The sequence below is a fragment of the Epargyreus clarus genome, unplaced genomic scaffold (assembly GCF_041222505.1).
Source record: "Epargyreus clarus isolate Ecla_fem2 unplaced genomic scaffold, WU_Ecla_fem_2.2 ptg000019l, whole genome shotgun sequence".
In the NCBI taxonomy this organism is placed as follows: domain Eukaryota; kingdom Metazoa; phylum Arthropoda; class Insecta; order Lepidoptera; family Hesperiidae; genus Epargyreus; species Epargyreus clarus.
In genome coordinates, this window is record NW_027332227.1 from 5,925,869 (window position 1) to 5,997,957 (window position 72,089).

General features: G+C 34.9%; 1 protein-coding gene across 1 annotated transcript; it reads right to left on the reverse strand.

The window, feature by feature from the left end:
• Positions 1-12,506: 12,506 nt before the first annotated feature.
• On the reverse strand, positions 12,507-39,204 carry LOC140750093 (ras-related and estrogen-regulated growth inhibitor-like protein). Its single transcript, XM_073083449.1, has 6 exons — positions 38,960-39,204; positions 23,745-23,801; positions 16,349-16,425; positions 16,095-16,276; positions 15,536-15,722; positions 12,507-14,715 (listed from the first exon to the last, which is right to left on the reverse strand). The coding sequence occupies exons 1-6, from the start codon at positions 39,021-39,023 to the stop codon at positions 14,647-14,649; spliced, it is 636 nt and encodes a 211-aa protein (XP_072939550.1). The 5' UTR covers positions 39,024-39,204; the 3' UTR covers positions 12,507-14,646.
• Between the last annotated feature and the right edge of the window lie 32,885 nt (positions 39,205-72,089).

Below are 72,089 nucleotides of genomic sequence, written 5' to 3' on the forward strand. Positions count from 1 at the left end.
TTTTAATTGCGTTGCACAATTTATTATAATGTATTATTTAAATTATTGTGTGGTATTTACTGTTTACGGGATTTCTAGCTGGCTTGGGTGTTACAATGTTGCAGTAATTTGTTGATAATACATTACAATACATCATTTAATAAAATATGATTACCAAATTGCTTAAAGGAAAATTACACTTAAGCATAACAATTCACATAATATCTGATGTAGGTAAGAGAAAAATGAAGTAAAATCCCGATACTCACGATAATAATATTTAGTTTTGATTCTTTTTTCCGATTTTTCGACTCAATTACATGAATCGTGGACACAGCGAAACTGCGGTGGCGGTGAGAAACTGTTGACAAGTACTAGTGGTAGATTAATCTATCTACCCTACGTCTAGTTCGTTTTTCTTGACACGACTTACACTTGTAAGTTACATATTATCCATATAAAATAAAAAGTTTCATATACGTTATAATATTAATCTAAAATCATATAAGAATTTTTAACATACTGTACTATTTTTTCGCCAGTGATTCAGAACAAATATTTAACTCTAGAATTCTTACAACTGTGGGTTGAGATCCGTGCCCAGCAGTGCGACAAAAAGGTTTGCTACATACAAAGGTTGCTACATACTTAATGAAATTAATTTGTAACAAGACCAATCGTAGTAAACTCATCACTGTGTCAGAGCTAGGGGGGGTTTAAGGCCATCGTTTACCACGCTGACACTTTTCGAATCCTCAAGCATGTAGATCTCACGATGTTTTCCTTCACAGTTTAAGCAACTTTGAAAAATCAGAGTTGAAGGTGGTAGAAGCTTTTGTGGTTCGACTCCGGCGGCACCATCGCCACACCTATTTCTGCCTCATAACAGCAGTGTTAAACGCTACTGTGTTCTGATTGGAAGAGTTTGGTAACGGAAGTATACTTTTTCCACGTGTTCCAATTTAGTCCTCAGGAGTACCAGCGCATCTGTGGCCGACCTCGGGTGTACTCGGGATCCTATCGGTGTTGATTACAGATGTCAATAAGCGGCAGTAGCCACTTACCATCAGGTGGACTGCATGCTCGTCTGCTACTCCTATATTATAAAAATAAATCTGAACGCCTGGCATTTGCTCCTCGGTCCCGAATGAGAATCCGAGTTTCTTAACCACTACGCTATCTCAACAAGATTCGTTAGCAAGTATCTAATACTAACCTAACGTGTAATTACTAGCTCGTCTATTCCCTCAGTCTCTCCTGACAGGTACTGAAAAGGGACACATTTATCACATCCGCGATGCCGACATTGACGTTGGATGAATGCCGCGTAATTTAAATCCCTCGTTGAAGTCTTGTGGGTGTTCGCCATCAATCCAGAACCATATGGACAGTCAGCTTCATTAGTAGATGAGCAGATCAATATCCAAAAATAACCATACACCCAAACATTCATAAGTAGATGAACACCCCTAATGTCATAATTAGATGAACATCGTAAAGCGTCAAAATACTGTAATTAGGCAGAAGTAGGTGTGGCGGTGGTGCCGCCGGAGTCGAACCACAAAGGGAACCACCGTATGTGCAAAATAGCTAACGTCTTGTCGTAATATAATATGTCACTGTTCAGCTGCATTTGACATTGTAGTGTTTCTACTTTTGAAACTTCACGATGTTCATCCAATTATGGCACTTGTATTCAGCTACACATGAAAGCTTGAGTATAAGTATTTTTGAATCCTTAATCTGTTCATCTACTTTTGGAGCTGACTGTACAAACGTTACAAATCAATAATTACGTAACATTTATCCTGAAACCAAATTGGCCTATTCAGTTCCTAACAATCGCGGATAAATTGGCAAAGGATATATCATAGTGAATCGATGCTTTAGTTATAATGGATGATACTTGAGATGTTAAGATGACAAAGTATGGAAATGGTTAATGTGTATGACTTGGTTTATGTAAATCACATTTTCCATTACAAGGCTTAAATGTAATATTTTTCAAAGAAACTATTTTATTTTAGATCAAAGAGTGAAAGGGTACCATGTATAAAAAAATACGTGTGGCACTCGGAGACTGCCGCGGTAAAGCTATTGCATAGCATTTTTATGCTATGAAAACGCTCAGAAGGAATTCCAGAAATACAATATATTCTTCCATAATCATCAACATTTACATTAATACATCTTTATCCACTATTTTATCATATCTCCATTATATAAGACATTGCAAATATCAGCTGACATTTCATAACTCCAAGCAAGACTGAACATTCTAAAATAAAAAAAATTTTAACAAAAAAATAAAACCGACTTCTATGTCACTACAAAGTAAAAAATAATTGAAATAAGTGTTGGTTTAATACATATTTCTGAAGTTGGCGCTCAATATATTTCGTTTGATAATGGCGTAAACATCGTGTCTAATATGAGCGCCGACTTCAGAAATATGTATTAAACCAACACTTATTTCAATTATTTTTTACTTTGTAGTGACATAGAAGTCGGTTTTATTTTTTTGTTAAAATTTTTTTTTTCACCCTTTTTAGTGATGATATGTTAATGTTTGTATTAATATTATGTAAAATTGTATAAAGGTGATCATGAATAAAGGTAAGGTCTGAATTCATACGAATTGGACCCACCCGCTCGCAGGGCGCTTCCGCGCTCTGCTCGCTTAGTTTTATATTGCCTTATATATTTCAACCTAACCTAACCAATTCAATACGAAACACTATAGGCGAGGCTACATGCAATTCTATATTGTTTGCTAGGTTAGGTTGGAACAGAAAAGTAAATAAATCAAACTAGGTGGTAAAACTCTGCGAGTGAGTCGGTCCAATTTACCTTAATTCAATAGTTAAGGAAACCTACAGCGTATTCATTAATCATATTTTATATTTGTAAGTAGTGATTGTCAAGTTACTGTTGTTTAGGCCAGCAGTGTGCCTGCGTCACTAGGATTGAAAACTTTACGGTCAAAGTTATCAGGGTTAAGACCTTGAATTTTCATCATATGTGTCTGCTTAGTGACGTTAATACATATATGAAAGCACAAAATGGCTAACTCCTGTGGTTTAACTTGGAAGCACACCAGCATTATCAGAGTGAAAGAGTTGAAGGTCATTTTTTTCATGTACATGTACCTGCTTAGGACCTGTAAAATATGTGTGAAAGCACTAAATGGCTTATTCATGTGGTTTAGGCTGGAGGTACCTCTGCATCATCAGATCTAAGGAGTTGAAGGTCAAATTTTTCATCATATATCTTTGTCTACCAACTTCATTACAACAAATGTCTAATCTATATACTTTACATTGGAGGCACCTCTGCATCATAAGGATTGAAGAATTGAAGTTCATATCTTCCATCATATGTCTCTACTCAAAGACCTTATCATATATTCGTAAGCTCCAAATGCCTAACTTGTATGGTTTAGGCAGGAGGCACCTCTGCATTATCAGAGTTGAAGAGTTGAAGGCCAAATTTTCCATCATATATCTCTACCTATCAACCTTATTAAATATCCATAAGTTCCAAATGCCTTACTTGTATGGTTGAGGCAGGAGGCACTTCTGCATTACCAGGGTTGAAGAGTTGAAGGTCGAATTTTCCATCATATCATGTTAATCTAGATACTCAATGTTCATTTAAAGTTTCATGAGAATTGAGTGGGCAGAAGGAAAGTTGTCATAAAATATGTAAAAAGCAGGGGTAGTGATGATGAGTTCCACCCCATTACTTAAGTTCTAATCATCAGAGCATACTAATGTTATAGTGGGAAAGTACCGCAACAAAACACCCTTTCATATGAAAAAAAGAAAATTGAAATTGGTTAAGAAATACTCGAGTTATTGAAGTTTATATCGGGAAAGAAAAGAAAGAAATCGGGTTTTTCCAATTTCCCGGGAAAACTGGCGAAAATTTTCAAATTTCCTCGAAATGGGACCCCCTGTGAAACTAGCCGCATACAATGGTGTATGAATCATGTCGATCGGTCGCGGCATCGTGAAAAAATCGCCGAACAAACATAAAAAAAAAAAATATATACGGTCGAATTGAGTAACCTCCTCCTTTTTGGAAGTCGGTTAATAAAATAGAAAAGTATTTAATAAGTGACATAAAGTATTAACAACCAGCAATATAAATGGATCAATGCGATGTGCCTGTGACATTTGGCCGAATGTTACAGGTACATCGCATTTTTCATTAATAAATGCACTTTGTTTTTTCATATTTAAAACACTTTGTACACAAATTATTTGTACCATAAATCATAATGGCGTTTTGATTTTGTGCTGTCAAGTCTGTCATTTGTAATTGTACGTTTAAAAATAACAAACACTCTTTTACGTTATTTTATCAATCCAGAATTCAACATAGCTTATGTTGATAAAACATATTATTTGGATAATATGGTAATATAATTTTGAATTTTATAATGGGAATATAAAGTATACTTCACGCAATTTTAAGATTTCTGCACGGATTATAAAAAAAAAGAGTATTACTGCCATCTGTGTTCAAGTTGACGAATTAAGGTTATCAAATAAAATAATAAGGAATGTGAAATAATACTTTATTCAATTATATCCATATTTTTCTATTGACAGTCAACAACTCGGTTGCCTGGAGACTTGATATCCAACAGTCCTCCACCGCTATTTTCACTTACACCACCAGGGGCGCCGGCAGCATTTGGTCAAGGTGACGGCGCACCAGTATGCCATTTTCAGTTCTGACTTCATAATGGAGTCTACCTAATCTTCGGATGACGACTCCGAACTCCCATTTAACTCTTGGGTTGGTGTAACTGCGGACTTGTACCTTATCACCTTGTCCGAACTCCTGCGTTGGCGGTGCATTGTAATGTAATCTGGATAGTGGGGCGGATTTCTTAAATAAGGCAGGCATATAGGTTCTTACCTCTCTGCCGAACATTAACTGATAAGGTGATAACTCTTTTGTATTAGGTGTACGTCTCAAGCGTGCCTTGACAGTTAACAGTTTATCAAATAAACTTCCGCTCTTGCTGATATAAAAGAACATTCAGGTATTAGCCGATTATTTTCTTTTTGTACATTCAAAAATTTAAATTTTAGCTTTGTATATATTTCTTCAAATTCGTACCTGTATTTTATTTCCTCTTCTAAATTTTCTTCTTCTGTAAGCCATTCAATTTTTTCTTGAATTGCGTAGAATTTGTTCAAATTTTCTTGTAAAGAATTCAGTCGTATATTTATTTCTCCAAAGTCAATTTTTTCTATTCCCGAAATTTAATTTTCGGTTCGTTTCATTAACCCACGTAATGTGGCTCGTATTTCCTTATTGTTTTTTAGTTCATTCGACATCTTGTCGCCAATATCAAATAAAATAATAAGGAATGTAAAATAATACTTTATTCAATTATATCCATATTTTTCTATTGACAGTCAACAACTCGGTTGCCTGGAGACTTGATAGTTGGATATCAAGTCTCCAGGCAACCGAGTTGTTGAAAGGTGTTACTTATTTTCGTTACGGAATTTCTCGATTCGGTCGCCGCGCTCAAAGCCCGCGATAAAAGCTATGCAATAGCTTAAAAATCCGCAAACATTTATGTCTTTTTATTATTAACACGCTTTTATTAGCTTTGGTTGTATGTATGTACGTAACAGAGTAAAGGAATCTTTGAACCCGATTTCTTCCCACTTTGAACGTTCAGGTTAATTCAAAATTTTGATAAATTATCAAAAACCGATGACAATACACGAATTTTAATAATTTTGTACCATTGTCCTTATCAACATCCTCAGGATTAACGATTTTCGAGGCGGAAGCAAGCGCCTTAGAGAAAGTTTACGCAAAGTTACTAGATTGATTTTTAGTTTTGAAAAATAATAATGTTATTTCCCTATAACTCAAATGTACTGAAACATATCTATAATGCCATCTTGTAGAATGATTTTTAGGATACCGTACTCAAAGGATACAACGAAACCCTCCGCTATTTGTTTGTGACTCACGGGGCTTTATCTCTTAAACCGTAATATATGTCGGCGATATCCCAATACCGCACTTTATTAATAAACTGAACGAAACGACTTTAATATGAGAATCACTTTTATTCACTTTTATTTACAAATCGAGCAGAATAACGGCCTTCACGACTGATTAAATGCGAATGTACCACGCTCTACCAGCGCGTGGACTTAAATACTACTCGACTGACAAACAGCATAAGAACTACCTCACATCACTTGTTTTGTTATAACAAGTGACGTGATTCACAATAAATTTAACTGTTAATAAAATAACATTATATTGAAAATATTGTTTTAAAAATACGAGAATAAGTATTTTAATATTATTATAATTTACATAATTTATTTGGTATGACTAACAAAGTGTTTTGAAGTACTACCGGAAATCGTCCATATTTTAATCTAAATATTAATTCCACATTGACAATCAAAATTGACATAATAAAAATTAATAATGAATTTTATGTTACTCCAAATAATTTATCTTACACAAATTATATTTGTTTTAATAAACAAGCGCGTTACAACACGCAAACATTCCTTACAAGTTTTCATAAATCGCCAAAAGAGGGCGCTACTAGTAGGATGCAAATTAAACTAAGTTTTGTTTATAAAACAATAAAATTGGAGTCATAATAATCTAATTGATTTTTACTTTGAAGGTTTGCAACAATATGAATTATTAAAAATAAATTACAAAATCAATGTTTTAAAATCAGTCGAAAGAATCAGTGCAATGTCTAAGAGACATTGAGGTTAGATCAATAACAGTATTGTAATTACGAATAATTATTTTAAACATTAAATATTATAATATAAACGTAAGATACAGATTTACACCCATAAATAATTATTTTAAACATTAAATGTTATACTATAAACATAAGATACTGATTTGCGCCCATATATACATAATAGAGACTAGACAGACAGACACAGACTAACAGATAGACATTTTATTTTTACAGACGATGCATAATGATGGTCGCTATAACAACAAATACTAAAAAATAATAATGCTCCAATTATCAGTTTTAGAAAAGCACCCCACACTTTTTCCACAATTATACTATTTACTGTTCCTTAATTGATTCCTAGATTCAAAATTATTTTCTACTTTTTAGTTGATTTTATCATAAAAGTATGTTTTTTAGTTTTTTGAACTATATTCATTTCATATTATATTTTGAAAAATGATTCAAGTGATTAATACATTTAATTTTATTTTAAGCTTCGAACGAGGTTTAACTAACTAAAAATATTAACGAGGAAAAGCTTGAATGGAAACGTGGCGAAAAACACAAGCGGTCATACATGTAATATCTGACCTGATACTTCTAACTCGGATTAATTGCGATAAATTGAAGAATGTATTGTCGTTAATGTGTAACCTAGCTCATTAGATGTATTAAAAATGATATAAAAATATTTCGGTTTAGTTGCGGTTACAATTTTTTATACTTCAGCAATAAATAATATCACTGGCTTACCAAAAACGAGCTACTTTCATCAGGCCAGTTGAAGCTAGATGTGTGTATTCTCAGTAACACACTCAACAGTTAGTCAGAAGATATTTTTGCGGCAACGTACTCAACTAAACAGTTAAGTGCAAGTTGTATTTTTATCGCATTCTTATTTCTGTATGTAGGTCCTGCTAAAAATAGACGCACTTACAAATTGTATGAACGTTGCAAGAAAATAAAATTTTATTTCAAAACATACTCGTAGTAGATGAAGAAATAGACAGTTTCCTTGTTATTTTTATTACTTTCGTATGTAAATAATATACATTGACTTTGTGTTTCACCTTCGGTGAGTTTCCACCTTCCATTTGTTTGGTTGTGTGTCCTCTAAGCCTAACACAGATTGATAATAAAATTACTAAGTTATTTTAATCCCTACGTCATGTCAAAATTAGTTAAGTCGTTTGCAATATGCCTAGATTAGAATAGTCGGTTAGAAAGTGAAAAAGTAATAATTTCACTCACCTGACTCCCACGTGACCGGCGTTTTCTTAATCTCAGCGTCCTTAGCGTAACCCTAGCAAAATGTTGCAATAAAATCTTAATAACTATAAACTTTGGAAAATAAACATCTTACGTACACATGACGCATAGAATTCGAATTTTACGACTAAATGTAGTTTTCTCTTCATTGAAGAAAGTAAGGGCGGACATTATAAGACGATGATGTACTTACTTAAGATGAGGCAAAAGTGAGAAGGCGTATAAATCTCGTGTGATTTATTTAATTGTGCTTATTACAGCTATAGGCGGTTAATAATATTTATGATACACGGCACTAACATGAAGTGTATTAACGGAGTACACGAATCAGTTCTTTACGATGACGCTGCCGTCCCAGTAAAGCGCCGATTTATTGGTTGTGTAACTAATTATGAGGAAGTTTTGTTAATGGACGAACAAGCTGAAGTCGAGTCTTAAATTTAAAAATATTGGAGTGAATTCCCAATTTTCAGGCTATTAGCTGGCGAGGGTTCCTCTCAAAGTAATAAGGGTGAAGTTATCTACCTCGCTGGTTAAATGGGAATTGGTAGACTTCACACACCCTTGAGAACTTTTTTCTAAAGCACTATCAGGCGTGTAGGTTTCCTCACGACGTTTTCCTTCTCCCTTATAGCAAGTGTCAATTCATTTCTAATATGCGCATAAGAAAAATAAGAGATGTGTTTCAAGCTCTAGTCTATTATTATATTTATATGGATAATCATTGCCAATTAATTTATGCGAAAATAAATAAAACCTCGAAATGTCAGATGCTTAAGAGATACTATTAAATGTCTAAGTTGTGGTAGAATTACATCCTCACAGTTATCCTTAAATAGATAAAACTCTCATTTCTTCAATTTGATTTGAATTCATACAAAAACTTCCATCATGCTTTACATGTAAATTTAACTATAATATGGAGCTGTGATACATTTCCTCTCCATATCAAGTCTATTGCTATTAAACGAGTAAGTATTATTGAATGACTCTGATCTAAATCGATGTACCATTAAACCATCAACCGAGAACTGTCAAAATTCGAAGAAAACATTCGAATGTCGCAAGAACTAAGTCGATACAATGTCGACAGACTTAATATTCAAAGTAGTTACATACTAGGTGACATCTACGACTTAGAATTTCTAATTTTCCAAAATAGAGTTATCTCGTTTATCGGTTTGTGGACATAACCATTTTGTTGAAGCGTACAAGTTTCGCCATGTTTAATACAAGAATCTAGTGGTTGTTGATAGAAAAGTGGATCTTTATTGACTGGTGAAAGGCGTAGATGTACTTGTTACATTATAACTGTCGAAGTGTCGAAGTGCCGAGCCAGAAACATTTGTTGAAATTTATGCCAGTAAAGGCAAATTACTAAGGCAACGTAATAAGGCATTTTCACACTAGCCCGTTGAAACGAAAGCCAATAGTCATTTTAAGTGCAATTAGGCAGGAAAACAATTTCGCTTATTAGTCAAACAATTGCCAATAACTTAAGTGCCACACACTTGACGCGTGAGTTAAATAAATTCAGTATCTTACGAGTAGCAGATGAGAATTTGCATGCAAATGTGTTTTGTCTTAAGATTGCTTTCATAATCTAGATTTCCTAGCGTACATGTTATTAGCTATTCAGTATTTTGTAAGATTAAGATTAGAAATGATATGAAGACTCAAAAGGCAGTAGCAACGTGCAGAACTAGTTTAATGGGCGCGGCAGGCAGGGCCGGATTTGGAGGAAGACAGACGGCCTGCACAAGAGAACGGCCCTCACGATAGAGATCACGGAGATCGACGGATCAGTAACTTTTACCTTCTTCAAATCGTGTTTTTTGTCATTTTCACCGACAACATTTGTACTTAACCAATCACCCTATTATTTGTTGAAAAAAGTTTGAGAGATTTTTAAAAGACTTACCGGAATAAATTGTTCCATTTATTCGGGAAATAACTGGCTTCCGCTCCTTCCAGACTTCCAGACCTCTAAATCCGGCCCTGGTGCGCAACACGTATGCTTTTATTCTCCAGGGTGTTTTCAGAAAGTACCACTCCTTGCACCGGCAGTTATCAATCGAGGCCGTCTGTTGCTTAACCCTCCAGCAACAATCAGGTCTCATTAGTTTGCGCTTTGTGTTAAATTATTACATTTCTTTACTTGACACCGTGTGGGTAACTTTATGGCTTAATATTCCTTTGTTGTGTACTGAACGAATTATTTGCTTTGTTGTTTAAATGGTCGATCTGTCAAAACGTAGTCTTTCAATTAAAGCTAACCTTGTCTGGTTTGATTGAATTGGTACCCACTTGTTTTATAATTCGTAACTAGGTACCTACTACGTTTTGAAAATATTGCATGTACGATGAAACTATCATGTATGTGTGTAATTTGGCATTATGAAGTTTAAGGCACTGTCCTTACACAATCTTACAATGGTATTAAGAAATGTTGGATATATGTAGTAGGTATGAATATGTCTCTATCGTTAAGTATATAGTTTTAGCTATGGGATGGTAAATTATGAGGCAAATTGCAGGTTGAAGAAGTTTTAAATTTTTGTTAATTTTTTTTTTCAATATGTTAGTAGTAATAGTAATTTCATGTACCCGTAGTGAATCAAAAATACATAACTAGAGTTAACTTTTCCAAGTGCCCATATATAATTCTACATAGCTTTACTGTTTTACATAAGTCTAAAAACTTTCGGTTTTTGTTTCGTTTTAGCTGAAACAGGGATATAAACGGAAAATTCGGCTTCGGTAGGAATATTATTGAATTGAAAACGGTTTACCTTGTTCACGCACTATTACAGTTATTGTTATCAGAATAGAAATAACCGTTATATGATAACAGTTGCAACATTACGGAAATCTAGAAAACTTTAAGTAATCTCGAATTAAAAACGGCTAATTTAATTTCTTTTATTTATTTATACCAGCTCGTTCAGGCACTATAGTTATTGTTATCAGAATAGCAATAACCGTTTTATGATAACAATTGCAACATCACGGAAACTCGCGCAGTACAGGCACATTACAGCTATGGATAGTATTTCCTGACGTAATCCTGGTAGCACATTATAAGTTTATTTAACTTAATGCCGTAGGCTCGGAGTGAATGACATGTCTTTTAGCTAATCTCATAGATACATTCGCTTTATCTATTGAGCTTATTGAAGTGGTAACCTAATCTTTTGATTAACCACTCGTATAAATACGTTGCTTCATTTCGGTGTTAAATGGATTGGAGCTTTTATTAAACCTAGTAAGTAACTCATAACTACACGTATGCATTGTTTGATATTAACAGAACACACTTCAATAATTACGATATTTACTTTGGCCTGGGGGTATAAAAGAGGGACAGATAGAGTATAGGTGAACCGGGATGAATTTTTATTTTTTTTGCAGTAGTTACCGCTGCTGTGTTCTGGTTAGAAGGTTATAGTAAGGCGAAACGTTTATACAAGGCGTTCCAAGTTATTAATCAAAGGAAGCAACTTATCTATGATCGTCCTTAAATACGATTAATTCTATTTCGGATTGATGCCGACCTTAGTTAAAGCTTTAATCTTATCCGGACTTCTTTACAGATATCCATGGCGGCAGTGGTCACTTACCATCAGGTGAACGGCATGTGTTTTCTACTTTTATTTTTATCATCATCATCATAATCATCATCAACCCATTAATTTCCCGCTGCTGGGCGCGGGTCTCCCCTCAGAATGAGAAGGATTAGGCCATAGTCCACTGCGCTGGCCAAGTGCGTATTGGTAGACTTCACATACCTTTTGAAAAAAAAAATTCTCAGGTATGGAGGTTTCCTCACGATGTTTTCTTTCACCGTTTAAGCAAGTGATAATTAATTTCTAATACGCACATAACTTTGAAAAGTCAGAGGTGCGTGCCCGGGGTTGAGCTTCGGAATACTTTTATATTTAACAAAATATAAAGTACTTATCAACCTATATGTAATAATATTTTTCCGTCGAGCCGCCTTACCATATTTGGACCTGTCAGTCACTTTGCCTCTGTGTAGGCTTTTAAGCTCATGGATACGTGTTTTTCTTAATAAAATGAACTTGAAATTTTTGATTACTTCGCCGCTTTATTTGGTTCACGAGTATACCAAAGTAATCATTGCTTTATTTTTTATAATGTAAGTATTCTTTTATTTTCCTCTTAAGATGCAAAGTACTTCGAGAGACATTTATACTACTATAATTCTTTGATAATATACCTACTTACATGTTTAAAAGAATATTTTTTACAATTTTTTCTTTAGTCATTAGTGACTTTTATTTTCAAAATATTTCTTACCTTTTGGCGTTAATAGCGTAAAACTAATACTTATGCCAAGCCCAAATTTTCATAAACTACTCCTATGAAATATTGAAATTCATGAAAATAATAAAGAAATACAATATTTAGGGCGTTTATGCAAAGTTTTATATGTTGAACATTATGTATAGTTATGTATATAAATAAAAATACATTTCACATTCAAAATCTTTTATTCATTGATTTCATTAATATACAAAGTAGACAATTACAATATCGAACTCGTGAGAGCAAAATATCGGAACAAAATGACACATGGCGATATTTTACATTTCATATGGACCTATTTAATTTGAAGTCTAGTCATATTACGAGTAATATAAGTACAAATAGTAGTACTCTAAAATGTGCATAAAATCATCGTTCATAATGACTTATTTACGTTTAAAATAATGTGACGACGCCAAGTTGTTGGAATAAGCGACGCAATAAAAGACATAGCCCAATCTTATACAGTACACCGAGATCGAGAGCTATAAGCTTGAAAGCGCACGGAGCGTTTTTATTTCGCCTCTGCTGTAGACATGGTACAACTTTTTTGTTTCAAAACTTACGAGATCGCAGTTTTGCATGATTCCCTGCAAGTACCAGCGTTAATATCCGCCGTTGTTTGTGGCAATAGGACGGAAGGAGATCAATATATTTTGCACAACGTTGCAAAGAAAACAGCGAAAAGCGTGGAAGAGGAAAAAATGCTCCGTAAGTCTGCCTCCTAGACTGAAGCCTCATCATCAACCCGATACTGACACATTGCTCACACCTTATAATGTGACACTTGACTTTCATTAGTAGACCAAATAAATATAGATCACGTGCAAATATACACAAATAAGCCAATATAATAGATCTCTACTGACTTTTTAATATGAGATCTTATTAAAATATTTATAAAGTAATTACCTATATAAAAAGGATTAAAGAACACAAATCCTTAATAAATTAATCTAATAAGGTGGGAGCACTCAATATACAATATTTATATGCAATATTACATAACAATAATAATTAATTATATTACATTTTATTATTATAAAAATAACTAGAGAACATCACCAAATTTCGACGATATACGGGTACCTTTTTAAGTATTCTTAAAATGTTTAATATAATATTTTCTGCTGCTTCAAATACTGGGGCCATTTTATTTTTTATTGTTTAGTAATTATTTATTAACAACACACATTACTCATATTAAATATTTATTTAAAAAATCCGTGTATGTATAGAACAATATACGGCAGTTGTATTAGATACTATTTAAATATCTTTTAGAGAACTTGGCGTCACGCTGCCGTGTGCCTAACTACGATATCTGAATGTAGATTACTATGAAAAACATAAAATTATAGTTTTTCGTAAGGAGGTATATATTTGATGCTTCTCTAGTATGGTCCGTAATAAGTGTAATATGGTAACACTTTTTAAAAGAAACTTTTTTACACAGACATGAAGTAAAAACCAGCTTAATAAATATTATATTAACAGATACAGGTATGTCGATTATTCAATATATATAAAAAACATTACCGAACATTTTTGTTACTTCTGCTGCATAGAATTTTTTTTGTATTTGTAATTATACTCGTAACGGAAAGTTTCATAATATTCATGAATATAAGCTTTAATAATTGCAAGCTTTCTTACATAATATAAACATCTTGCATATATAATGAAAAGGGACGTTTGTCAAGTAAGCGATAATTAGGTATTCCTTTAAAGGCGATCAAAAATATATACTTAATTGACTCTCTTTTTCAATTATGAACTAATTGCTAAAAACTGTGTGAAAGTCTCACACATTTCTTTAGTATATATAAATATTCTAAATAATATGTCGAAAATATACAATTAATATCAATTTAAACAACGACAACACTCATTTAAATTCTTTATAATAAAATATTGACTTAAAACTGAATTTTAATTCTTACTTAAATCAGTCCAATTATAATCTTACGCCAAATCTGAAATAAATTTTCCGAAACACCATTATCAAACCGTACAAAAATCTTTCAAAATACAACAATACCATATATATAAACATATTTACAGATCAGTCAACTTCAAGACACAAATAGTACAAAGATACATACATTTCTGTCTTCAAAACCATTCGAAAATGTCATCTTTGATTACTCAATCCTTTATCCTGATCCCAATCCTTATTTATGATGTTATCCTTAGACCCTCTCCATCACATCCTGAGATGCATTCATTGCTGCACAGCGCGATGCTTGCGAAACAAACAGACTCCATCTGGAGTGAACAAGACCCTGGGAACTACCTGAAGGAGATCATATGCTGAGGGATGGCCGTTTCTTCCTCACGCTCTTGTTGCTCAAGCCCAGGATCGTGCCGATTACCTGTGTATCAAAAGATAGGTTAGTTGTTTAGGAGTCTAGATATTCATTAACACTATCGTAATCCAAAGACACTTGATTTCTTTGTTGTAGACAAACTTATTCTTCCGGGAGTTTAATTATAACGGTTCCATCTTTAATCCTATCACGAAAACTGCAGAGTATTAGTGTGTTTTTCTATTGTAATAGATAAATAATTATTGCACTAATGTGAAATATTAACCTAGTTACGTCGTATTGTACGTCAAAAATGTTAACAACATAGTTTTATTTATTATATGTTCATAAATTAATATAGTTGACAATTACAATGGCAGACCATTAACACAAGAAAATGGCACTTGGCAATATTTCATGGGTATTTCACAACACTCGTACGATAACTCAACGTAGTTAAAATAGTATTTCAAGAATGTAGATGTAAAATATTCGATACACATCTGTGAAATAAGTATTTTTCACTTCGCGGAAAGCAGAATCCTTAATAGAATTGGAGAATGGCAATGTTTTAGAACAGATGTGTTTACTTTAAAGTAGGCAGCATGCTTTCAAGTAGAGAGCAGCTTTACTTTTCACTAAATAAATTTCGCACGTAACGTATTCTTGCAAGAGAGTTCTCAGCAAGATACTACATTGGATATTGAGGTGTATAATATGTGTGTTATGTACCATAGAAGGGATTAAGCAGCGGACTTGCTCATATGTGATATAGGAGCATATGGGAGCAGCGTCAATCCGACACCTCACGCCGAAGACTAGGATACACTTAGAGCTCGAGTACCTTTATATCTATGTATGTATCTATAATATGTATGTAACGCACCTTAGAGACGGAGTAGGCAGCGAGTTTCCTCCTCGGCGCGGGCAGCAGCAAGGCCAGCGCGCGCGCCTCCCGCAGCAGCGCGTGGAAGGCGAGCGCGGCGCCTGCGCACGACTCCGCCGCCGACACCTCGTAGAACTGACACCCGAAACGAAGCGACAGCTCCTGACCCTCTTCAGCTTTGACCACTCTGCCGTTTACAAATTTAATTTAGACCCATGAACACATGATAAGATATTCGTTTTGAAATACTCGTATTTGTGAACGAATGGATATTTTTGGCCCAACCAAAGTAGCGTGCATACGAGTATAGCTATTACTTGTAAAAGCTGACAATTTTGAAACCTTAATCAAATAAGTAAAATTTTGATGGATTTATAAAAATGACGCATTACAAATACGAGTATTGACTTCAAATATTCAACAAAATTATGATGACAAAACACTGATAAAAGAATAATTGATGTTATTAAATTGCCCCGTTACACTTTTATCATATTACTACTAAAGTTTCGTTACGTTTCAGTCTACAAATGCAATTACTAAAGAAAAAAGTCAATACCTAGCATGTTCCAAGTCCCTCATATTCCCAAGTAAGGTGACGGCGGCACACCCAGGTAGTCTGGTCCTCTCCAGCAGCGCCAACAACTCCGCCGCAGCCAGGAAAGACCGCCGATCACAAACAGAGTACACCACCGCGAATGCGTCGCCCCATCGGAGGTGTTCCGCCAAGCAACCACGTTTCTAAAACATTTGCTAAATTAAGCCTTCGCACTAAACAATGAACTATAAACCGGTTTACGATTAGATATTTACCGCACAGCCACATGTGTCTAAAACTTCGACTTCCGACGTAACGCCATCAAACGCCACCCGATGTTGATACAAGAAATCTGAAATAGAAGGCACTTGTTAGCTTGTTGATAATAAATATGAAGGACACAGAGAATAGAATTATATTGACGTAAACGTTCAATCTTATGTTATGTGTTTCACATTTGTAACACATAATAGTTGTCCGAAAGAAATATATGTAAGTAAATAAAGTATATCGACGTAAACGTTCAATCGTATGTTATGTGTTTCACATTTGTACCACATAATAGCTGACTGAAAGAAATATATGTAAGTAAATAAAGTAATTGAGAACAGTTAGTATGTAAATTACAATAATTTTAGGTTCCATCAGCTCATTTTTTATTTGACATACAAATTTAGCATTTTCGTACTTAAATGTTTTTAAAACACAACCTTCAGTATTTCTACTAGTATAGGTACATACCGATGAAATAAAAATAAATCAAAACATAATAATATCAAAGTACCAATGAAATAATTTTTAGAATTGGATCAGTTTCTGTTCAAGTCCTAGAGATTATAATAATAATTTTTGACTCAGCAACAGTGACATTATATGTTTTTGTAGCCGTGTTGCGAAAACGAATACTAAAGCTATGAGCCCCGTAATAAAATCACCCATTAGTTCTGGCACTTGACCTGGTTCCGATTCGCCGATTGCGAAAAGCATGTGATGTAATGGGAATCAAAATTTTTCACTATCATTTGGGAAGTCAACGGCCGAGATATGCAGGCGCCGGCCTCGGCCAGCCTTGGCTCTGTGTTGCTGGTGCCAATATCGCAAATAAACCGTACGTTGGCACTCGACTTGGCAATACACGAGCCCTATCTAAGGGCTCTTCGGTAATTAATACATTCGCGCAATACTGACAACTTGATATACGAACAATGGCCAAGCAAGGCAAGTTTATCCGTCCAAGTATAGTGTAATCGCTAACTTTATTACCGTACTGTAGTAAAATCAGTCTTTAAGACAGCCCTACAACTGATTAATTACTTGGTGCGATTGTTGAAAACATGTTTTGTCGATATAATTTTATTTATACTCGTATTTTGTAACTCCAAACGATGTTATGTTAACAGTATGAATTTCGGATGAGAAGAAAAGAGGAAAATTTGCAGAAGTAGGAGAGAATATTCTTATAAGAAAGTGAAATTTGTTGCGTATCTTTTTTTTAATGAAGTCGGTTAATAAAAAGAAAGGAATGAAAGGGAGCATTATATTATTTATCATTGAATGCACTTATTAAAAACAATTAGCGTACAATTTAACATGCATATCGTCACACGAAATTGATATCGATAAGCGTATAAATATGTGGGAGATTAGATAAAAAAAGAAGAAAATATATGACTTTAACAATTAATTTTATTAACATAATTAGTTACAAGTTTTTATCTATACACAAGATATATCGAATTGAACAGTAAAGCGATAATGTATAACCATGGCACATTTAAATGCAAATACAGTAATATCACAATTCACAATAATTACATCACAATTATCTTAAAATGAGTAAAATAACACATACCTGACAGTTCAGAGTACCACTGTACCGTGTCCGCACTGGACAGCTTCTGATCTGTCGAGAGCTACACGCCTCCTTTTATAACACGATTCGCGTACCAAATTATTGAAAGCGGGCGGTAGTATAGTTTTTTTTTTAATTATAAGAATATTTCTATTTAATTATTGAATAGTTTAGTATAATATACAAATATGCTCCCACACGGCCATTCTGACGAGCAGCCAAGTGGCTTGCGAATAAAAAAAATATTTAAGAACTACATATGTAAGCTAAAATATATCAATAATCATGATGTATAGTAACAATACTATACCCACTAAAACACAAGGTATATATGTATGGTCAAGTTACATGGGAGCAATTGCCAAATCACATGGCGTACATTCGTGGTTACATGACCGTAATTTCTGAAATCTTATGGTTACAATACACACACAAGGTCAAGTCTCATGACCGTAATTTCTGAAATCTTATGGTTACAATACACACACAAGGTCAAGTCTCATGACCGTAATTTCTGAAATCTTATGGTTACAATACACACACAAGGTCAAGTCTCATGACCGTAATTTCTGAAATCTTATGGTTACAATACACACACAAGGTCAAGTCTCATGACCGTAATTTCTGAAATCTTATGGTTACAATACAAACACAAGGTCAAGTCTCATGACCGTAATTTCTGAAATCTTATGGTTACAATACACACACAAGGTCAAGTCTCATGACCGTAATTTCTGAAATCTTATGGTTACAATACACACACAAGGTCAAGTCTCATGACCGTAATTTCTGAAATCTTATGGTTACAATACAAACACAAGGTCAAGTCAATGGAGCAGGGGTGATTGTCAAACATAAACGCGACCGCTGGCCAGTCGATCACCAATATGTAAGACAATGATTACATTACAAACTTACAAAAAAATATTCTAATAAATTTACTTTTACAAAAACTAATTTAAAGAATCTGTTAACTCACATCCTACCTCGGGAGTAACAATTCTCAAATTATCATGAGAAACATATAACTCATTGCCAGTTTTATAGACTTTCACTTTGTATCTATCATTATTTTTTATTTCAGTAATAACGCATGGACCCTTAAACTTGCTGTCAAGTTTATTGATTGCTCGTGGATTTTTTTTTACTAATACGGTATCACCGACCTTGAAAGGTACTATTTTAGCTTTAGTTTTATCAAAATCAATTTTCCGATTTTTAGCAAGTTCGTCCATCCTGAATTTAGACTCTTGACGGCAAGTATCGAGGTCCAAGCGTTTCACATCATTTATTAAGGCTGCTATGGCGGGAGGCGACCGATCACTACCCATAAGAAGATGGAAAGGAGTATAACCAGTGCTTTTATTAAAAGTACTGTTTACTGCTAATTGTACTTCACCCACAGCATCTTTCCAACTCCTTCCGGATGTATTTTCTACAATTGTAAAGCAGTTTGTCAAAACCTTCATCATTCGCTCAACCTGCCCGTTTGCACGACTTACACCACTTGCTATAAAATGCAACTCTATAGACCATCGCTCACAGAAACTTGAAAATTCTTTACCAGTGTATGAGGCAGCCTGATCACATACAATACGTTTAGGTGTTCCAAAAGTATAAATTAGTTCTTTCAAACAGTTAACAGCCGCTGAGGAAGTTAAATTATTAACAGGTTTCAAAAATACATACTTGGTAAATGCGTCTATAAAAACAACGGCATATTGTTTAGTAGGCTTTTGCCCACTTAATTTACCAGTTGTGTCCATGTGAACTGTATGAAATGGGGTGGGAGGTTTTTCTATAGGATGTAACGTCACCTGTCGTGCTCCTGATTGACTTTTGTTGATTTTACAAGTTAGGCAATTTTCAACAAATTTACGAGTACTTCTGGACATATTAGGAAACCAAAACCGCTCTCTAATTTTCTCAAGGGTCTTTTCCCAACCGAAATGTTTAAGAGTATCATGATAAATTTGTATTATGTGCCATTGATAACTTTTCGGAACAAAGAGGAGTTTCTTAATTTTGTTATTAATAGAAATTATTCGATACAATAGGCCATTTTCTAGTGTGTAACTGGAACCTACATCTTTATCTATACTACCTTCGCGAATAGATTGGACAATGTTTTTAGTTTCTTGATCATTATTTTGTTCTACTTCTAACCAATCACTATAGTTTTTAACGTTATTTACATTAACAGCGGTCGGATTGCGGCTTAAGTAGTCTACGTGTGGTATACGTTCACCCTTACGATACTCTATTGTGAAATCAAAAGATTGCAAATATGCCCACCATCTATGTACTCTGGGGAGTAATTCTTTCTTATTTCGCGATGCTTTTAAGGAATTACAATCGGTAACGACTGTGAATGGCCTACCAAGCAAGTAATGGCGAAAATGTTTAATAGATCTAACGACAGCGAGTGTTTCCAACTCATATGAGTGGTAACGACTCTCTGTATCAGTGGTGCGCATACTAAAGTATTCTACTACTTTAATTTTTGAATCATGTTTTTGAAAAAGAATACCTCCTAGGCCAGCCGAACTGGCATCGGTATGAAGTTCGACAGGTTTAGAGGGATCGAATAAAGTGAGAACAGGTTCTGAAGAAAGATATTCAAGAATTTTAAGTCTAGCAGCTTCGTGTTCGGAGGTCCAGTTCCACTTAACATTACTTCGAGTAAGATTATATAAAGGAATCATTATAAGCGCGAACTTTGGGATAAACTTTCGAAAATAACTCGCTAATCCGCAAAACTGACGAACGTGTTTGACGGTTGTCGGGGTTGGAGCACTTAACAGAGCATGAACTTTACCCTTACTCGGCCTTACTTGTCCGTTGGAGACAATTCTTCCCAAATAATCAATTTCAGTCTGAAGAAATTTACATTTATTAAAATTAAGCGAAAACCCCGCTTCTTTTAAGGCATTTAAAACTTTTTTTAAACTCTCAATACCTTGATCAACTGTTTCTGAGTAAATGACTACATCATCAATATAAATTAAAACAAAATCGTCAATAAATTCTTTAAGTGCTGTGTTGATGGCCCTTTGGAAAACAGATGGTGCATTACAAAGCCCAAATGGCATACGTAAAAACTCGAATTGCCCGTCAGGAGTGACAAAGGCGGTTTTTTCTATGGAATCATGAGCTACAGGTATCTGATGGAATCCTGCTGCCATGTCTAGGACTGTGAAATACTTAGCTCCAGATAACCTACTAATATGGTCATCTATAATGGGGAGTGGAAAATGGTCACGTACGGTATTGCTATTTAGTTCCCTATAGTCGACGCATAGTCTGTCACCACCATCCTTTTTTCGAACTAATAATATAGGACTTGCAAATGGGGAATTACTGTCACGTATAATACCATTATCTTTTAGGTCTTTTATTATATTTTTAACATGTTCGCGTTCGGCTGATGCTAATCGATAAGGTCGTCTTTGAATTATTTTATCTGGATTTTTCAAACGTATAGTTAATTCACCAGTCGTTATTTGTGAAACTGCATTACCGGATGTGAATAGGTCAGAATGAGATCCCAATAAAGTTTGTAATTGAATTTTGTGGTTCAAACTTATATCAGGATTCACATTCATTAAGTCTACGTCAAATTTCACTTTAACACAATTAACATCATATGAGTCGCGATAAATTTTTACACTATTATTTGAAAAGGTCACTTGAACTCCGGGTATATCGAAAAGATTTTGACCAAGTAATATGTCATACTGTATGTACCTATCAGGAACTAAAATAAAATCTAATTCAATATTAAGGCCATCAACACATACCATACATAATTTTTTTCGTGAAGTAGTAAAAGTATTATCTCCAATACCCCGTAAAATTGAAGTTTCGTAAGTGATTCTACCTTTGGTCGAGTCCCCAATACTCTCGCGCATAAGTGAACATTCCGCACCGCTGTCTATAAGACAAGAATATTCCCGATTTTCAATTTGAATACTGTGTACGTTTTTATTACCTAATACTAAGCTGTTTACATTCGAATTTTTAGGTTGCTTATCTATCCGTTGAAAACAATTTTCGAAAGTATGTCCCTTCCTATTGCAAAATGTACATATTATTACTTTAGGGGGCTTTACTTCGAAAGGTTTTATATTTATATTACTGCTAATAGGAGCCGATCTTTTTTTAAACCCGCGATCACTATTGGGACCTGAACGACACTCCTTTTGTTCATGACCTAATTTATGACATTTATGACATCGTCTAATATTGGAGGTAGAAATGTTTTTAGGATGCTTAGGTGGGATATGATAAATGTACTCACTACCAGGTCTCTTACGCTTATACGAGTTTAAACTTTGAATTAACTGAGGTAAAGTATTTGGTGTAAGCCGTAACAAATCGGAGCGAATACGAAAATCAATCATACCTGAAATAACCGCTTCGACAAGGCGCCGCTCAGTCGCCTCCACACCAATAGCTTTTTTCGCCAGTTCCCATTTCCGCGTCGCGTACTCAGTCAGGTTGATGGCACGCTCGCTCGTGTATTCTATGAAGAGGGTCAGATCGTCGTAGAAGCGGGTTTCATCTGAAAATGTTTCAATGATACCAGTCTTAAGTTCTGTCCAGCTAGTTAAATTAGAGTAATTACGACGGGCCCATTCAGCGGCACGTCCACGTAGGTTTTTTCGAGTTATATTTAAAAGTTCTCGGTTAGTAAGATCATATTCAGCCTGCAGTTCCTCGATGTTACGGCACCAAACTTGTATAGTGTCGGTCCGATCATCGGGATCAAAGGTCGGGACATAAATATGCTCTAGACTGCGCGTTCGGGGGGTAGGTCGCACATTTGATGAATTTAATGTTTGCGCGGTTGTATGGATTAACTGCGACATCATTTCTTGCATCACATTTTTCATTAGATCAATAGGTACGAAATCTACTGTCCTTGGATTGCGGGTGTCATCGGTCGCCGTTGAACAGCCGGGAACAGCATCGCCAGCAGATGGCGATGCAGTATTTCTTCTGTTACCGTCTGCGCAACGGTACGTAGATGCCCGTGACGTCCTTCGTCTTAAGATTGGAGATTGATGTACAGCGACCCTCGATTCTTGAAATTCGCTTGCAGCCTCTGACGGTCCATGTGCACCAGCAACCCTTGATTCTTGAAGCTCGTCTGCAACCTCCGACGTTCCATGAGGCTGCTCACTCTCAGTTGCGGTAGTTTTTCCCGAATTCATCCTGAAATCAAATATTCATGGGCGTAGTTTCTGTTATTACTGGCGTTGAGATCCATATCCCACTTCTGATGTGGGAGATTAGATAAAAAAAGAAGAAAATATATGACTTTAACAATTAATTTTATTAACATAATTAGTTACAAGTTTTTATCTATACACAAGATATATCGAATTGAACAGTAAAGCGATAATGTATAACCATGGCACATTTAAATGCAAATACAGTAATATCACAATTCACAATAATTACATCACAATTATCTTAAAATGAGTAAAATAACACATACCTGACAGTTCAGAGTACCACTGTACCGTGTCCGCACTGGACAGCTTCTGATCTGTCGAGAGCTACACGCCTCCTTTTATAACACGATTCGCGTACCAAATTATTGAAAGCGGGCGGTAGTATAGTTTTTTTTTTAATTATAAGAATATTTCTATTTAATTATTGAATAGTTTAGTATAATATACAAATATGCTCCCACAAATATTATTATTTTATTGTCATTAATGTAATAATATTTGAAATCACAACAAAGTTACAGCGAGCAAAGTTAAAGTAAACAAGGCAACAATTTTTATTGATAGTAGTAATCTACTTACCACCCGTAGAACTGTACTCGCCGATGTATCTCTTCGTTAGATAACGGACAACCACGGCTGTAACAAGGAGAAGAACAGTTAACATACATAGTATAGGAAACGCACCGCTTTATAGGTTAGGTTGTGAAGACGTTAAAATGTATCTAAGCGAATTGTAATACACCTTAGAAGAAAAGTAATCAGTCAACAAAGACACGAATTCGATAAGAGACATTAAAGATTTAAAAAATATATTAAGTAAAATTATCATAGGTATAAATAATTTAAAAGTCAAATAATATCCTAAATTGCCTATGTGTATTGTAAAAATAAATCATGATTTGGAAGCTCAATATACTAGTATTTTACAGATTACCAAAATATAAAAAAAACAATAATATTCGATTTCTGTGCCGTATAAGTGCCCCAATATTTTTAAACCAATTTTAATGGTAAAAGTTATAGAAATTGGCGTAAACTACTTATTTCAAAACAACTCATTGTCGAGAATCCTTCATAGAGATAGAACTGTGGATATAATCAGAATCGTAAGCTGAGGCGAAACAAAATATAATCTCATAGAAAGTGTGGTCCTGATTACCTCCACGCCTCACACAATCTCACTCGATAAAACATATAGCAAATGAAATGCAAAGTTGCAACACAGTGAAAGCAGCAATTAGCGACTAATCGGTGCGAGGTGTTACAAAAGTTGTATTCCTGAATAAATTTATAACTACAAGCTTCAATTAGAGGGAAAGCAAACAAAGGGCCTCTGTATTAACTAATGGTTAAATTGCCGACAAATATCCAATCAAATAAACCACGTAATAAACGCTATCACAAAGATTACAAATTGCATTTTAACTTTCAACGGTTTTCATTTCTACCGCGTGCTAGCATAACTATAACTTTTGTTAAAGAGTTTCCCAATTTCCATTGTCGTAGGTGTTAAATTTGTAGCTATTTTTTACAAATACTTGAGTTGACAACAAATATCTAGTTGTTGAAATTCATCCACGAAATAAGCTTCGCCTATTTGAATATTTTTTTCTCGTATTCTCGTCATCTTGTCACAGAATTGTTATGGAGGATCTGGACGTCTTGACTCCCCTTATACAGCGATAACCACATGTACATCATTGAAATTCTATTTAACAGTGTCTACAATCGTGTCTACAATCGTTTCGTGGCTATACAGCCACGAAACGTGTTCAATGTCTCGTGACCTTGAACAGCTTAGACACTTGGATATTCCAATTAGCTCATCTCTAACGAGACTCGGCTCATTGTGACGATTGACGAATGTCTTTTATATTTTTTCCCCTTCAACTCATATTTCGGTTTAACAAAAAATAACTAATAATTATAAACATTTTTAAATGGCCAAAGAATGTTAAACATTTTGACCTGTCTGTATGAGTTCCTATAAATTGGAGAGGTTAATAGCCGTGGTCGGTTTATATTTACACCAAATGTTTAATATTATCTTTAAGTAAACTATTATTTTGTTTATTTGTAAAAGAGAAAAAATAAACACTGTTTTCATTAACGTAATGTTTAAAGTTTAATTGATAACCATTCTACCTAGATTTTTACCTACCACAGATCAAAATTTGGAATTTCTTAATAAGACGAAACTATAATCTTTCGATATTTATGCCAAAACGTTGAATAGTTTGATTATTATTAAGAGGTGTAAGTGTTTTGCAGGTAATTAAAATAGAATCATTAAAATAAACTCTACTGGTAGGTTGTAGTAACATGTCACACGATTTTATGAATCCTTGCGAAATTACATTAATTTTCAAAACGGGTTACGATGTGCAATACATATCTGACATTAACTTAGAAAATGAGATCCTCGATATTTCTGGCCGATTTCTAGAAATGAGATATCCCTTCTGAGAAATATGGTGGAATATAAAACAGGATAGTTTCCGAGATGATATCTTTACGTCGCATCTCATCAGCTATGCCCATTTTATGGACTCTCTTGCACATGAAATGTGCGAGCTCGTGACAAACCGATAAACATGTCATTTTATCTTTATACCGATGTATCTGGTTTACGACGCCTCCTGTATTTTTTATTGTCTGCGAAGTGGTAAATGGACACGCAATCTATATTACTGCTAATAGCAACCGACTGTACTTTATTATCTTTCTTTTATGAAATTGAAGCCGCAAATAAGCGTGCAGTCTAACTGATGCCAAAGTTATTATTGCCTACTATTTTTTAATATTGCTTGAATTCCCATTGCTTGCAGGAAGCTAATTTGATAATAGATAATATAATCAAACAAAAAACAGTTATAGCAAACGTCGTTGTCAATCAAAATCTTTGGCTGAAAAGGCATTGTCGGAGCGGTTCACAGGCATTGATTGTTCAGTTTATTTAAAAGGTTTATAAATCAAGCATGCTATTTCAAAATTTTATTGTTACTATTAAGTGTAGTCACTACTATTTGGTATTGTATTTCGTTTTTATATTTTATTCTTATGCGGTCACCTCCGCGAAACAATAGACCATGAAAAGGCGAACCACCTCAGCTATTCACCGTGATATATTACTGTGTCAAAAACATGTCCCTTATCAATATATGCAAAGTAAACGTCAACTCGAACAGACCAACCAATTAAATTAATAAGTACTTTCACTGCGATACTGATAACGGTGTGTTCAAGGTGATCCACAGGGAAATGTTTGGCGACGAATAATACTTTGACACATAAAACTGGGCTTACCAATGTTGTAACAAGGAGAAATCACATACCGTCTGCGAATTCTTCTTATTTGAATAACAATCAAATTCTAGATTGAAACAATATTTGACTACGGAACAGACATATTGACATTATAAAGCAAATGTTATTGTCACGGTTCGTCAAATTAGTTATTTACTTTCGAAGGCTCATCAGAAATTCTTGTACCTACGATTAGCGTGAACTGGGTGAAAGTATGTATGAACATCTCATGACCGTGATAAAGATACAAGCTCAGAGTGCAGCGGGAATCTCGAATTAGCTTAGGGGCATCAATTATTTGTATGAGACATTTAGAAACCGAGGAGGTCATGACAAATTTTAGCCAATGTCATATATTGGAGAGAGGGGGTTCTTGGCAAATATAAAATATTTTTCCGTCAAAAAAAAGAATTAAATTAAGTAAAATATGTTTGTTGATGAAAATATAGCATATTCAACACATTAATATGAAGACGAATTTCATGTGACATTAGAACAGCAGACAGCGGTTCGAGACAAATCTGAAGACATCTCACCAAGGGGAGAGATATCTTAATTTAATCCGTAATTTATAGACGCCTTGGTTCGCGTGACACTGAAACCGTCGAAATGGTTCATCAAATTATTTCGCAAAACTAACTGGTATAGCGTAACGAGCTCTAACGGGACTCGGGAAACAAGGGAACTCAGACGTGTTTGCTGAACGAGTACGGTAGCAGAAGCTAAATGTTAATTAAGAGCATCGCTCGAGGTGATCGGAGACACGATCCCGGCTGTCAGCCTCTCCACGCTACGCCACGGTAATTGGATGGCGGCGTTTATTCAAATTTTTAGAGTTCCGTATGTTACTTTCATGTATTAAAGGATGAATTGCTGGTCATTTTTCGCTGCAACTATTTCTTGGGCGATTTTAGACGCAATTGCTTAGTGCAATGTACGAAAGGTTACAAAAATTTAAAATAAATTAGATTTATTTGCTTTTGGGATTGAAGTTAGCCATAACGGTAATAACATTCGCAGTTTATTCGAAATTATTTTCTAACATTTGAACAATTAATTAAGAATAAAAACTCACATAAAACTCACATAAAACATAGGTAGATAAAAACATCCATAAATCCAGTTTAACAATTACCCGTTGTCGTTAAAAACTTATCAATAAAAATTAAAAACAAAAAAAATCAACTTGAATTGTATCACGGATCACTTGTGACCAAGTTTTGTTACTGTATAAGGTTTTTTCATTACAGTTCCACAGTTCCTTAAACCAGCTTAATTGACCGCTATTTGCTCGACTCCGAATCCAATTATGCGACTTTTTCCTTTTTAGGTCTTATAAAAAAGGACATCGCTTGCTTTCTCTCACTTACCGACAGCCATGTGACATGCTAATTTGAATCTTTAGCCGTTAAAAGTTTTGACAGGTGATATGTTCTCAAACAATGATGTTTGCCACACATGACCCAGAAGTCTAAAAAACCGATAGCTCATTTATATGAAACATGTTAATATTAAAGGCGTTTATAAACTTTTTATTTCAAACAAATCACTAGCTTCCACGAAGTGTTAAGTAGGTAGTTCATATTTGAAATTATCTAATCTAATAACTACAAATTGGGCTAATTGCTGAGTCTGTCATGTTATCTTCGGTTTTTAAAATGATAAACGGTTCGCATTTGAGTATATTTTTTATGTAAATCAATCAATATATGACAAGATAAATGTTCTCAAATCGACGGTAGAATATTTCTAGAAATAAAAAGTAAATATTCTGCTTCATTCAGTGTAGTTTCGTTTTGGATTTAAATACTGTAGGTACCCATAAATAACACTTTCTTTAACCTAAATCAAACATATTTCTTGTAGTAATTTGAATGAATTATTATGTGTATGTATCTTTTATGATTACTGTGTATGTGTTTTTTCGACATTTGATTTTGTTGTCCGAAAGTGTCAGGCATCAAATATCGGAATTTGATTGTTGAAAGTGATAATTATTTTCGCCTTATAACAATATTATTGAGTAATTATGTTTTATAGGTTCCTAAAAGTGAAGTGAAAAAGTAATAATACCTTTAATTTTTTTTAATTACTATTGTTTTTTTTTACATACAGACATTTATTATTTTCACCAATTTCAATATTAAATAGGTACAAAGTTACATACAACATAGTTGGTGAACATAATTTACTTTTAATATTACTAGAACGATACGCTAATATTTTGATACTCCATCATCAACTACCTGCTTTGTTTATCCCGTTTCAAACAGGCAGTAAATTGGGCCACGTAATATACATGACATAAACGTGTAGAATGCGCTTCGGGATCGTAGATCGAGAGCGTCTAAATGCCAACTGCAACGTATTTATAGTGGCAGTCCAGCCGAGCCGCATGCCACGCGACTCTGAGTCACCCGGTCAACCGTCTGCAGGGACCGCCTCGCTCTTCGCTTATTATGTGGCGGATCGGCGATTTTTTAACACGCTTTTATTAGCTTGGGTTGTATGTATGTATGTAACGGAATCTTTGAACCCGATTACTTTGAACGTTCAGTTTAATTTAAAATTTTGAAGAATTCACAAGACAATACACGATTTTCATAATTACAAAATTCATCAATTTAGGAACAGTAAATAGTATAATTGTGGAAAAAGTGTGGGGCGCTTTTCGAACCTGATAAATGGAGTACCCCACGCTTTTTTCACAATTATATTATAATGATTTTATCAAAAAAGCGTGTTTTTTTTAGTTTTTTGAACTATATTTTTCATTACAATCAGTAATATTTTTATGTCGATTACTTAAGTTGAAAAAAAAATTGGAACTATATATGAGATTATAAGTAGAGCAGAATCCGAGGTACGAATCCCAGGTACAAAACCTTGATTTTTCAAAGTTAGAAATAAATTATCATTTGCTTTAATCAAGAAAAATATCACGCGGTAACCTTTATACCTGAGATTAAAAATAAATGTTTTAAAGGTATGTGAAGTCTACCAATTCATAATCGACCAGTGCGATGGACTATGACTATTTAACCCTCACTTTGGGAGGAGCCCATGCCCAGCTTGATGACCAACGGTTTGATATCGGCGGTCCAGCCGAGCCGCATGCCACGCAGCTCTGAGTCACCCGGTCAACCGTCTGCCGGGACCGCCTCGCTCTTCGCTTATTATGTAGCGGACCGACGAATTCATTGATATTTCTAAAAAAATATACAGTGAGAGTTGCGGTACAAAAAGTCGGGATTATAGTCCGATGACTACAAGAAAAAAGAATGTACTAGCAATGGTGGTTAACTTGCCGTTTGAATAGTTTTGAATTTCGGCATGCACTTTTGGTTTTTCAAAGCTATGATCGCATTACAAATTAACGATTACATGCTAAAACGGTGAGGAAAAGCGAGGGAACCACGAGACGAACACTCTCCTAAAAAGTATTTAGTATAGTACTTAGTCCAAATAAGAACCCAAATTCAATTTACTATGCTATGAGTCATCCGTTTATCGGGACCGCCTGTAATTTGCGAGCCTCCGACTCTACTATCCCCATCAACTTTAAACGCTTAATAAAAAGTGAATATTATTTTCTCTATATGGGATGGATCTAACTTTGGAATTGATTCGTCATATTAATTATTTACCATGATTTTCGTTCAAAGATCTTTCTTTAAAACGTAAAGTCACACGAAAAAACGACTGAACATATACTTATCTTATTTGGTTTTATGACTATCGACATACATTTATTCATAGTAAATTAATCATTCAACATTATATAAATTCTTTGCCGATAAATAACAATCACTCTGAAAGGAAACAATCTTCACAAACTTCAAAATACGTCTTATATTCAACTTATTTGAAGTTAATATGTTACCAAATATCTAGAAATAAATACTTTTGCTACACAAGTTACAACAGTGAGTCACCGTGTCATGTGTCTCCATTAAATTGATAAACTAACTCGATTAGCAATGTCCAGTCTATTTCTAATAGTTTATAACACTAAACCTATAGTCACGGAATCTATTTAGCAAGTTTACTTACGTCTATAGATATTCTAAAGGATTTAATAATATACTTTCAAATAACGTAATAAATAATGACAATTACTCCCTAGCACCATTAATAGTACTTTGACTCGTAGCGTTTTAGCAATCAGGAATTTACATTTAAAAAATATACTTAGTCTATCTTTAACTACAATACATTTAGGCCTGTGCAGTTGTGCACTGAGCGTTTTTATATAGGACACAGAATAGCTTGTTTTATTTCAAAATATCTAAGTAAATACTATCTTTTATCCTACATTTTCTTGGGTATTATTCAAAATAAAAATAAACAACTATTATGTATTTACGAGCGGTAGCGGAATAAAACGCTCTATGAAGTCTGTAACTTAAAGTTTCAGTATAATAATCGAAAAACAGCTTGTCTAGACGAAGATATGGAAGGTCGTTTCAACTATAATCTACTCGCATATTATCCTAATTCCTATGGCAATGGCCACATTGTGTGTACATTCGGTTATTACCCCGAATACGTTGTTTACAAGCCAAGAGATATAACCGCAGGCGTGGGCAGAGTAAGTGCTTCAAAGATAACTGCTTAATCACATAATCAAGAGCCAGTCGCCGTGATTGATTGTTTGGTTACGTAATAGTATAATGAAACGTAATTTACTTGATTCTGTTCCGTGGACTTAGCTTTTATCTCGTATTGCTAAACGCGAAAATCGGAGTTGCTGCAACCAGTTTGCTCAACCAAAATGCTTATAGTGATGAACTTTTGACTTTAATTGCTTCATTACTGTTTTATAATGTGAGGAAATATTTAAACAATTCGCCTTTATCGCTCGATAGTCATTAACAAATGTATTTAGTAAATACAGAAGCATTTTAGGCATTTGACACGTTTTACAGATATGTTATTTTTGAGTAGATATTTACGAAATTTATACATTCATAAAATTTCATTAAGAAACTTTACATAATGTGAAGTACAACGTTGTTGCTATTGACTCATTCAATGATAAGCATCAAATACAATTGCAGCCAGAAACGGATATTGGAAGTAAGTATTTAAATAAAATTGTACACTATTAAAAATAACATTTTTTTCAAATCATAAGCCTACAATTAATTCGTGATTACTATCATCAATCTTAACCAATTTATCCATAAAATAAATTTGACAATAATTGCCTAGAAAATGACAAATGTTGAATTTTAGGCAAAAAATTCTTAAGATTGATGACTAACGGCGTAAATCCATAAGCCACAGCCAAAGAAACTCATAAATCAACAAACAGCCTCTTGATAAATGCGATCCAGTAATCGTTACTCAATACGACATCCGCCAAATCATCTTACCTAATCTATCTTAATTGTTATGTTAATCTCTCGAGTATTTCCCAAAAGACATCCGCTAAACGATAAATCAATTTCTCTCTTAGCTTTCGCCAACTTATTGTTTATACTTTCTACTGCATGTCAACATTTATATGAATAGTAGCATTTCACAGATTAAGTAACGGTTTTTAAACTCATATTATAATCTGTCAACGCTTTTATGAGATATATTATCTGTTGGCATGTTTAGAGTGAGTTCATCAGTTCATTGACTTTGTGGAATCGTATTGTTGTCTATTATTTCTGTAGCTTATTCACGATTTTATACTGACGAGGTTTTTGGACGATTTAAGGTTTAATTCTACTAGTACTTCGTTAGTTGGTTAGTGTTCGTATTTTTCGTCGTCATTTAGCTATGGATCTCTTTTGTGAGAGATTTGAAAAGTATCCCTTGATACTTCTCAATGAAATCTCTTGCTCTTTCAAGAGATATGAGTTGGTTTTTACATCTTTTAACAGCCGTCAAATGGTTTCTTGATAATATATTTCACCGTTAATGCATGTTACATTCAATTTCTAACACGCATAAAATTTGGAACATAATGGAATTTTGGAAATGTTTAGTGTGTTTCATTTTATAATGCATTGAGTTCTTTCGTTTCACAATTCTCAGTTTTAAATTTCCGTGCCATTGAGAAACGTATCTTTATCTATGCCTTTAAGTAATTTTTACATTGCTGTGAAATCTGTATAATTCTCGTTCTTACTATTTCGAAATAATTGGGTAATTATCACAATTTCCAATTAATTGAACTGGCTTACTATCTCGAAGTCGTATTATGGGATAAGTGAGTCAGCTGACACTATCTAGTGCTCCAATTCTATTACTGGTACGCAGCTGGGAACTCCCTTTAATAGATGAATGATACATGAATATTAGCCTAGTTTAAATAAATTCATTTAAATGTACACTTTTCAACCTTTACGAGCCCTCTAAAAATAAAACGCTGGTTACTACAAGTTTTAGATTTTTTTCTCAGTTTCTTATGTATTGCCTTTTGGTCACACAAAATTTCGTCGTTTTCTAGAAAATAGGTTCATTTAATAATTCGGTGCTTGACTCCATTCGGACACTATCTAAAAGAGTTGGAGCATAAGGTATGAATTAATTATTATTAGATATATGATGAATTACAAACAATACTACCAATATTAATATAAATAAGACGAAATGAATCATCTCCTAACCTTATTGGCATTCGTTTCCTTATATCAATAAAAGATTATTTATTTAACTACTGCCTGACTACATAGTCAGCAATTGTGGGTGTTTTAATATAAACAAACATTATTAAAACAGTAATTTACGTAGGCGGATTTGTTTACACTGTATTATTTAAGAATGTCAGTCGTAAACGTATAAATAGAACATTGGCGAAGATTAAACTAATTATATCTATACAAATAAATAATTTTGATGTGTCCGTTTGTAATATCAAAATAAGCTTTTCACTTAATGTCCGTGAAAGAATATTACTCACTAATAACAAAAAAATATGAAAATTTTGTCTGTCTGTCTGTGTGTTTGTTCCGGCTACGATCTTCGAGACGGCTGAACGGGACTTTCCTGGCAGTTGGCTGTTTATATTGAATATTAGCATGTAATATAAGAATAGTAAATATAAAAAGATAACATTAAATTAGAATAGAGCTGGTATACTTAGTTCCATCGGGAAACTACCTCGTATTTCTGGCATGAAGCAATTCTTCCGTTCCAGTGAGTGAGTGGGGAAAAGTGTGGATACCGGCTGACTTTCATCTGAGGCGACAATCTCGGTTTACAGGCGTAACAACACAGTAACTGATCAGTTTCAGTTGGAACCGGTACTCTAAATGGAGTTAGTTCCAAATGTCCATGGGAAGCAGTGATCACTAGGCGAACTGCTTAATTTGTCTCTTTCATCTTATGATAAGTATATCTGAATCCGCTTCACGTATTTCTATTGTTATTATTAGTAATGTGTTTTCCCCAGATCCATTTATTGCCGAAACCTACGCGTTTGGTATCAAATGTCTAGAAGTCATACTCGATATCGTTTTGACCAACGTTATCAGAAATGATATCTGTTTAGCCCACCTAAATTCCTTTGAAGTTTCTAGGTAATCTATACAACTCTGTTTACCTACCCCATTTATTGTGCCAAATTCGGTTACTAGATATTTCATGTCAGACAAATATCAAATCTTTGGTTAAAATATTTTAGGTAGATAAATAATGTTCAAGCCGTAATAGCTAAGTATTTTGAAATTCGATCTTTCATTTTCAGGGTCCAAGGTTCGAAGCCAAGCTAATATTTAGGTGAAAAATGAATATTACGAATTAATTGTCATGTGTAACGGTGAAGAAAATAACGTGAGGAAACCCGCACTTCTGAGATCTTTAAAAAAAATCAAAGGTGTGCGAATTTTGCACTTGGCCAGTGTGGTGAACTATGGGCCAAGTTCCTCTCACTCTGATACGACCCGAACACAGAAGTGGTACAATAATGAATACGACGGGTAATGACATTTAGAATTTTTTGTTACTTATATTTTGAAATATACCAATGAATGTACTAAACCGATCTACTTCTTGTCAATAACCTGAGCTTTATTATTAAAAAGTGAATGGGCGACCTCAAACTTTCGTTAACCTACAATCGTGCAAGTACAGTAACACACTAAGGCGTAGATAAAACATCTCTGTTCCACATTATTGCGTAGTAATCGTATATTATTACGCGTATTATTATGATAAGAGAGACTATGCGTCATTTCACATTAATTCAATTAATTGGTTTATTCCATTTAACGACAATAATATTTGATTATGGATTATAGACGGATGGAAATAATTACCAAGTAATTGAATTATTGATTAGAAATTATTAAGCATCAATATTCTTATGCAATAAACTTTAATAATTACACAGTATTTCTGAAAAGACAATATCCATACGAGGTTGTATTTCTAGGTTCACATATTATATTAATTTAATAAATTGACTTCAACGTAAACTATTTCCTGTCTCTTTTTATTTTCGATACATGTTTCCCTATTGCAAATAAAAGATATATTCAACCAAACATAGTAGGTACCTCCTAAAGTCGGTAAAAAACAAGCTTGAGATCGTCGACCTTCGTCTATGGGAGAACACTTGAAACCAAAGGTTCATTATACCTTTACATTGCTTCACAGTACCTAGAAAATTATTGTCACTATACGTGAGTAAAATAGGTACTTTCGCGTAACCATTAAAAAGTTAATGGGTTGAAATTTTACAGTTTTATGTTGAACATAAAACTCCGTAGATTTCATTGTGCTGAGTCAACGATCTATGTTGAGATAGCGTGAAGATTTACGTTATAGATAGCGTATGACGGTTATCGTAAGCTTACACTGAAATATTCGCATTATGCCGGTGTTAAAAGACAACAATACAGGCGTATTCCCAATTTTTACGATGACTCATGAACCCGGTTCTCGGGAGAATTCGCAAACTTTAAAAATGAATATGAATAAGTATTTAGTGAATTTGTCACAAAAAATAACTACTTACTAATTCTCTGTCAATATTATTTCAGAATGATATGATTATTTTTTAACATTTTTTTTATTTCGTGGTTTATCTATGAGACCATGTTATAAACGATATCTTGCGTTTGTTTTACTTCATTCTTTACTTGTATTACATACAATCTTGACTAATATTATAAATGCAAAAGTGAGTTTGTTTGCGTGCTACCAAATGGAATGTCATGTAATTTTGTATACACGTTTTCTGGGGTCCAGAAAAGCATATACGAGTAGAGTACTTTTATACCGAAATACAGTACCGTTCCCGAGAGACAGATAAAAACAAGTAGGTATTGTCATTAACCTCTAACTGCGAGCGAAGTCGCGGATAAAAGGCAGTAAACTATAAACAACTAAAGATAGCCAAAGTGAAGCTCCGCACACGTAACAATACGTGGTAATACGATCGAATACGAGTACATATTCTTATATCATTACCGCGTGAAGCCTCACAATAACGAATTACGAGAACTGCAAGCCCGTGCCAGGGACAAAGGGAATTAAAGTTATCGGATTACTGTCTCAAATTACGGTATATAGGTGTTTATTTTAGTACTTATAGGTTCCGACAGTTCCTAACAGGTAGTTAAAAAGAATATATTTTGCTTTTAAATGCCCTAAAATGGAATAATTAATTATAAAAAACCGACTCTACGCTTACAACTTAATAGTTTTAAATATCGGACTCCACAAAGAGGTGACTTTAAAACCAGCTCAAATCTAGAATAATAAGTACCAATTGTTTTGTTGGAACTCTCTAAGACCATTTAGACTAATCGTTCCTTGGAAAGGTATTAGCTAAATATTTAATGGGTTAATCCTAAAATCCTTGACATTGATCTCAAATTTTGAGTAATCGGGGCATTTTTATGCTCTCAGATAATACGACACCCCATTATTTGAAAACAACACTTTGTATATAATTATGTTGAAATTATCTCGAAGATTCTTGGACCGAATCTGATAATCAATGTGTCATTGACTTTTCACACTTTTAAAATTGTAAGTGAAATTTAATATTTGAAACATCCATGCCTACATACTCGTAATAATAAATCTATCTACATAAAAAATTATGTCCACATCTTTCTGAGAGTAAAAACGTTTGAGCTTTGTCATAATGGGTCAGTTTTTTCTCGTGAAAACTGATCTAATCTTTCAGAAATAACACATGAAAATAGCACCAAAGATAAATAAACAAAAAATAAATTTATCTTTCACATGTTACTGAAATAAGAATAAAGACAAAACCGGTTTACAACGCATTACCACCCCAAACATTTCAATCAAACTTTTTGCTCGATTGTCTAACAATCACATATTTTCACTTTGTAGTCATTATTGACTTGTCTGAATGCGTGGGTCTATTACGTACTTAGACTATTTTTGTTCAAACAACTCACGTGAGCAAACTGTATATTTTGATTTCAAGAGGTCTGGAGAAGGCTCTTATCAATCAAACACGAGTTAAGTGACCATGACCAACTGTCGCATGCCATGAGGAAAATTTTAACGTTCAACACTGTAGAAATATGTCGTATAAAAACTCAAGTAGGTTTTTTTTGTGATACAATTTATAAATTATAATTATTATGCCCATCTAAACAAGGATCAATCTGTCATTTTATTTTGAACAAACTGTCTTTTAGATACATAATATATTGGAGATTATTATTCTATAATTTTGATATAGTGTTTGTTCGTAAATCAGTGGCATTATTATCGATTGTACTATCATTACTATCGATACAATTGGCAACACCGCAAATATGTATATTTCATAATTGATACTATTAGGTAATATATATAAATAATTACACATAATATACAAAAATTATTAAGCTGACGCACGCTTTAATAAATACTACTTAAAAATTCTTTACTACAGTTAAAAAAACAAAGTCTCAATGTTATCACAATAATCACAGGTTACATTAATATCACCCACGCGTAGGAAGTCACGAGCAAAAACTATGAATTACATAGACCACTTCTCAACGCAATCGACAACTAAATTTGGTATGATTGACTGACAAACATAAAATCTCACTTTCGATGACTTGTTTGGCTATAATTGCGTGGGTTTTATGACAAATTCAAATTATTTCCGTTCCAACGACTTTCATGAACAACTTTATATTGCAACTTGTTTTTAGAAGATCATTAAGTCATATAAGAATGCGATCAGGAACAGGAGTTAGGTGCTGTGATTGCCGAAGAGAATATTTTGTTATTTTTTTTTAATTGCGCTTTATTCTAATATGTAACTCTATCAATGATGAAGATATGAAAATCTCTATGTTAAGAATAATTAGTACTCGTAACAACGCTGTATGAGTAATTGCATAAACATACATATACTTATTGATTGCCTGCAGGTAAAAAAAATGAAAAACATAGAACAGTACTGATAAAATATCTGAAACATACGTAGTAGATGATGACACAAGCCGTGATACATAATGCAATAAAATCTAAAGCGTAGAAAACCAAAGAATGCAATAAACAAACAATGTAATTTAATTGCTCAGAATCATAACATTCAGTATCTTGTTTATATCTCTCATTCCAGAGAATGGAATAGACCGTTAGCGTATTGATACAGTACTAGTTGATATCATGATATGTGACTACCGACTGATAAGAGACATTGCTTTGAACAAAGAACATTCTACAATTAAAAAACATACTTGATATGTTTTGAGTTGATGTGTTGGTAAATTCAGGGTAACAGATATCCATGGCAACGAGGAACCAACAGATGGACTATATTATGGTACTGCTTGCATTACATTAAAAAGTAATATAAGAAATCCAGCTTGGTTGAAGTGTCAAATATCATTATCATAATGCTGTTCAAGCAATAATATAAACAATTGATTGACATAATTCCAAAAGAATGATTGAAATAGAAAAATGAAGAATTGTACATCAGCATTTATATTCCAGCGACCCAATTTGATAAAAAAATGGCATAAATAAGATAATGAAATCGCAAATCTATTGATATTGTAAAAAAATGTAGACAAGGAGTATTTCATGCAGTAAGACATTATCGCTTATAACCTTGACCTTACCGTCAAAACATATTACATTACAAGCTATATAAAATGTTACATATGTTACACCTAAATCGTTAAAAAATAAAAGACTTGAAACATTCAAATAATCATTCCCACCGAGAAGCCTAATAAAAATAATCCTTTACCGTAATTAAATTAACAGTCCTATTAGAAGGAACACGATTAATTACAGGCGTATTAAATTATTAGAGGTAGTTACATTCTCAAATTTCAAATAAATTAGGCAAGTTTTTTAAGACCATTAAGGATAATTGATTCCGACGTAGGCCCGGTGCAGTCGAACAAAAAGAGTGAAATTAGGGATGCTGTTGAGACAAAAAGCCGCCGGTTCGAGGACGACAACAAAAAGGACTATCGCCGGGAAATTGTGAACATTCCATTCTCATTAGGCTTCTCTTCGTAGAAGTATGATTATTTTGAAACTATACTCACCCGACTTGCCGGACCGTGCGCTCCCGAGCACAACAACTCTTATTCGATTAACTGTCATCTTCATAATTCCGAGATCACTGCACAGCTGACAAAAGTCTAAAAAAGTTCGTCCTTATGGATTAGGTCTGATATGTCATCAGCAAAATATTCGTGAATGCGATTGGCGCCAAAACAGCTGTTGTAAGATGGCGAACGCGCGCGCTCTACGCACCTGCTTGCGACCGACTGCAGCGCTCAACCGCCGAACGAAATTGGCGCAAGTCGCACTCAGCTAATGGAGTGAGAAATGATTGAATATGAACTTTACTCATCTAGATCTCTTTCAGGGTATTTTGTTTAGAGTTAATCAGAGCGAACGGGTTTTCGATGTGATAATGGACTTTTACTACTGCTGCTCGCGACTTCGTGCGTGAGGACTTTTATAAGCATTATTATCTGTTGATGTAGTTTATTTTGAAAATATCCAAATATAGGTTCACTTTTTATAGTGTCCATCTCATCTTCGTTTCATTCCTTATCTAAAATTTTTTCATAATTACACGCTGTTACAAGCTTATGTTTATGAATAAATTATCCGTATAATCCAATTAAAAGACATTTTTATCAGGTCTATAATCTTTACAGCGAGTCACTGATCCCGTTAGTTACAGAAGTTCAATTAATAGACACAATTGCACCCAGTGGAATATTTGTATTTATTTTGTCAGTGAACATTACGGTCAGGAGATTAGATAGACGGCACAACGTACTTAATCTGACAAGAATCTGTGCCAATATTCAAAGGTATCTAAATGCTGACACATATTATGTGCGATATGAATGATATTAATAAGCAGTTGACCTGGAATAATACATCAAAGTTAAGCCAAATATAGATAGGCGTACTGAAGTAAAATACAGCGCCATCTTTTATCACCTATCAATATGTATAGAATGATATTTGGACATTTACAATAAATCATTTTATCCGATGCTTTGTTTTTTGAAGCTAACCTTCAAAATAAATCTACTCTATCTATATCGAAAGATCTTTCGCGCATAAAAAGATTTTACTCCAAAACTATGTGGGAATTCTAGAAAAAGAAACAAAACTCCCAAGCGGTGAACGCAAACCTAACGGAAAGATAATAAAATGGTAAATGGGAAAATGGTATGGTGTTAGTAAGATAATAATATGGTATGTAATGATAAAAGTGATTAGTACTTATTTTTCTTAGCATTGGGCATTCCAAATATAATGGAATCTCGGAAGTATGTTCGCGGCGAAACAAATATTTAAACACTAAGTGAAACAGGGAAATATGTAAAAGAATTATAAGATCGAAATCGGATAGAAGGGGAAAGTTCGTTAACTTTGACACCGTTCGTATTCGAAAATACATTAAAACCTTATTACCTTACTTATTTTGAGCTGTGTCCCTGTTGGGCATTCAAGAGCAGTGTTACTTTACCGATGATAAATGACGCTTGCAAGATGATGCAGTCAAACTACCTAATTAATATCTCTTAAAGTAAAAGTTTAAAACCTTGAAGTGAGAGTAAATGGAGTACGTAGTAGGTAATTCTGGCTTCGGTAATTAAGAGCATGTTTTCTTTTTTGCAAGCGATCTACGAGTACAGGTACCTATACGATCAAGCAAAAATCTTAAAAGTAAAGATTTTTGTGCGTTAACCATCGCTACAGCTAACAATTCTTCTGAAAAGAGACAAGGAGTCGTTCCAATAAAAATAATGTTTTTAGGGCTAGTAATAGCGAGAGTAATAGCATCTCTGTTTGATTTGAAATGGTCTATTGCAAAAGTATGTCGTTAAACCAGTACCCTTACCATGAGTTCATGATCAGCGCCCCTAGCGGATTATATCAGAACTTGGAAATTGTATGGGTCAATACGTAAACAAATACCAAAACAGTCATATTTGTCAAAACGTACAAACTCATGGTAAGGGTACAGAACATAGCAGCTCTTGACACTGCTGTTATTAGGTAGACCCATTTCTACCGGTGGCACTGGTGTCGCTAGAGTTGAACCACAAAGGATACAGCATCTTCGAAAGTGGTGTTTATCGCATGCATGATATTGAAACAGATATAAAGTGACAAAAAAAATAAATGATGCGACTCTCGAATGCGACCCATAAGGCGCTTTTAAATGGAAACTACAACAGACCTGAACTTAATAAGATCTCAGAACGTGTTCGATCGACCTATTATCAACTGCTTTGTTCTAAAACTTGATAAACATAAAACAAACAAGACCACAGGACTACAGGGGAAAGAAATAAAACTAGTGATTAAAATATACAAGCACGAAAGCTTTTGTTTGATTTTAATAGGGCGATGGTGGCTAACGGTTCTGTAATAATGTGAAAGAATTTTAACAAGCTCTTTGTTAGCTAGTCTACTTAGGACGACATTTAACTATTTTGATACAAACATTTATAGGTATTGAGGAGCTGTGCCCCGCGGTGTCACCTGCGTTTAAGAGCGCCTCGGGAGATGTTTTGTCCTTTAATTTTCTGACGTGGAATCCTAATTATTTTTCTAAAATAAAAGTAAGTAATCCTATGTGACTCCTTGTAATACTGGATAACTATCAGTGAAGTTCTCGTTAAAATCGGTTCAGCCGTTTAGAAGATAAATAGGGAACAAATAGACAGTCAAAAACAGATAGACAAATAGTTAAAAGTTATTATTTTAACATCACAAACAGACATTCATATTTTATTTATATGTATAAAAATAAGAAACTTGTCGTAAAATAGGTTAATAAAATACAGACTGCTTTGGTCAAACTCATCTTTAGATGGGTGTGCAAAATGATTGAGATCGCTATCGAAAATTGATTAAAATTTTAATATTTACAATGTACCATATACTTACTACAGCAAATAACTTATACCAATAAACTGTCGTGCCTTATAAAGCAATTAATTTACATTCCCAAAGAAGATGTAATTATTGGCACCTACTTTACTTTAGAGTCAAAAATAAAGGATTACGAACACAAGAAACTAAGGCGCTAGTACAAAAATGAAATAAACAATATCCAATTACATTCCGTCTGGATTTTAAAATTAACTGTCCATGAGGTTATATTTGAAGATCTTAAAAAAGCGATTAAAGCCGAACAAAAATATCATAATTGTATCTCGGTTATTTTAAAGTTTTTGATTGGCAGAGCGGCGCAAATCGCGGGCTCGTTCAATGAGGAAAAATGTTAAAGGCGGCGAAATAAAAATGAAAGTACGACGGCAGACGACACCTGCGGAGATTGTAAGTCTTCTTTGTGGTCGGTATCAAGGGATATCACAGCCTTGTAGTCAGACTACCATGAATTGGCGTAGACGCTTTTTACATTTACAGCCCTGCACTAGGATACGCTGGGTTGTTCCTGTAGTTCCGGGACTAGAATAGGGCTACGGTATCCCCTGCCTGTCGTAGGAGGCGACTAAAAGGGGGCTTCCGGGGTTGCGGGCGGCAAGAGTGCGAGCTCGAACCGTCCAGCCAGCGACCCCGGGAAGGACGGCGTTATGTGTGGTCGCATACCGTCGTAAACACTACATGGTGTGGGAGGAGCGAAAACTGCTCCCCCAGGGTAGAGCCCGTTGGGAATCGCGCTTGCAGGGCTCCGGTTGTGTTCCGTTGGAGATCCCGGAGTTCTCCAATAAGCGTTGAGGACGGCCACCGGGGGGGTCGTCGTCAGGTACCTTTTGAAGGTTTCCCCCTCGAAAAAAAAAATGTATACGCTGGGTCGTGGATGTCATGGAAACACACAAAGACGAGTACCCTCATCCAGACATGATCGTCACTCAGACGAGAAAGATATCTAAATTCACCATTCAGATATCAACATTATTCAGTTTGGCCGGGGATCGAGCCCGGAACCCTTTGCGCATCAGTACGAATGAATAATAAATAAATACTGATTTACGTAAGAATTAATAGGTCTAATGCTAAATCTATTGTTCGGTTCGATGGTGAAACGACGAACGAAACGACGACGACGAAAGGAAGAAATATTTTAGGTGGAGGTTATTATGATACAAATTGTAACGAATACAAATAATAAGTCTTCTTTTAATACAATTTTAAATTACCTCGAATATTATTTACGAATTATGTTTTTGTATTTTGTATGTCACATTATTATTGTTTTGTTTATTTTATTTTATAACATATTTTTACATGGTGTGTTATAATTATGTTATTAAATACATTAATTTTCTCTCTATAAAATTGTAGTTTTAACAAACGACCAATCTATTCGGCTGTACTACAAGTGTCATGTTTGTCCGTGACGGACGCAACGAAGACGACTCCTGTTACTAAATCTACAGGAACATTTGGTAACATCTTTTTTGTTATATTATTGGTAATATAATCAGCTATTTCTATAATAATGTACTAAATCGTCAATCAACCTAAATTACATTTTAAATTAAAATTAATTACTTAATATAAAATTATTTAATTATAATACATTTGGAATTTCACCAAATAAATATTTGGACCTAAATAAATAATGTGTTATTTTCAACTTCTTAATCATTAAATAATTGTAAATTAGTTTCGATACTATGCATATTATTGCGATGCAAAAATCAAGTATTTTATTACAAAAAAAAAACATAAATAAAATGCCCATCAATATTAAAATAAGGTGTGAATGTGATTGTTAAAAAAGTTTTAGTTATACAGCATAAGGTACAACTAATTGTACGATCGTTTAAAATAAACCGCAATCACTAACCCTTGACGTCACACGAAATTTTCAGTACCTAACACAATGAATGTAAACATAATGATCGCATATAAAGTACTTATGAAATATAAGCATACTAACAGTGTTAAATATACAGGTCCATCCATTAGGGCCGTCTCGGTTATTCAGTCCATCCGCTGTGACAGGCGTGACCGAGATGGACCGTGGACGACTCCTGTTACAAAACCTACAAGGATATTCGGTAGCTCGATCTTAATTATACTATAAAAAGTCACTCTTCCCACCTAATTCTCCACGGATACGTTTTTTGTCATTTTTGAGTCAGTATTAACTTCCAACCACCAAAGGTTGATGAACTTTCTTAAATTTACTCCATAGTTTTTATTTCCCATACATCGACCATGTCCTGCCGAAACTTAATCACGTGAAATTCTATAAGCTCCTTTTTATTGAAAACATTCACTTTTTTATTAGTGGTAGGTTACCTTCATAATAAATAGGTATGGCAGGGATATATTCAGTGACTTAACTAATTGAATATAATTATCATTAGTGGTACTAAGGGATCTGATTACTTAAATATTATAATAGCTTTACGTTTAAAGTTTACTAAACTACTTGCCCAGTTGACTAATAATTGTGCTTAAAATTTATTAAAACTACCTCATTCTATTAAGGCGATATTGCTTAATCGAAAAAGTGATGTATTTATTAATTGACTTGTCTCTTCACTTATTATTATTTATTGATTTCTTTATTTTATTTTAAAAGACAATTTTTTTAAGGCTTGTAGTTTTGCCATTTGATTCACTGGAAAACTGTTTTAAATACATGTAAAACAACAGGTAATTACTGTAGTAATAGTAGTAGTATATGCCATAAATCTTTACTCCTAAGGTGCATTCGGTCCGTTATCAGCTTTAGTCTATCCAAACGGAATTGTATAATCGAAAAACAACATCATATTGCGGCCACCCATTATTTCTACACAATTGCAAAACATCCAAGAAATTCTATAAATAAGCATTTAACTGAGCTCGACCGAGTATCCACTAGGCATTGCAAAAGACTTTCGCAATATCCTGCGAGTCCAGAGTCGGTTCAGAAACGTGTTGGAGTGGAAATGGTTACTTTTCCCTTTAACACTTGTAAGGTTTTAATTTTCGTCCATTATTGTAATTGTTGTTGCGTCTTTTAAGTTTTCATGATTACTACAGAGTTTATAAAGATTGTTTTCAAACTGTTTATAAGACCTCCTATTAAGTTTATTCCTCTCTTTGTTGTCAACCCGTTACTGTTCCACTGTTGGACACGGGTGGGACTGGCCATGGATCTTCTCGAGTAAGTGGTTTAGGTATAGTCCACCGCGCTGGCCAAGTGCGAATGGGTAAAAAGTGGGTTTTACACACCTTTGAGATTTTTTTTAAACTCCCACGTGTGTAGATTTCCTCGCGTTGTTTTTCCTTCACCGTTAAACGATAATGATTTAGTCAAGTAATACTCAAAATATTACTTTCTTCGCGTCTACTGATGATAATTAAAATTGTAAAAGATCGGACAATTTAACGTTCCTTCCAAAGTCACTCATACAATTTTCGATGCGCTAAGACAGCATTGGATAATATTTAGTCTATCAATTTTTCTCGTTCTAATGTTGGTGTTTGATTCCATTGTGAATTAGTGTGAGTTTTAGCTATGATTTGGCTAATATCGAAACTATTTTCCGTTAAAGATATAATAATTTTAATGAGTTCGCTAATCGCGGTGTAATCGCGATGGAAGATCATTCTTTTTATTTCTTGGTTTGAGGCAGTCTTTACTTTGGCAAGATTTCTAAATGAAACAATTTTAGCTTATTTTAAAATAATGTCTTATAAGTATATGTCCACATGGTCTCAATGCATATGTTTAATATTCTGTTCTATGTGGACTTGGTAACAGATTTCCACCACTAACATTGACCACGACATGCTTTTACTGTGACCATACCCTTATTTGATAGTAAATTATGTCAAAAAAGATAAAACAATTTCCTGTAAACGAATCTTTGCTATTACACAACTTATATTGTACCATAAACGTAACATTCCTCGAGACGAGATTTTAATTCAGCAATTAACTATACAGCACCAATTCTCACGTTGTAAATCCAACTAAATAATATTAAAGAGGTGTAAAACTTTCACGACTTATCCTTAATTACTTTTCGATTACATTAAAGTCTCGGTAAAAGATGAGATATGTACTGATAGTCCTTTGACTGACTTGGCCTAATTTTGATCTCGAGTTTTTGTGGACGGGTCATCGCATACGCATTTATCTCCATCAGTCCATCGCGGACTAAATTATCATAAAAACGTCTGACCGACGTCCAGACGTTGAGTGTTCCGTAAAAAATATAAAAAGTTAAAACTTATCTCATAATTTGCGTGCACTTAGCGACACGAACGTAACATGTTTTCGACTTAAAAGTGACGAATGCTGTCATTATTTTTCCGTCGTTGCTTTGGTTCTGAAGGTATAGAATTTTAATATTTTTATTGTAGACTACAGAATATTCTCAATTTAGCTCTAAATATTAGTAAGGTGATTTCCATATATGTAATATGGAAATCACCTTAACTAATTTTACTAAATTTTAAATACAAATTAAATAAAAATTAAAAATAGAAAATATAATTTTATGTTATGGAAAAATAAGATTTAATGTGATGTCCACGTGTAATATCACATAAGTGAAATAAATAAGTTAAAGAAAAAAAGTCTCTTATTTATGTCATCAAACAAGTACTTTTACAACCCCAGCAATAACACGACTCTACTTCTAGCACAAGTAATAGATTTATATACTATTGTTATTCAACTGACTTTATATTGTCGCTGTTATTGTATTAAATCAAGAACTGAAATCAGATATTAAATATTGATCCAAAATTAAACGTTATTACCCAGAAAACAATGAGGCAAAACAAAAGTATATCCTTTTAATATCACGTAATCAAATACATAATCAGTGACATAACTGAATTATTGTTACAAAAAGTGAACGTTTAAGATTTACCTCGTTTCTGACGGAACCCTATAAAGTTATTTCCATAATAGTAATGCAAATTCATCGACGTATTAAAAATAACGGTGTTCACTTTTTGCGAGCTACTGGGATGATTAAGCTATTAACGTTTCTAGAGCAATAAACACCTTTAATTAGCAATATTTCATTTTGATTTGACAAGCACGTTTATCTAAATGGCGAATCTGGAGACATCAGCTGTCGTCTGTCATTATGTCATTACGGAAAATGGGATTTTAGAAGTGCTTAAGATTATGTTCTTATTACTTGTTTATCGATCTAGTGTTAGCATTAAAGTAATTTTGCGAAACCCGGCTTATAGACGGGACACGAACTGTTGGTATATAATGTCTTCGCCTTAAATGGCTATGAAAGTATGTGTAAGCGGAATTTATGATTTTAGTTATGGGCTATTGGAATATTATTCTTATTATAAAAACGCACTATGTGTAAATTATAAAATTTGCTTATTTATTTCATTAAGTTTCTCGGTCTTGAATAGTATTTCTGCTATTTAGGTTACTATGCACTTGGATGACAAAACTCTGCACCGGATAAATACATTTTTTTTATTATTATTCTCAAATATCAACATTGTATAATTATATAATAATAATTTGAACGTAAAAGCATGCTATGCTTATTTATAGTAAGTACATACGTTATTTTTTTCACATAATCTTATCAGGTGTAACGCTTAAATCTCTAGCTTAAGTTTTGTCATAAGTAGTATCAACATTTTAAAATAAAGGACGCACTTGTACGCAGAATTGATCAGCTTTGATCCGCATGCGTGCTACTTGTATCCCGTCGTTTCATACATACTTTTCTCGTCACATAAGCCACACGCACGCAGGACGCGGAGACTGCAGCAGCTTTTATCACGCGTGCGAATGAGACATGCACGAGGAATAAACCCGCGTGACAATAACGGGCATAACGGCCTTTATACTATAATGTCTAACATTACCTAATACCTACGTTTCATGATACATGCGTTTCACGTGCGTATCGATGCGTCATTCACACGTGTTATGATGTCAAACATCGTATCTGTGTAAAGGTTACATATGTTTATATTTAAGTTCAGTGCATAAACTGACTGTGCAAATCTATTGTTGGTTGAAGAAAAAATTCCTCAATTTTATAATAGAAATTGTGATTTGTTCTTATACCTAAAATGTATTAAATTGAAAATAATCATGACTAATAGAAATATGATAACATCACAAGAAATTGTTACCTAAATAAGTTAATGCCGGGATTCTTAATCTCAATCGACATCTTCTTGTCTTTAATTAAGCTTCTATTTTTTGTGTTAGGTAGGCTTCATTTTTTTTGATTTAGTGAAGTTTCTATCTCGCCATATTGCCCGGTGAAGCCTTAATGGATTTGGAAGTCAACAACAAATGTCATCTCAAAAAATCTACTCTCAATTTCCGACTTTTGTTCTAGGCATTATGACTTATGGTCAATATTTAAATCGTTACATAATTCAATAGTGCTAACTATGATTTGATTATGTATGATCTGATAATGATAATGACGTACCAAAACGTGGTAAGACATATTTTATTATATTTACTGTGGAAGTAAGAGGCAACTAAAACATTCTTACTCATGAGAAATCTTACTTGTTTGCCTTCTGCCATGCGAATGTGTTACTCCAATAAATATAATTTAATAACTAAGCAGAAGCTCTCCACAATTTAATAAAACTATTTGAAATGCAATTTAAATAAATGGTACCTATTTTTAACTTCGCTGGAGTAGTGTTTTTCGTAATTGTGTAAAATCAAGTCGTTTGTGCAGCGACAAGGACTGAACAAGAATCTTAATTAGCTCACATGAAGGGGATAAAATAATGTTTTTATGTCACGCGAGCGACTGGCGAAAGACTGAGTAGTTTAAAATTATATTTTTAATCCTACACTAGTTTTTAATAACGTTTTTTAATATATTGCAGTAGCACGCAGTTCATCATCAACCCTGTCAACAACAACATTACTGTCCCACTGTTGTCCCACTGCAATAATGAGAAGGATTAGACCATAGTCCACCGCGCTCGCCAAGTGCGTATTGGTAGACTTCACATACCTTAGAGATTTTTTTTACAAATATCTCAGGTATGCAGGTTTCCTCACGATGTTTTCCTTCACCGTTTAGCAAGTGATTCATTTCTAATCTAATCGTGGGATTTGAACTTCGGACCCTTCGAGAGGCCGAGTTTCTTAACCACTAGGCTATCACTGCTTACATGGAGTTCACTTGATGGTTAGTAGCACCTGCCGCCCATTGACATCTGTAAGCAATCCTAGATAAAACAAGATTCCTGCCTAAGGTTAGCAACAAATGCGTTGCTAACCTTGAGAATTAGATTGGAACGCCTCGGATAAGTATGCCCTTACCACGCTCTTCAAAGAGGATCACAGCAGAGCTTAACACTGCTGTTATTAGGCAGAAGTAGGTGTGGCGGTGGTGCCTCCTGCGACGAACCACAGTTTCTACCACCTTCTTATTTAGAAATAAAACGTTTCTGGGATAATAAAAGTACTATTCATAATCTGAGGTCTAACCTGTTCCATAATAATTACATATACAGTTACATATAAATACAGAACTGGGTTATCATCGTATAATAATTAATAACGACAATTGAATTTATACTTATTAATTATGTATCATGCAATAAAATTTATTAATTTTAGTGTTTCATTTAAAATATTGTTATACATTTTTCTGACTCTGACTGAAGGTATTGAAGAGCTGCTTTTTATAAGATTGAAGTATCAAACGATGCACGTACCATACCTTGCAGTCTACCTGACGATGAGTGGTCGCTTCAGTCCATGAATAACAGCAAATAATAGCTTATGAAGGAGACAGGCTATGTCATAGGAGAAGTCCTACTTCTAGGAGTGTCAACGCATCTGTAAGAAATAACCTTTTATGTCTTACAGATGCGTTGACACTCCTAAAGACTAAAATGGTCAGCCGGTATCCACACCGAAAGGCAAGAACTACTTTCGGGTAGAAATAAGAGTGGCGGTAGTTGACCCCGGCGGCAACACCGCCGCACCTATTTCTACCTAATAACAGCACTGTTAGGAGCTGCCGTGTTCCAATTTGAAGGGTGTGGTAACGGAGACAGACTTTTCCGAGGCGTTCCAGCTTAGTCCTCAGGTAGCGGCGCATCTGTGGCCGATCTCAGGTAGGAATATCTAATCCTATCTGGGGTTGATTACAGATGTCCATGGGCGGCAGTAGCCACTTACCATCAGGTGGACTGTATGCTCGTCTGCTACTGTTATATTATTAAAAAAAGAACTATATTGGTTCTACTACCTTTCAAATTTACTACTAAATTGATACTATAAGGATAATTTAAAAACATTTTTCTTCATTTCTCCCCTCCGGATGCGATGATCAAGAAAATTACAGTAAAATATAATATGCGAGCGATATTCCTAAATTAGCTCATGATAATAAATAAATAAACTGTAATACGGGAATGCCGTGGTCTGCGTAATGTATTATGGTCACGACTGTACACCGTGCGTAAGTAAATGATTTGTTTCACGGTGAAAGATAAACGGTTAACGATAAAGTATGCGTTTTTGACCAAATGCCTAAATGTTAAAGAAATCATAGAAAAACAATTTGAGAATTAGTGACACCATTATGTATATTGGGTTTGTATATCATGTTTATTTTGTTCTTTAATTTAAAAACGAAAATATGTTTAAGGAGAAAATGTGAAAGAATCCGAAGAAGCGAAAAAAAATGTAAATATCAGATATCATTTATAAAAGTGATAAGAAAATTGATTATACAAACAATAAACAGGCATGCACGCCATAAACAAATAAATTATTTAATTCCGGTAGAACCACGGAATTCAGATTTAGACCACAAGAAAATTTAATCAACAAAGAAATATACAAATACAGTACACATTGATAATATCTCGTTTATATTCCCTAATAATTTTCTCGGTGAGTTTATTAAACGGTATGCCTACTTCATATTTCTAAACTTGAAATATGGCGTCCGGTAACAAGCTTTCTCGATGCATTCGCACTCGGCCGCTGTCAGACAATTACCTTAATAAGGATGTCACAAATAACATTTATGGCCAGCCTCTTGTTGAAGAAGCCATTATTTAATACATTTTCAATAAAGATATCATTTTAAAATGAATATAGACTTTGAAATCGTATATAAATAAGACTTATTCGTTTTTTTATTCTGTCCGTAAAGGGTAAACAAGAAACCCTATTACTAAGGCTCCGACGACTGTCCGTCTGTCAAAGGACTCTATCTCTTTAACCGTAATAGACACTCGAAATGTGTACAGAATGTGCATTGCTACAGCCACTATAACAACAAATATTTAAACGATACAACAAATAACAACAAAAAGGTTAAATAAACGGGGATTTCAATACTATTTTTTTAAGAATAATCTGGGGGCATAGCTGTGCCGCTGCCAAGTCGAAAAATAAACTAGTATTTTTCGTATTCAATATTGAACCGTACCTAATTGGAAGGCAGTTTAAAAACATTGTGAACACACAATGCATGTAGTTTCTTCTACAGCTGCCATATTAAGAAATAACAAATACTAAAAATAGAAAATAAAATGTTATTTTGGTGGTACGCTTCCTGTGCAGGTTTGACTTTTACTTGGCCAATTTTTTGTGTCCCATATCAACACATTCCACGTATCGCGGTTATCAAAACTCGTCAAAATCAAAATTGAAACTCGATCCATTAGTAGCGCTATCTGTAGTTACCTGTACGCTTATCAACTTAATTATCAATACTTAATTAATTCTTAAGTTCAAGTTTCTTAAGATAAAGAAGATTGTTAGTAAGCTTGTATGTAGGGATATGTCTACACATGACAAATATGATATCGTAACACCTCTTTTTGTCTTATAACCACTACTAAAAATGATTTGAAAATTAGGTGTTCTAACTTAGTCCTTATAACCAGTTACGTACCTGTGATCGAACTAGGGAGATCTAAAACTTAATGATAATATGATATATTCGTAGGTAGCAGTGAACTATCAACTTGGTTGCAAGCCCAAATGCTGCTCTATTTCTTGCTCGGACTTGAATGTAAAACAAATTGAGAGTCTTAAATTTGAATTTTATTTTTATTTTATTTTATTTTTATTTTGAAGGTGGTAGAACCCTTTGTGGTTCGACTCCGGCGGCACCGCCGCCATACCTATTTCTACCTAATAACAGCAGTGTTAGGCGCTGCTGTGTTCCGGTTTGAAGGGTGTGGTAAGGGAGACAGACGGAGACAGCGGCTCATCTGTGGCCGACCTCAGGTAGGAATATCTAATCCTATCTGGGGTTGATTACAGATGTCCATGGTCGGCAGTAGCCACTTACGATCAGGTGGACTGCATGCTCGTCTGCTACTCTTATATTATAAAAAATAAAACGAAAAACAGTCCTTCAGGGTAGCAACGCATGGCCGACCCCAGATAGGACTTTAGTCTTATCTGGGGTTGATAACAGATGTCCAATAAAGTTGTTAAGTAGCCACTAACTATCAGATGGACTGCATGCTCATTAGCTACTCCGAAATATATAAAAAACAACTTCAGAAGGACTGGAGTGCTACCTGATCGTACATAAGTGGAATACATCACTTCGCAAATTAACTGTCTTGTGGAGACAGTTGATTTGCATAAAAAATGCGGGTCAAAGTTTCACAATGCTCTCTAATTTTCTACTTTTTATGCCCAAGGTGAAGTGTACTAGATCGTGGTTTTAATTCTATTTACTTTTTTCGACGCACACATCGAAACCACTTTCAATGCTGCTTTTAAAGATAACTTATTTGATAAACAAACCTAATTATAAATCCTTTTTAATAATATTCTAAGAACCAGTTAACCTTTTAATGGTTTGAAAATGGTCTAATTAGATTGATTATATTCATGACTAAATTATTAGTATATCTTTAGTTTATTAAATTCGGTACTAACTCGTCTATTAGAATCATAATTACCCGACGGGGAGTGTATTTCGAGCGTATGTATGTATGTGTCTCATTCCTTGGACCGTCCTTTTTTTTTTGTTTACGAGGGGGAAACCTTCAAAAGGTACCCTATGCCGTGGGATCGGCACGGAGTTATGTGGGATTCTTACCGCACTAAAACCCCCCGGTGGCCGTCCTCGGTGCTGCGTAGAGGACTCCGGGATCTCCAACGGAACGCAACCGGAGTCCACTTGGCGCGTTGCCCCGTCGGGCTCCGCCCAGGTGAGCTTGAAACTCACCACACCACCTGGTGTTCACGACGGTATGCGACCACACATACCGCCGTCCATCCCGGGGTTGCTGGCCGGGCGGCTCGAGCTCCCACCCTTGCCGTCCGCAACCCCGGAAGCCCCCCTTTTAGTCGCCTCTTACGACAGGCAGGGGATACCGTAGCCCTATTCTCGTCTCGGAAATACAGGGACACCTTGGGCCGCCCTAAGGCCCAGACAACTTGTGAATTTTAAAATACAAGCTGTCATTTGATCAATTTAAATTATGCGAGTAACTTAGGTTACAATCATTATTTTATTTTTTGTTTTCATATTACTTATGTTATACGTTTTAGTTAAGTTTGAAAGTAGATTAAAAATAGGGCTTTAAATTAACTAATGTTAGAGTTAAATCAAAAATATATTTTATCAACGTTAACTTTATAATATTACACATTGTAATACCCATATTATTATTTCATAATTGCTTCAAGAATATTGCGTGATTAAATCTCGTTAATGTCTGTATTCTGTTCAAACAAGGCTTGCGTGTAATATTTTGAACATAGCCTGAATGTATTCGAAGAAAAGGAAAAAGTTCATAAGAACATTGGTCATTAAATGAAAAAATACAATGTATACTGTTCATATTAAATATTTTATGTGCTCGAATTTTGCGACGACTTTCAGTATTCGGATATTTGTACTCGTGTACTTTTTATTTTTATAAAAGTACTTGTCGACTTTAGATAGGACCCCTATCCTGTCTGGGTTATAGATCTCGATTATGCTTGAAAATCCTTAGAAATGGAAATAAATACATGTACAATAATATGTGTATATACTTACAAGCTTACTTACTTTTTTATTTTTATTTAGTGTTGTAAATGTAAAAATATTAGTGGCTTAAAAACAAACAAATATTTCATTCAACTCGCAATAGATTGGGTAATCGTTTTCAAGATCTCAGTTCCCAGAGCGTCTCAGATGGGATCTTTTAAAATTATTTGTGCATAGAGCGTGTTAAATTTGCTTTTTCCTCAGATGCGTATCGCGTAACATAATGCTACGCGTGCCCGCGCAATAAATACGCAGGCGCCAGCGTTACGTTCTGCCACTATCGCGTAGGGTTGCCAACTTGGCTTTGCAAAAAAGTATTTTATGAACAAATATTCGGCATCATTTTACGGGTGATAGAATCCTTTGTGGTTCAACTTCGAAGGCAACACCGTTACAACTTTTTTTACCTTGTTACAATAATGTTCAGCCTTGTTGTATTCCGGTTTGAAGGGGGTGGTAAGGTACACATACTTATCCGATGCGTTTCAACTTAGTCCTCAGGCATAGTAACGCATCTGTAATCAACCTCATGTTCGGCTCTAATCATATGTGGGGTTGATTACAGATTTCAATCTTATTATGTAAAAAATAAAATTGGGATGTATCAAAACTAATTGTGCATAAAGCTTGTTAAATTTGCTTTTTCCTCAGATGCGTATCGAGTAACATAATGCTACGTGTGCCCGCGCAATAAATACGCAGGCGCCAGCGTTACGTTCTGCCAATATCGCGTAGGGTTGCCAATTTAGCAGAAATTTAGTATTTTATTAACACATATTCCGGAACATTTTAAAGGTTGTAGAAGGCACTATCGCCATTCCTTTTTGTGCTTAATAATAATAGTGTTCAGCACTGCATTGTTCTGGTTTGGAGGATGACTTAAGTAAGACATGAGATCCAAGGCTTTCCAACTTCGTTCTCAAGAGTAGCAACGCATCTATGACCGACATCACATAGGATTCTAATCTTACCTGGGATTGATTGCAAATGTCCGTGGGCGCCAGTATTACAGTAATAGAAATACATACAAGATTTTTGTAATATGCTTGACAACCCTAATGACTTGACGCATCCTCTTCTTTACTTGCATATTACTGCTTTATGTAATAGATGCGTTTAACAAGATTTTATTTAACATTGTAATGTAAAGTTATCAATCACAAATCTATAAAGTTTCTACTTTTTTACAAATGATAAATCGCATAAGTCATTTAACAAGTGTGTATGCAGTTAAAGACATGTATTATGATACAGGAAGTTGCATATCAGTATACTAGATTGATATGAAACCTAATGTTAAGCATTTAAAGACTTAGAACTCATATATAGGAAATAAGTTTCCTAATTACCTAGTAATCACATCACATTTTTAAAGACGTATCTATCCAAAAATAACCCACAATCTTTTATGTACCCCTCTTTAATTCCTCAGTTCTGTACATTTGTATCAGTATACAGAAAAAATTGTTATTTTTCATCCCAATATCCCAAATATTTCTGTAAGTGAATAACATAAAGACAGACAAACGGAAGCACGCATTACAGATCATGGTAATACGCACTCCAAAAAAAAAACAACTAAAATGAAGGTTCAGTTACCGCGATCAAAGTCGACACGAACTATTATCGTTCTTACGTACTGTCACACGCATTTCCTTTATACCTACCTGTAAATGTACACACTTGCATGTCCGGTTCAATTAAGTGCAGTGACGTCACAGTTTATTATGCTCAATGGAATCAGGCGCCTCCATTGACGTGTTTCACAAATATCACTAGTTTTAAAATTACTTCAGAATCCCGTTTAGTTTTATGCTAACTTTATAACGTACCTTAACGTTGATTTTCGCAAAATAGACGCTTTCTACACACACAGCCCCACACTGGCGACAGGACTCCCTGTATCGTGGGTGCCATGGACACACAAACACCCAGAACAGATATCTAAATTCTTCATTCAGATGTCGGCCAGTGTCTGGCCGGGGATCGCACCCGGAACCCTTTGCACATCAGATCAGTATGGTGACCGCTCCACCACGCAGGTCGTCAAGTACTATTAATTAATTATTTACGTTATTGACTTTTGTCGCAAATAAAAGCTAAAAAAAACGGAATTCTCTCGCTTACGTTTTAGTTAATGACAATTCTTATTTTTAATTTTTGAATTAGCAATCGAGCATGTAGTCTGCTTGATAAGTGGCTTATGCCGTACATGGGCATCTGTAATCAAATCCAGATAAGATTAGATTCACTAGACAGATTCATTAGATTCAGATTAGATAGAACTAAGAACGCCTCGGATCATTATGATTCCCTTACCAATCGTCAAAGCCGAACAAAGCAGCTTCTTTTTTTTATAATATAGGAGTAGCAGACGAGCATGCAGTCCACCTGATGGTAAGTGGCTACTGCCGCCCATGGACATATGTAATCAAGCCCAGAGAGAGATATTCCTACCTGAGGTCGGGCACAGTTGCGCAGCTACCCCTGAGGACTAAGCTGGAATGCCTCGGAAAAGTATATCTCCCTTACCACACCCTTCAAAACAGAACACAGCAGCGCCTAACACTGCTGTTATTAGGCAGAAATAGGTGTGGCGGTGGTGCCTTCGAAGTCGAACCACAAAGGGTTCTACCACCCTACAATGCTATAACGTTCAACTAATACTATATTCTATTTTTATCAGTAAAGTCAGAAAATTCCTAATACTACCACCTAATACTTTAGGGGCAAAGGAGGACTAGGAAACCTGCGTGTCTGAAAGTTCTGCAATAAAAAGTTCCAAACCCTTTTTAGTTTATAAGACGCCCCGTGCCCAGCAGTGGGACATTAATGGATTGACAACCAGTGGCTATACCTACCTCACTCACTATACATCTACCCATATAAATATACATACGGTACATACACCAAAAAAGCATTTTTTACATTTTTTGTCTGTCTGTCTGTCTGTCTGTTTGTTCTGGCTAATCTCTGAAATGCCTGGACCGATTTTGACGGGACTTTTATTGGTAGGTAGCTGATGTAATAAGGAGTAACTTAGGCTACTTATATTTTAGAGCTAGCTGTGCCCCTATTTTTTAACGGGGGTGAAACCGCGGGGCACAGCTTGTTTTCTATAAGAATCCACTGCACTAATTCCTAGAAGACATATGAAATACGAGCAAAACATGAACCACTTATAAAACAAAAACACCCCGGGAGAAATGTACTGTGTACCATTTCAATTACTCATGCGATTACTTCTTGTTACTCCTTAGAGCTTTTGTCCACTGCCACCGTCACCGAGAACGAGATGACGGCGCCGAAGTAGCAGTACATACATTTACTATAGCCGCGTGTTCACCATACGACCGTCATGTCATATTAAAGTCGCCCCGAAATCTTGTTCTCGGTGACGGTCCGGCGACGGCGGCGGTGGACAAACGCTCTTAGAACAAAAGATAAACAATACAAGTAGCTGACCAATACATACGCTATCGTACACACTTCTCAGAAAGCAATACGAGTGAAGTATTTATTAATCATATCAGGTTCTTGGAGCAAAAATTTAACGAATTGATTATACTTGTAGAACGTAGTGCGTTTCTGATCTTGGCGTAGTAATTGCTTGCATTGCGAATAAATGGCTTTATGTTTGCAAAAACTGAGTTATAAGTGGGGTAGCCAATTACCTACAAGAGTTGAGATGTCCTGTTTTTGAAGCTTTGAAAAATATAATCTGTCCAATGATGTAACGATATACCTAATTAGAGTTTCGTTCGTTCAGTTCAATAATTCTGTAATCGATTTCAAATAATATTTAAGTTGCAAACGGGCATGCAGTCCATCTTATGGTAATTGGTAACTTCTACCCATAGAAATCTGCAGCAACTCCATACAGAATAAACATTCCACCTGAGGCCGATCACAGATGCGTTGCTGCTCATATTATATAACGTGCCGGCCGCAGCTACGGGCGGTGCGGCGAGCGGCGCGGCGAGCGGCTCGGCGAGCGGCGCGGCGAGCGGCGCGGCGAGCGGAGCGGCGAGCGGAGCGGCGAGCGGAGCGGCGAGCGGAGCGGCGAGCGGCGCATGCCACAGCTCGCCGCGGCGGCGACGGCAGTGGACGTATTTAGGACCATTTAGATTAAAAAAATGTCGCCTTTGCCTTGAAAAGAGTGCGTTCTTAGCTCAAGATATTATTCAGTCAAGAATAAGGGCGCACACGCTTAATCAAAGAAGTAAAGCACTTGGCGAATTTCACACTCTTTATTATGTACACAGGTACTATCCCGAATTTTTTTTTAATATACGATAGCAAGTAATACACGAGAGCACGTCACTGATAAATTGTTCTGTATCCAAACATTTTAACTTAACGCGCGATTGAAACAAAATTATTTGTTTCCAGTACGTCCACCGATTTCGCCGCCGCGCGGCATTTGTTTCCGTTCGACACATTCCGCGCCGCTCGCCGCACCACCCGCCGCGCCGCTCGTAGCTGTGCTTCATACATTAACCTACGTTTGTTTTCGCTGCTAAACGCTCGCCGCCCCGCTCGCCGCGCCGCTGTTGGCTGTGGCCAGGTGGTCAGATGGTTGCCTCATATGAAACCCATTCATACAGGCGTTGAGGACCAATTTAAAACTCGTTGCCTCTGCGTTGTTTGCTTTATCCACCAATAAAACAGATTACAGTAGCGCTAAAGACTATTGGCAAGTCAAACCACGTAAGATTCTATTACCTTGACATTGGCTAGTGATGAGCATTGCAATGTTTTTCTGAAAGATATACTAAGCCTAATATACTTGATCGAGACTTTCCAAGTCAGGCCTCGAAGGTAACCATGCAACTACGATCGACTTAATCGAGAATTCCTCATTCCTTCATTCTATATGTCCATGCGTGATAGTGAGCATCTTTGCTTTTTAGGGTTCCGTACGAAAAGGGTAAAAACGTTCTATAGCCACTGTAACAAGAAATATTAAAAACGGTATACCTATTACGGTAACAGGAAGACAGTTTAAATTTTTGGAATGCATATAACTACATCTGTACCTGCCGTGATAGCAAAATTAACAAATAATAACAAAATAAAATTAAAATTCGGTGCTACGGAACTTGTACAAGTGCGACTCATACTTGGCGATTTTTTTCTGATTAAAAAAAAAACGTAAACCAATTTTTACTGTCGATACTCTATATTTTGATTCTTGATCCCGCTTTGTGCTTCAAGTTTGGAAAACCTAGCTATAACCAAGCTTGGTAATTTCATGCGATATGTTGCTAATTTACGATCCGATGAAATGTGTCGGGCTACGTGTTTTAATGAACTACTATAACATGCTAAAGGTTTTATTGGTATGGTGGCTTGATGGTTTATACTTTTTTCTTATACAAATTTTTTGGTATAAACTTACCATCATATGTAGATTAGTAAAGATTACTCACTCCTAACAAGAAAATGTAACCAGTTTTGACAATTGAAAGCGTCACTGTCATCTATTTTTTAGATCATTTACCAATGAAACGATATTTTTCCACACTTTTTCTTCGATTTAGTGTTTTTGCACCACTTACTGCGTATGTCAGCATTGTTCCGCGAAAACTACACCATGACAGCCATTAAATGGCTGACAGAATTGTCATCCGTTTAAGCCATTTAATGGCTTCCTTCAATTACAAGGAGGTGAGATATCTATACTTATCTATGTTTACCATATATAGCGGTCGTGGAATATATGTGATAACCAAATATAATGAAGAAGGATAATAATTATGCATTATACTTAATATATTTCTTAAAACTCAGAACACGTTATCACTGAAAAGACGTGAAGCAAGCGCGTGTTTTACCATTAGTATTGTTGGCGAGAGTAAAGAGATACTTTTCTGTAGAATACTGTTTTTTGCCTCCTCTAAGCTACGCCAAGTGCTATATTGCTGGCTGTAGCAGATCGTCGCCTTGTTTAGGTACTTCGGGACATTCGACTCTATGGTTCCTTATGCGTGGTTGTAGCTTTTCGTACACAACACCTAGTAAAGCTATATCGGTCACCAAACTCGCCATTCAAATTTTTAAACGACACCACACCAACCGTAAATCTTTCCAACTACATTTACTCTTTAAATAGTCTATCAAGAAGTCTAGAACCTTATAACTCATGTTACTCAATATTCATAGCACTGCAGGAACCATTTGATAGCAAGACCAAGTTACTGGCGTCGCTAGAGAAATCTTTTATACGTAAAACGTTGCTAAGGCATCTGTTTTGTTGTCAGCGATTAATATCGCATGAATACATTTGAATGGGATTATCATAATTATCATCAAATCATAAGGGCGACACGAGTAACACTGAGCTTGTAACGAATGGAGCCGCCAGCGATAAGCGGGGCTATGGGAAGTATTCGTTGTCGAAGGGTCCAGTATGCGGCGGTTATTTTTCATGGCTAATCGTCGGTTACTGACGACTAGCGTTCACTGGCAATGGATGGCAATACTCGACGATAGTAAACAACAGTCACCGTTCTGTCGCTAGGATATTAGCTCTCCTACTAGAACTTTTACCCTCTAAATGTGAGTGATGCATTGTGTATTATGAAACACTAAGCTTTCCTCATAATGTTCTTTACTCTTATGTATAGTTATTATTTATTTCTAAAATCATATCCGCTAGAGATCTGACTTCGAAATTTGGACCCAGTTCCATGAATCACGGCGAAATATCTACAATAAATAAATTATAGACGTATCGCGAGTAACCGTTACATATAAGAAGGTTTTAAATTATAACCATACAGTTGATATAAAACCTAAAATAAATATTATATATTGTACTTTAGCGCACCACATCATATTAAAGTTAACATTTAACCGTTCCTCGCTACTTGTCTACGATCGAACCAATACCCATATCGAATAGCATTTAAATAAATCTTAGTAGTTTACACAATGATTATGTTAGCTCAGCGTCGCGCCGGCGTCGAATGGTCAATTATGATACATCTGATTAAAGACCTTTACAAAGGATCTGTTTTATTGTTGTCGCACTATAGAAATAAGCTTCCTTAAGATCTCTAGTAAGTCTATGGTTCGTAAGGATACTCTTAACGTTATCAATTTATGTACCTCGGTCTATTAGTAGGTAAGATTTAATAAAGAGTTTCAATGCTGTTCATTAAATGTAAGTATAATAGGATTTTACACTTTTTTTTTTTATAATATAGGAGTAGCAGACGAGCATGCAGTCCACCTGATGGTAAGTGGCTACTGCCGCCCATGGACATCTGTAATCAACCCCAGATAGCATTAGATATTCCTACCCGAGGTCGGCGACAGATGCGCCACTACCTCTGAGGACTAAGCTGGAATGCCTCGGAAAAGTCTCTTTCCCTTACAACCCTTCAAAACAGAACACAGCAGCGCCTAACACTGCTGTTATCAGGTAGAAATAGGTGTAGAGCTACTTTATTGTAACTATTGTAACTAAGCCTCTTTAATGGACTAAGTGTTAAGGTTTATGTAAGAAACTAACTTGGATGCTTCAGAGATGTGGACGATATTGGTGTTACCTAGCCGGGTACATTTCTGGCGATTGCATCTATTTATGTACACTTAGGTATGTAGTCAATCATTTTACAACTATCAAGAATGTCCATTTAGATACGTTTAAGATGATCACGTTATATCATTTAGAAAGTTATTTTGATATCACAGAAAGGCTGAATTCATATGAGGAATGAATCATTTAATCGTATAATTATGTCATATCATCTTAGCAGTTAAGAGCTACAATGCATCAGTGATCGATTTCAGGTAGAAACCCTGTTCTACATAGAGTTGGTTACAAATACATATAAGGATAAAATGTTTACCGCTACAAAATTCCCCCCGGTGGCCGTCCTCGGCGTTGCTTAGAGAGGACTCCGGGATCTCCAACGGAACGCAACCGGAGTCCTCTGAATGCGTTGCTCTTTCGGGCTTCGCTCAGGTGAGCTTCAGGACTCACCACACCGTCTGGTGTTCACGACGCTATGCGACGCATACCGCCGTCCTACCCGGGCTTGCTAGACGGTTCGATCTCCCACTCTCGCCGCCCGCAACCCTGGAGCCCCCATTTAGTCACTTCTTACGACAGGCAGGGGTACCGTAGCCCTATTCTGGTCCCGGAGCTACAGGGACATGCAGTGACCACCTACCTTTGGGTAGACAGTATACTTGTATGCTATAAAACAACTTCGTATAATAATTAGTCTGCCAATTTAAAAACATGTAAACACATTCACCTGTCTCTAAATATAAGCTTTGAATGGTCTCTGATCTCTTAAAAACTCGCTCCACAAGAATCGTCTGCCAAGTAAATACCATTCTAATTACAGTTATTTCTACAATAAGACGATCTCACATAATAACTGGGTAATCATTGTGCATGTCGGCAGTCCAGGCCGAGCTAACAAACACGGGTATTTCATTAAACATGATAAAAAAGTTAGGACCAAACGAACCAATTATGCTTGGCTTAGGCTGATCGCACAATTACGACGGTGCTATCGCTTGAGCAACTGGGAGCTTGCGTTTGTGGCTAACGCGACAGTCAAAACTACTCGGCGATGTAGTAGTTTATAATTTTTTTTTCCGGAATTTGGTAACGCACTCCGTGCTTCTTGATTATAGATTTAATTATAGTAATTGTGCTTTCTACACTCATAGCTCCACACTAGATTTTTTTATGTCGTGGATGCCATAGACAAACGAAAACTGAAACACTCAGACCCAGAACATAAATCTAAATTCATAATTTAGATATGTTTGGCCGGGGATCGAACCTGGGACCCGCATAACAGACCAATATGATAACCGCTCCGTCACGGGGATCACGTTATACATCTATAGAGACATGTAAGATCGATCGACTGTTGGCAGATAAAAAAAAATCGACATGTATCGCTCGTCGGTCGCTCAAGCAACAAATTGGACGCCCGAGCGGCAGCTTAACTTAAGCAAGTGTTCAGTAGCACAAGCGAGCCGGTGTTGCTCAATCGATAGTTGTCACTGTGCGGTCAGCCTTACCCTTTCTTCCGAGTGAGTTATGTCTTATTTGTCTTTACCCATTTATCATGGAATGTGGAATTGAGTTCAAGAGCAATTGAAACCATCTTTCTCTTTCAACTCAAGATAAACATGTCGTGTAAAGATTAGGAGATAATTTTCTTTTATGGACATTAAGCTGTCTTTCTGCGGAATAGTGACAGATTGTGACCTACTAACTTTGACCTGAATCTTCAGGATTAAATATAAGCTAAAATTTACTATGAAATCTAATCTTACATTAAGGAAGTAGGTATATACTACTACTAGAAGGACTAAATCCAAAATAAAATATCAAAATTATCAATTATTTTAGTATGGTAAAAGAAATTAATTAAATCGGCGAAGGAAAACATCGTGAGGAAATCTGCACGTCTAAGGCTGTTTTTCCACTGCACCGTCACCGGGCCGATATCGAGAACAAGATTATTTCGGGCCGATTTTAATTATGTCGTGACGGTGATAGTTTGTCCACTGCGACCGATATCGGTGGTTTATTCTGATTCAGCTGTCACTAGTGTGACGGACAAGTTCCAATGTGTTTTACATTGCCGGTACATCGGCCTGTCAAAAACTCGGTGCCGATCTGGCGGTCACGCCGATCTACTCGGAATATCGGCGGCCTCGTGACGGTGCTCGTTGTTAAAAACAAAAACAGTCATTTTTGTAAAAATTTAAAAGCTCCTATTAAGGTTGCAAGTAGGATATTGGTTACAAGTAGTAGGCATATCACCTTAGTACGAAATTGAAATACCAAACTTGAGACATTAGTTGCAAATTCCATTTATTGCAACCCGCAAATCTACAAGATCGTTGTACTGCGTCGTACGATGCATATTACGATTACAATGTCTGCCTAACATTGCCGCTTAAATGACAACGTGTTTCCTAGTTCGCGATACTAACTACATGTAGCGTTTCTAATTCTCATATCGGTTAAGGGTGGGTATCAGGCGTATCGGTCGGGTATCACTAATGTGACTATTGTTACAGGCACATCGCATTGATCCATTTATATTGCTGGTTGTTAATACTTTACGTCACTTATTAAATACTTTTCTATTATATTTTTTAGAATGTGGAGTCTTGCTTTGAGTCATGAAATGTCAGCTGATATTTGCAATGTCTTTTATAATGGAGATATGATAAAATAATAGTGGATAAAGATGTATTAATGTAAATGTTGATGATTATGGAAGAATATATTGTATTTCTGGAATTCCTTCTGAGCGTTTTAATAGCTCAGAAGTGGGATTACTGCAAAAATATACTGTTTTTGCAACGCCCACGGATGATGGATGCTCAAAGGTCATGTTATTTTTGCTATTTTTTGTAAACGATTTAAAGAAATAATGTAGAATACACGATAATTGAAATTATAGTCGAATGAATTTATGAAGTAAATTAATACTGAAAGAATGTTGAAATACGTGAATATGTTAAGATGGTGAATATTCTGTTTTAAAATGTTCGATACAAGTTTAATCGTTTTTTCGCTTCAACTGATTTTTATTTTGTTTTGAATTACGTGATGTATTTTTGCATTTTTCATAAAAATCGAGGCGTCATAATTTCGCAAATTTCACATTTCACATGTAAATAAACATTTAAAGACAGCGAAATTGGAAGTATGTTTACCAACAATCGTTGCTTAGCAACTGATAAGGGGAATATAACAAAAGCCTTTTTTCGTCGGTCCAATGTATTTAGAAATAATATTGTAAAATTTTATTTGTTTTATATCAATATTGCTTCTTCTATTCGGCACATTATGTCTGTTTTGAATTAAATATTGTGAATAGATATTTGAACTTGACTTTACTTTTAGTTCTCGCGATTAATCTTACAAATTTTAATTTTTAATTCGTATTCAAACGTATATTAAGTAAATTCATACGTCTTGTACTTAAAATGCTGTGTGAAATTCTATTTTGATGATATAAATGCATACCAGTCTCATATTACAATGAATTTTAAATTGAAGATACTCACATCGTTATACAAGCCAGCTGGTGCGGTGTGCATTATTGAATAGTTTCATAAATTAATTGAAATTGTATTTAAAACACCATAACAAAATCAGACCAAATGTTCTAACAACCTGACATTCCTATGGCATGGCTTATTCTTAGGGTTATTACTACTAAACTTATTTGGATATTTTTTTTGTCTTTGTCTGAGCGCAATAATATCAATGTTGTAAAAGTGCGTCGTATGTAATGAGGTTTAGAAATAGTGGTCATGGCGAAATAAAATATCATCCTTGACTTATTACCACCAATTCGAAATGGTGTCAGTATGAACCAGGATGATCGTTTTTATGAAAATACTGATAAGGCCCTATCTACAGCCTTATATATTTAACTTCTTTGAAATAAACCCCATAAACGATAAATAATGTAAAATTAATTAAACGAACAATTACATAGGATTCATGTGTAAGTTTCAGATAAAGGAAGACAAACAAAGTGAAGTTATCCATAAATGCACTTTAGATGGTCTTCGTAGCCAACTGCAGAAGTTAAAAAAGCCAGCGATGATGAACAACGAAGCCGAAGTATTTCCAGATGTAGTCCGAGAGCTTGTTATGACCAGCAACGCAGCCGAGCACTGCAACCGAAGTACCAGATATAGTCCGAGAGCTTGTTATGATCAGCACTGCAGCCGAAGTATTTCCACACATAGTCCGAGAACTTGTTATGATCAGCATCGCGGCCGAAGTCTCTTTAGAAAAGATCGCAAGCCATTAATTACGGGAAATGTGTTAAGTCCCAACGTATTTACGTGATAATAAAAGAAGAGGGAAATCGACAGACTACTCATTATTATAATTTAAGGTCGAATAATAACGAAAATCCTAATCAAGATTGCTTTTGTTAAAGAAAATCTGTTAAAGCAAAATGAACAACTCGTGTCTACGTTACTGCACTTGAATAATCACCTGAAACGAAAAGTATTCGCTCCTTACAGAAGTGATACTAAAAGTACAGTGCTTTATAAATCAAAATACCTACTCTTTTTCTACTGATTATTTTTGGAAGATTTTGCAAAAGTCCTTAAGAGATTATGGTTTCCTATTCCGCACAAAATAATGTTTCTGAAGAGTTTTATGAACGTGAAAATAAGAAGATAAAGAGATAGATAAGATAGATAAGAAATAAGAAGATAGATAAGAGAATATAGAGAAGAGATAAACACAGCAGCACGTTATCAAAAATAGACTAAAGGACAATTAGACTAACGAAGTAATATATAATAGATTAGATATATGAAATATGAAATATGTAGATTTATATGATATAAAATATGTAAGTAGTGAAAACATTTTAAGTTACAATTTTGTCAACGTGATCACAATAGTAAATCAGGAAAATCAAAATATAACCTAAGTTTGGAGTTGATACTGAATTCAAAGTGTACTTTATAACAAAGAATACCCCATACTTGGTACTTCACTTGCTCGAAATGGTATAACGTACAGAATTATAGTATGTGTAATTAAACCTTTCCTGATCCTGTTTTCTCTTTTAAGTGATAATTAACATTTAAAGACAATAGATAGTTTATATGTTTTTATTATTTCAAATAACATATTGTACTAAATGTTATATGAATGATGAGGTAGTAATGTTTTATTTGAATGGAGCATATAATTACATTTTACTTTTATAAGATGAGTACAAATAATTATTATAATGATATATACGATACGTGTATATAACATACGTATATATTCATGCAATTATTTTAATGAAATTTATGATATTGAATAATGAGAAGTAACAGTGTAAGGATATCTATACTGTCTACATATCACATGAGCTTGGTCCATGAGAGAGCATGTTCCATGCATGAGTGTTATGTGACAAATTTAGTTATCTCTTAACTGAGTAATTAAAAGTAGATATCTTATTACAAAGCCACAGGGATAGAATAGTGGTAACGATATATAATTTCATAGCATAATAAAATACGTATGTTTATGTATATGTTTTCATTTTATTGATGTGAAATTGAAATGAAATTTAAGTTCAGACAAAAATGTAATTGTATGATCCTCTTTATTCATAAATATTGAAATAGTGATTTAACTTTAAATAATTGGAAGACCATATTTATACGAGTATAAAATAAGTGATGTAAACAGTTAACACGTTAAATTAATTGACACAAATTACCTATATACCTTGACACAAATATCATGCGATATTAGTTAACTTATTCCAAGACTAAATAGACGAATCAAACCCCAGGCCATATTACAAAGTCTACGGATATTGGGCTAATTAACATATAGTAGGGTTTTAGATATATTTAACTGTACAAAATATTCATCATAGGCTTATGGAATATTTATTTTTAGAAGCAAGTGTTTTTATGACACAACTAATACGAATTAACAACGAATTAATTGAAAAAAAAAATAAGATTTGATACCGACATCAGTCTGTTTGGGGAACGAAAGGAATAGTATTTATGTTACAGTTCTATGATAAAGATTGCGATTGTGATTTATGAACAAAATTATCAATAATTGAATCATACGCATCACAGTCTCATTATGAATAGACCATAGAAAGTTATTGTAAATATTTTCTATAAATAATGTGCTTAAGACAAAATTACTGACATGCACGTAAAACCCATTGAAATTCCCTGAGCAAATCGGAACTTACTTGCAATAATAAAAATTAATTCCAGCTAAATTATATTTTATCTGAAACATAAGAAGACTTAATGTGAAAATCAGTGCTAATGATGAAATAATTAAGAGAACAGTTTTCGAGGTATTTCAAGAAGGCGTTGATGGATATAAGGAGCCAGGACACAAGTTTAAAAAAAAGTTGAAGACATAGATTTTATGTTCAAGGCGGAAATAATGATTCTAGTGGAATATTAGAAATGAACTTTACCCCTTAAGATAGGGAAGAAAGATGGGGGTTTCCACGGATCTGTTTCCTTCGAAGAGTCAATCCATTGATAGAGGTACATCATACTCAACATCGATAGAGGCTGTTGTGACGTCAAGTAGACATTCTATACCTATTATAATAAAAATGAAGCAAACATACGATTAAGTAAAGGTTGATAATGAAACTGCAGAATGATGAACACAAATAGAATTGTTTAATTTTAATCGATTTTTGAAGGAGGTGGTTTTATGTTTGGCTATATATATATTTTTTTGGAGTTCATGCTGGACCGGCAAAACCTCAGAGGTTCATGTCAACTGTATATTTTAACGAGTCAGAGACGCCAATAAGTTAACACACAGTAGATACTTCGTGAAAGTGTGTATTCCAGACGGCGTTATAAAGCTGACTGACGTTGGGAACGGGGAGGAATCGAGCGAATGCGTCTTACGGAAATTGTTAGTAAGATACGAGCGAACCGATCCAATAAGATAATTTGCTGGAAAGGAATATGTGTCATATAAATTAAATGTGATTGCTAATGCTTATTCTAATACTGTGGAAAATCAAAAACAATACCAACGGCTAAGATTTGGATTGAATGTAAAGATGCTGAAGGCTTGTATCTTCATCGAAAATAAAGTAAATTCAAGATAAGTCACCAACGAAGAATCAACAAAATACTTTGAAAAAATTGTTGGGGCTCGAAATTGTTTATATGAGCAAGAGAAGAAGCGGCATTTAAGAACTTTAAAAATAGATTTATAGGATTTAAGACTTCTTTGGATATGGAACTATTCTTTGGATATGAACTAAACTGGGAGATTTTATTTTTTTCAGGACCTATCAGAGTATAAGTTAGGTGTAATAATTACATATGCCATGAAGGACCGTTCTGAACAACACTAATTATGGCTTCACGCACTCTAGAGAATAATAATGTATGAATAAATTGACAAAGAAGCTTTAACCTTTGGATTAAAGTAATCAGTATTAAGCAAGGATATTAACAGTTAATGCCGATTTTCACAAATAGATGGACAATTCTTGCAACATTGATGGGTACCTTAGTGAGTGTTTTGAGGACATTAAAAGAACGAACAGCCGAGAACAATTCGCTGGAAAATAGATTTATTAAAAAATATCGATGGAAATAGTAAAGATGAAAAAATAATAGCTGAATACTTCTATATTACGGAAAGTCATGTAGGTCAAAGTCATTAAGATAGAGCAATTTCTAAGTGAATGTAAGCTGCATCGAGTGATGAGAAACAATCATCCGAAAAATTTAGAAAACATTAATCGTACTGGACAGACTTTGAAATATATTGATTTTGCGAAATTTTATATGAAGAACCATTTTTTTGTACTGGTTGATAGCTACAACAAAAATAATCTCAGAGGGAATCACCTATTTGTGGTAACATATTTTTTTTAATTATTTGCCTTGGTCTTTCAATAAGTTTTAGTTTCAGAGAATGAACTACTTCTAACCCCAATGTTACTTTCCGAAAGATGACAAAGGTAGGCAATGTAGGGAACAGCGTTCCTGTACTAAAATGCAGATAGGCTGGGCATCTTAAGCCGTCTACCGAGCCACAAAAAAGTGGACACACAACCATGCAGATGGACGGACGACATCGTACGATTGGCTTGAAGAGATTGGATGAGAACAGTGCGAGATCGGGACTTGTGTAAGACCAATGGAAAAGCTGACATCCAGCAGTGGATGGCGACGGGCTGAAGAGAAAAATAAACGAACATTTGTTTTGGAAGAATCTATTAAACAGGAATAATAATATTTCACAATCTTACGAGTACTGAGTCAAGCAGAGATTACCATTAATATTCTTCTACAAAAAAAAAAAAAAAACAGCGGTTGAGATGCTGAATGGTCGAAAGTATTGCACTGCGATCTCAGATAGGTATACTTCGAGATGCACAATCAAATAACGCTGACCAGCAGTCAGAAGTTTGATGTATTGAATAACGAGGGGACTCGTTACTTTGTCGGATGGCCGAATGTTACAGGCACATCGCATTGATCCATTTATATTGCTGGTTGTTAATACTTTACGTCACTTATTAAATACTTTTCTATTATATTTTTTAGAATGTGGAGTCTTGCTTTGAGTCATGAAATGTCAGCTGATATTTGCAATGTCTTTTATAATGGAGATATGATAAAATAATAGTGGATAAAGATGTATTAATGTAAATGTTGATGATTATGGAAGAATATATTGTATTTCTGGAATTCCTTCTGAGCGTTTTAATACTATACATCCCGGTTTGAAAAGGACTGTCTGGTTCTTAGGTTCTGTATTTCGGTGTACCCAAGACTAATTCGGGCAAGCGGAAATCGGCTGAAAATATATACCTCAAAAAGTATTTGTGTAAAGTGTAAAGTAATTGTAAAAGTGAGGTCTCTATGTATATTAGTATAAAGATTCGATAGAAGCAAAAAACTAAAACTCGACGTACCTTTGAACACTCGGTGGCTTGTCACGAGAAGGGTTAGCATTACATTCGTGGCCCGGCAACGTCAGCTGGTGCTAGTTAACGCCACATCTCCATAGGAAGGGGTCCTACTTATTGATATCCATTATAAGATCTCGTGCCTTAAAGACTTGAATTGGATTTTCCCCAAATCCTCCTCCTTGTGCTCATGGGACGGGGAAAGGTTGGCTATTGAGAAGACACACCTCCTCCCTTGCACTCTCAGCTACCGCCTTTACGAGCATTACAATTTCGCAGAAGGATCGCACCGCCACATACAAAGTCCCATTTTAAATTAAAACAAAATGGTCAGTATAGGTATCACGCGCCGCAAAACGCAAGCGTAGTACTATCTGATCCCTCCGGTAACTTACTCTAAAATACTAAAATTGCTTTAGCGAAATCTTTTACAGAGATCTTCACGCTCTCCGCGCTTATAATATTCCATTACGATACCAATAATAGCTGAATATTATTACCATTCCCTTAGCCGGTTTATCTTTTCATCTAAATAAGCTTACGGAGCAGGAAATATTAAAATTGGTGTAATTTTTTAAATTAATAAATTGGTTGGCGCCTTGCAAATATCTGAAGATCTTATCTGTAAATATTTAAGTGGGTGACCGCTAGTGATACATTTTTCATGCACACCTATGTGCTTAATTTAGAATTAGTGGCATTGTTTAAACGTTTTTGGAGGTCTTATTAAAATTTAACATGGGTTTCCCACATGGATGGGTTGGTGCCATCAGTCCGTATTTCTTTCCCCAGCATAGAACCACCTTGATGGAGTATGTTCACGGACTTCACCACGAATGAAGAAAGATCAATGTCTAGTAGGTATTATTCGTAGGCATTTGTTCTTCATTGTTTACAAGTTAATCGAGCATATCAGGGGGGTTACTATCATCTCTTAACAAAATATTATTTTAATCATACTTTTACTTTTTTTGCAGGAAATTTAAATGACAATTTCAGTTGGTTTTTTACAATGGATAAGCGATGAAATTAATAAGGGTTTAAGTTTGTTCAACTGTGGCGGAAAATTTTACTGTTTTAAGGAGGAAATAAAACTTTCCTGAACTATGATGGTTTTTGAAAGATGGTGGTAGGTCCCCAGAGCTTTGCTTTTACGTTAGCAAGTTCCGTGATATTCAACATCATAAGCATATCGGGAAAATGTACTAAATAAAGACCGTATACATTTTCGATGGTAGGAAGTACTAATCAAGAGCATATTTGAAGTCAATACGAACCTACAGACAAACAATAAAGTGAAAATAAAACAGAAATACTTCTAAAGCGAAAAAACTTGCAGTTCACTACAAACAAAAAAGTAAAAAATCTAGCAGTAGGACATCAAATGTGCAATTCATAAAACGGTTGTTAAAACGGGGAAATGAGTAGTGAATGTAGTCTGTAGAACCAAAGTCTATCTCACTCGCAATCAGGACGCTTGGCTATTCATGAAAATAATGTTGTCATGAGTAACATGGAGTCCAAAGTGGCCAGTCATCGCGTTTACTCATTCGGTACGTCCCGATAATGGATCATCGTGTCTTGCTGTGTCACTTAAACGCGTTGCTGTGTCGAGATTGCTAGGTGAATTAATGTGTTTAAATAATAAAGTTAGAAATTTATTATCACTTGTTAATCGGTGAAGAAAAACATCGTGAGGGAATCTTCACACCTAAGATTTATAAAAAAATCTCAAAGGTATTTGAAGTCTACCAATACGC

Coding starts and splice junctions, on each gene's coding strand:
- LOC140750093 (XM_073083449.1), bottom strand. CDS start 39,023: ATGAAGATGACAGTTAATCGAATAAGAGTTGTTGTGCTCGGGAGCGCA. Junction 23,802..38,959: donor CGCACGGTCCGGCAAGTCGG/GTGAGTATAGTT, acceptor TCCTTGTTACAG/CCGTGGTTGTCCGTTATCTA. Junction 16,426..23,744: donor CGAGTACAGTTCTACGGGTG/GTAAGTAGATTA, acceptor CTTCTATTTCAG/ATTTCTTGTATCAACATCGG.